The sequence below is a fragment of the Lycium ferocissimum genome, unplaced genomic scaffold (genome assembly GCF_029784015.1).
Source record: "Lycium ferocissimum isolate CSIRO_LF1 unplaced genomic scaffold, AGI_CSIRO_Lferr_CH_V1 ctg60, whole genome shotgun sequence".
NCBI lineage: Eukaryota > Viridiplantae > Streptophyta > Magnoliopsida > Solanales > Solanaceae > Lycium > Lycium ferocissimum.
The window spans coordinates 5495-77098 of NW_026726189.1; the positions used below are offsets into that span (position 1 = coordinate 5495).

The following is a 71604-nucleotide window of genomic DNA, read 5'->3' on the forward strand; positions in this document are numbered from 1 at the left end:
GTAACATGTATGAAATAATCAATAAAATAATCAAAATGCGTACAAGTTGGTACCAACACTACTGATATAGAGAAATATACTACTAGTAAAGAGCAGAAAGGGTGAACGTGTAACGAAAGAAATAAGTTCCATAGGAGTTGAAATTATTTTGTATGGCAATTTATGTGACATAGGCTTAGCGCAAGTGCGAACAAAAATAGAATTCCAAATTTAAAGTTTATGAATGTTTATTAGACCTCAAGTTAATACTATAACAATAACTGAATTCATAATTAAATATTTAAAAATAGATTTTTAATATATTTACAAGGTTTGGCTAAAAATTATTAAATTCACGTGAAGCGATAACTAATACCGTAAATCAGGCCTTGAGTGCGAATTAGCCAACCTCTGTTATGGTCAGGCCAACGGCTAGGATCCGTGTTTTGCATTCAATGAGCTGCTTCCTTGCTCTCTTGAAAGCTTCTGAAAATCTATTGTAAAATCTCTTCCTTACACTCGACTCTAGGTTTTTCAATTTATTACACTTCAGCACATTACAAATTCAAAATGCAAGAGGAAGTACAGATAGAGTCGCCCAAATTTAATTTTTCTGTCATTCCAATTCAAATTTTAGGAAGTCAACTTGTTCAGTAATTAATTGGCTACTTACATGTATAGCTGCACGAAACATAAATTGGCAAAATGAATGATCATACAATTGTCACCAGCTAGAGTGCGTGGGAGTTACCTTTGATACTGGGCATACAGGTGCATCTCTATATTCACGCGATTTGTTATTTCCAAATATATATTTTATGCTAAGTTCACACGAAAAAATTTAAAATTCTAAAGTCATTTTAGACAATAGTGTTACCGAGAAAAAAATTTAGTTATAAGATTACATCAATCCATATGAATACAAGACATGTATTGCTATAGCACTTGCATGTAGTACCTTAGCAGCAATTCGATGTTGGAGTCTACGGTACAATGGTTGGTCTTAAGGTTTCTTTTGCTATTTCATATATTTTTTTTTTTTCATAAAAAAATGTTCTATTGAAAATTTGAATTTCCGCTAAATCAAGCACGACGAAAAAGAACGAAAAGTTGCCATACATTCCTACATACTACTATTAATTTGCAACTTGACCTATACATATGGCCATTTTCTTCCTTGGTGTGCGTGTATATATTTAAGGATGGAGCTAGAGTATAGGTTATGGGTTCGGCGAACTCAATAGCTTTATTTTAAATTTTGTATCTATTTTAATAAATTCTTGAATATATGTACAAATTAAACATTTCAAACTTAGTAACCTAACGTAAGCTTCTTGTTTTAAACGCGCATATACTTACAGGCACGTAAAGAGAGCATTTTTACCTTAGGGGATATATACTCTCGACATATAACGTCATCCCAAGTTAGATGACAAACTAGCCTTACAAGAAAAGGACAATTAATATTGTTCGTAAATTTTACATATCATTTGTAATCGTTAGTGTGCACTTGAAGGGTGATGGAGTTCAAATTAAAAACAAAAAGACAGCAGGAAAAAGCGAGAGAAGTTGAAGACTTTCTAGAATATTTTAGTTATGAGAATGGGAAAAAAATCTCGACAACCAGTGTTTATATTAAATCAACAAATACACAATATACGGTATTAAACTTTTTAATCACTTAACCAATAGTAATTGGTATACATTCTAACTTTATTGTATCTCTCGACCATGATAAAATTGATGTGATTTGATGTTAATATGGGATGCGATGGAGTATTTTCCGATGCTTGATGTTTCAAAATCAAATATTGTGCGTAGGATCAGTACTTCAATCCGAAGATTAAGGTCTTGTAAAAGAATATTGAGTAAGAAAGAAGGGTCGATTGAGGTGACTGTCGAAATACCAAATTTGTCAAAAGAAGGCAGGTGTTATCGTGGAAGAATGGAATCACGAAACAATAGCTGCAAATTGGATTAGTTTTGATTTGTGATAGAATATTTGATTAGTCATACTAAAATCTGCATAGATGCGGAATACATTCCAAAACACGTATTTAGTTTTAAATTGGATAAAAGACCTACTTCCGACAATACCCTCGTGTATTCGACATTATTGATACCATTATCTATTTTATTTATTATTATCTATCACTAAACAAAAATAATTAGCACACTATAATCTAATTATTGTGTTCATCCTCAAAACATGTTAGCTTTACTTAAGATCAAATAAATTGTCCAATGCCTTTACGCTTAATACTAAAACACTATTACAAAAGATGAGATGGAAAATTGGAAAGGTACTAAATAAGACATGGTTAACTGAAGTATTAATACAAAAGATATTTTTTTGTTCTCCCCATACTCTCATGCAGGTACTGCTAATTTGGACGTGTTAAAATCGAGATGGACTATTTCATAACTCAAAAGGATAAATAAATATCCCTAAACTATTCCAAAAAATATGAAAATCAAACTCCAAGAAAGGGGTTTGAAGTTGAATAAGGTGCCCATTTTAAAAAATAAAATAATTGATATGAATATTTTACAAACAATATCCATATTAATTGATGTTTACTTTCAGATCTTGAAAAATAATTTAATGAAGAAATAATTAATATTAAAGGTAAAATATGAAGAGAATTTTTTTTTTAAATATGTTAAAAGTGATAAATAAAAGCAAAAATTAAATTTTGAATATAGAGGACAAGTAATATTCATGAGGCAATAAATTATGGGAAAATTTCATAAATGACTACATTTTAAGGGTTAAAAATCTGGCATAGCAACATTTTGCTTATTTACAGCTAGTAGCTACTTTTTTGTTTGCTGTATTCATTTTTTTTCGTATTCAATTTTTGTTTTCGCCGTATTCATGACTAAAATAATTTTTTTCCCCCCCGTATTCATGAAATAATTATTCGTATTCATAAATTGGCTTATTTTATTCATGAATACAACAAGTAAAAAAGCTGAATACATATACACCAATAATTACACAAATACATCATATTTTCCGATATGTATACAACGGATACGGGCGAAAAATCGTATACAACATAGATACACCAAAAAATTAACAAATACAAGCGAAAAACATTGTATACACGGTAAATATACAACAAATACAGCGAAAAAATTAATGAATACAATGAATTGTATGCTAAAAAATTAATGAATACACTGAAAAAGAAACGTGATTTTTCAGATCCGGTACCGGAATTTGATCGGAAAAGCCACCATCGGCTAGACTCCGACAAAGCAACACTTGTCGACGGTGAAGATCTGATGTATATCTGGTCGATCCGGAAAGATTTGACCGCATCCGACCGTCAAAGTTCGCCGGAGAAGGATGGAAGGCCAATCGGTGAAGATCGATTTATATAGCTGCCCGTCAAAGTTCGCCGAGAGAAGGACGAGAGGCCAATCGGTGAAGATGATATATCCTGGGTCGGATCCGACCAAGATCTGACCATAAAAGTTTGCCGGAGAAAGGTCGTGGTGGTCGGCGACAGAGCAGGGGTGGGGGAGAGGGGGGAGAGAGAGATGGAAGGATTGAGTTGGAAGTGAATAATGTGATGATGGGGTATTTTACTTTATATATATATATATATAGCTATAAGTTGTATTTAACATATAATTAATAGCTATGGAATATAATAATTTTAAACTATAGCTACTAAATATAAATATGTAGTAATGTTAGTTATCTTACGTAGTTATCCATAAATTAATAAAGGGTAAATACGAGACAAATGACAAATATCTTTTGCCTTGTAAAACCCTCGCTTACAAAACCCCTGGAGACGAAGCGCGCGAAACTCCATTAGTTTTCCAGAGAAACTCAACTCAACTAAGCTTGAAAAATGCCAGAGCTTCCAGAGGTAGAGGCAGCTCGAAGAGCCATTGCGGACAACTGTATTGGCAAGAAGATTGTTAAAGCTATCATCGCCGACGATCCCAAAGTCATCGACGGCGTCTCTCCCATGGATTTCAAAGCTTCTCTTGAGGGAAAAACCATCGTAGCTGCTAATCGCAAAGGAAAGAACATGTGGATTGAGCTCGATTCCCCTCCTTTTCCTACTTTCCAGTTTGGTGAGCTTACTCTTACTCTTCTTCTTTGCATCTGAAAATTGACCTCCCAAATGTTTGTTGTTATAAAAGTTCCATTATTAAGAAACTCTGCTAAAAAGCTTATGTATTTGCATGTCTGGAATAGCCACCTACACTGTTAGTTTTCTTTTGTCAATGAATGACATTCACCAGTGTGGCGCTGAGTAACCCTAGCTTTTGGTTATCTTATACTGCTGTCTTGTGGCTTTACAGCTTGTCTGGATGGTTGTTACCTATTGTATTGTACTCTGTTGTTAGTTTAAATATAATGTTTGTTTTGATTGTTACTTTAATTTTATTGTATCTTATCGTTAAATCCATCGTCATGTAACGGCGAAAAGTTCAATTTTGTGTGATTGTGTCTTTACCTTAATTTTTTTTTTCTCATTTTGTCTTTAATTAATGTCTAATAATCTTATTTTATTTTTTACCCTACCTTTTTTATAGTAGCTCTACCCCATACCCTACTTTTCATGTAGGTTTATCCTTCAAATTGCTAAGGTGTGACATTATGTAACAACTGAAAACAATTTATCTTATACTGCTGTCTTGTGGCTTTAGTTATCCTTCATATGCATAAAAAACAGGGTGGAGGAAAACTTTAAGAAATGGCTCTATGTATCCCTTTTGTTGTGATTGGTTTTGTCCATTGTGCCGGGGAAGAGGCGAGGTGTTGGGAGATCAATTGTAATCATTATTCCTACTTAGTGCAGAGTCTTCTTTGACAAGTAAGAACCTGAAGGCAGAGCCACAAAGGGGCAAAACATAATGATAGTAGGTTACTGATGTTGTGTCATGTCAATGAAGATGCCTGAAAAACGAGAGAACTCTGTTCAATTATTCCAAATCATAGGCTAGTGAAGATGCCATGCCTATGATTTACTTGCTTATTGGTTTGCTATGATCTTCTATTAGTCCCAAGTTATTTTGTGGTTGTTACTGCAAGTTCCTTTTGAGGAGGGCCAGATCTAAGACGGGGATCTTAATGATATATCTCCTGGCAGCTGATAAACCATTTTGGTGTGCTATATGCTTTCCTCCGAATCAAATTGCTCTCAGACACAAATATCTTTTACCATTAAGCTATTGATGAAGTTCCCATACTCATGTCTGGCATTTTAACTCTGCCTTTCCTTAGTGTTAATTGAGGTTTTATCTCTACAACAGAATAGACTGTCTATCAGATTGGAAAATAATAGCATCTCTGTTGCTTAGTTTATTTGTTTGGCCTCTTATATTTTCTTGACAACTATGGTCAGGAATGACGGGTGCTATATATATCAAGGGAGTTGCAGTTACAAAATATAAACGGTGAGTGTTAATGTCATGTTGTGCTGGTCAAGCATGTAAAGCTATTCATTTTGCAAACTGATGCACAATAAAAGGTTTAAGGGTCACAACCTGTCTACCCAGATTATGGAAAGTTCCTCATTTACTTATCCCAAAAAAATGTTCTCGAAAGTGTTTGATTAGTGGACTGCTTCAGGAATTGACAATGTCAAATTAGTTTCTCATCTAATCTGTGATATTGTTCAAAGAAAAGAATGAATTCATCTTCAGCACTTATAACAAATGTAAAAATTGTTCTAGGTCTGCGGTAAAAGACGATGAGGAGTGGCCTTCCAAGTACTCAAAGGTTTTCCTTGAGGTATGTTTACTCTTTAGAACAAGTTAATGTGTCAGTCATGTCTTCTTTTTTTAATTGCTAACAAAGATTGTGGCATACATTAATAACCGTAAAGTTAACAGTAGATTCATAAAAGGATAGTGGTCTGAGGTGATTTTCTGACACAGATAGAATCAATGAAAGCAAATGTGGGTGTAGAAGCACACCGATGCATGGAATTCCTCAATGCACAAAATATAGAACCATTTCCATCTGAACGAGGCACACATTTCAGAATCATCTTCCGTCTGTACAAGGCTTCTTTTACCTTCTCTAGTCCTCTTGAAATATAAAAGATCATCATATACACAGCATAGTCCAAGCGAACCCACTTAATATCTTTACTGAACTATGACCTACTATCATACTTACAAATTTTAACGTATTTTTTTGTAAGTTACTAGTGGCATTTAAATCAACCACCTTGTTGTATTAATTATCTACCTCATTTAACTGGACTAGATGGACCATCAACAACAACAACATACCTAGTGAAATCCCATAAAGTGGGGTCTGGTGAGGGTAGAGTGTACGTAGACCTTACCCCTACCTTAGGAGGTAGAGAGGCTGTTTCCAGTAGACCCTCGGCAGATGGACCATGAAAAATAATTTTGCATTTTGGGGTCCTATTTCTGTATGTTAAAAAAAAGTGGATTGAAGCCTTTGGTTGTGAATGGAAATAACTTGTGGCAAGGCTGATATGGTGATGACTTACTGGTAATTATGTCGTAATCTGTTTGCTGTAGATTGCATTCATTCTCTTCAGTTAGAATATTAAATATTGATAATTTCAGAATCATCTTCTGCTTCTCCCTTTTTCTTCATCCACTTATTTTGCTCCTTTATCTCCTTTGCCATTATTTTAGAGATCAAACTGGCACATGAATGTAGCTACTGATGACTGTGGACACCTTTCAAACTTTTGTAGTTGGATGATGGTTTGGAGCTTTCATTTACTGATAAGAGGCGGTTTGCAAGGGTCCGCTTACTGGAGAATGTAAGATGATATTATCGCCAATCCTTGGATAATTCCCCTGGAACAAAATCTTGAATGTTATCTCCCAATGAATTTGTCATTGCAGCCGGTTTCTGTTCCTCCAATATCTGAGCTTGGTCCGGATGCGCTGTTGGAGCCAATGACTGCAGACGAGTTCTATAAAGCTTTGAGCAAGAAGAAGAATGGGAAAAGGTCAAAAGAAATTAAGGCTTTATTACTTGACCAGGTTAGAAACCGTTTTCTACTTCTCTATGATTAAGGTTAGGAACTTTTGGGGAAAGGTCAAACGTAATCCTTTAAAACACGTATTTTATTGACATAGTCGGTATCTGACTTTTTTCCCCTTGTTTTCTTGTTTTCTTTTGAGCCGAGGGTCTTTCGGAAACAGCCTCCCTACCTTCCAAGGTGGGGGTAAGGTCTGCGTACATTTAACCCTCCTCAGACCCCACACTGTGGGATTCAACTGGGTATGTTGTAGTGAGTAAGATGTGCAAAATTTTAGGATGAAGGAATATTCATTCTCAGCAAAGCTATTGTCACGTTATACATTGCTTGTTCATTATTGGTGGCAACAGCTTGTCGTAGGAGGTGTAAACCATCCTGTAGCCTGGTAAGAAAATCTATACGTACCTAGAAGTAGAGTGCCATAAATCAATTCCTTCTGTGTGTAACCTTTCTATTAAGTCGATTACACACCCATCAGTCCTAGCTAACAAGTTAAGGTTAATATCTATCCACAGAGAGCGTTGACAAGTCCTTGAAAAGATTATTCTTCGCAACTCCCAACACCTAAGGGTTTTCAAGTAAAGATATATAAAATGTCTTTCCGAACCTAACACAATACCTTAATGTAAAATCTCAGATCAGAGGTAAATGACGTTCCTGGATGGAAATAAAAAGTAACAACACAGACTAAATTGGAAACATGGTGAGAGCATTAATAAACTAACACTGCCGAAATTCTGCTTAGCGTCCTTCTTACTCCATACTTCAGGTCCACAACTTTCTCTACGATGATCTCTATAATATGTGTTGGAAGCCTTGAAAGAGATGGTTATGCCGTTGAGATGTTGATGTTAGTCTTGCAACACTAAGTTCAAGGTGCTAAATGGAATAACAATTTGTTGTAAAAGTTCTACCACCCCACACAGAGCTTTATAGAATGGAACCTTGCCGCAAAAAATTTTGTATTAATTACTACATTGTTGCGGGTAAACATGAAGAGATAGAGTACCATCATTACAAAGTTGATAAATACTGTACAGTTTAAGAAAATTCAACATAGGTTGAATACACGAGGGATTTAGCTCCTCTCCATGTACCCAAGTTCTTACTTGGATGGGTGACACATGTCCATTTTATTATACGAATAATAGTGTGTTGTGTCTTGCTATTTATTATACCTTAATCTTATTTATACGTTAAAAACTACTTCTTTATTTTACGTCTTGCTGTTTATCATACGAATGATAGCGGATCATTTAAAAAAAAAAAATTACTAGTTAAGAAGTAATTAGGTCATAAAGTGTTCATCACTAAAATCTATTTATTCTCCATCATGCTATTCACTATTTTTTTCAGCTTATACAGTTCGCGAAGAAGTGGTATGTCACGTTCAGACAATAGAGCCCTTTTTGTTCCCGTTAGTAGTTGCTCAACTTGTCCCTATTCCTTTTCTTTCAATTTCAACCTCTCCTTAGTGCATCCAATCTTATAGTCTCATCTTCCCACTTCAAGCGTTATAGTTCTTTTTCTAGTCCATATTTAAGTGAAATGCATTGTTACGATAGTGTATCTTCTCATGCAAATCGATATTTCTCATCTGTAGTAAACATTGCAAATATCAAATATCTTAGACAATTTAATCGTGAAAATTAAAATTAAAATCAACACGACTAATCAACCTCAATTGGTTTTGACAAGGTTCCTTCGTCATATTGCTTCTTGAACAAAAGCTCATTGAAGCCCGCAAGGCGAATTTCAACTTCAAACCTCAAAATTGTAGTTGAATTTGGTAACATCTTAAAAACAAGATGATCTCCTACCTTTATATTATTATTGACTACAAACTTTCTCCATCCATTTTTGGGTCTTAATGTGCCCCTATATCTGGAAGATTTTACAAATTTTACTCAGTAGATACTATATCGGAAATGGCTAATTTAGCAACAAACTATGCATTTCATCATCTATAAAACATCCAAATATACATCATACAAAGCCATACTTTGTAAGTGTTAGCATTTCTTGCCCAAAGATTTGGATAGCTGAATTCAATCTACACTCAAGTATCCATACGTTGATCATCCATAACGAACTCAATAAACCTCAGGCTGTAAGGACCACATGATGTACCCGAGAGATTTTGTGGGACTTTAGGATGGCGACTTATCTTCCACTCCTTGTTCAGCTTCTCTTTTCCCAAATATTCGAACATATTAAACATTACCATTCTCAAAAAAAAAAAAAAAAAAATTCAAACATATTACCGCAACATTTGAGGAACTTGGGAGACATCTTTTTAAGCGGTTTGGCTAGCTTTTCCAGTGATTTTGTTTTGGTTAGTGAAATGTTGCCGTCATATATATCAATCTTGGCTTCTCCATCAGGAAAATAACAGTGCATAAGTGGTTTTCTCCAATGTCCCACACACAAAAAATCCTTTTTGCCCCTAGCCAAGGCATACCATCTGGTTCTGGACGCGCACCTTTAGCATAACCCAATAGAGAATCGTCGAATCCAAATTCGTCGATCACTGTTCCCAATTCCTCCTTCTGCTCCTTTCACTCTCTGTCTTCAGTTCCTTATATGTGAGTGTCAACACGTTACAAAAATCTGCATCCACAATGACATCGTCGGGAACGTAGTATTCTTCGAACAGTGTACTGCTTCTCTGCATCAAAACCATTATTTCTGCATGTGCTGCAGAAAATAAACTTTATACGTGTAACTTCTAAATAGTAATTCATTAAAAAAGATATGCGTAAGACTAGTAGAATGTTTATACGTCGAACAATAATACATGCAAATCTTGCAGGAAGTTTACTTACCTCGGTATCAAACCACGTATTCATTTTTTTCAATTCATCAAGCCATGCGACATCAAAGGAACGGGTGAGATATACCTTCAGTTCATTAGGTTCCTATTTTTCCCACTTAAAGTACTCTCTCCCTCTCTCCACCAATTAATCTGTAGAGCTGACACTGCCTCATAACAACACCCTCCATTTCAACCATGCGGCGGCTGGCGAAAACCAACAATCTCCTTTTTTGATCCAGATTTTTTTCCAGAATCACATTGTATTGTTTTTTCAGCACTGCCAGAATCACATTACTCTGGCCTTAACCCTGCGGATTCTCTTCCGGCCTCTCAAGAAGCTTCTTAAATTTCTCTTCCAGCCCCTCCAGAAAATTCTTGTTTTGCTCTTCCATTCTCCTAACACAATTCTCATTTGGCTCTCTCACATTCTTTTTTTTTCATCCAGTGTCTCTGGAGTCTCCTTAGAACACTCTTACATCCCCTCTAGAAACTTGTTATTTGCCTCATCCAAGCGTGGCAAGATGTACTTTTTCTTGATCTTCCACGTATCCCCGCCTATCTTCAGCTAGGGGACCAAGAATTTTCTTATATTCTCCATCCAGCGTCTCAAGAGACTTCTTTGCTGCCTCTTCTAGTCTCTTTTAGTTCTCTTCACTTGCTTTTTTCAGGTCCTCTAGCATCTGCTCAAAATACTGACCTGGCTCTCCCACGTTCTTCATTTCATCCAGCGTCTCAAGTCTTCTTATGACGCTCTTCCAGCCCCGCCAGAAACTTCTTATTTGCCTCATCAAGCTTGTCAATATGTATTTTCTCTTTCTCTTCCACATATGCATGCCTATCTTCAGCTAGGGGACCAAGAATCTTCTTGTATTGCCTCTCTTTTGGTTCTCTTCACTAGCTTTCTTCAGGCCCTCAAGCATCTGCTCAAACATTAGCTGCATCCTCCCCAACAACCAACTGGGTATCTCTGGATCAGGGCCACGGTGGAACAAAATGCCTCTGGCCCCTATTGTACCTACACCGCTTGAACCCCCTTCCTCACAGGCAACATTGACTCCTCCCCCTACCGAACCCTCACCAGGTTCTACACCATCACCCCCTCCAGATTGGATTTGCTGTGGTAGGGATATTGGAAGAGTTTGCAGACCAGCAGACAGTTTTGACAAGGCTGTCACCCCTTCCAACTCTTCCTTAACCTATCTATCTTGTCATCTGGTATATCAACTTCATGCGGCACAAAGTCCCTCATGTACTTTTGAATCACCTCGCGAGAGGTAGGGACAAGGGAAGGATGCACAACCCGTCTGCAGTCATGACACAGAATAATATCTACGTCGAATCAAACAACATTAAACGAATCTTGAAAATAAAAAACTTGATATTACAACGGCTTCACATGTTTTGCGTCAAACTGATCTATTTGGTGCCTGAGGGTGGCTCTTAATGACACTGCATCTCAGCATCCTTGGCAGTACCTTCGAATTTGCACCGACGACTATACGTTCAATCGATGGTATAGCTTCAAATACCCAAGCCTTGCAATAAAAGATGGATTGTAAAATCAGTACAACACGACAAATTATTAATTACACATAAAATACACAGAGACGATAATACACCTGGTGAAGTGATACCAAGAATGCAGGAATTTGATATCTGTGAGGTTTTTCCTTTTGTTCAAGGTTTATGACAAATCTCTTATGCACCTTTTTCCAGTTGATTTTTTAAGGCTAGTCTATAGCCCGTCAAAGGGTTCATGCGACCCCATGGATAATTCTCAAAGAGGGACTTTCTTGTGTGTGTCAGCAGCCATTGAAACATATTGCACAAACCAGACCAAGATCAGCTTAACCGTATCTGCTAGCGTGAATTCCTTTGGATTTTTTTTTAATCTTCAGTAGGAATTCTTGATCCACACTCAGATTGTCGGCATGGACCCTTTCAACCAGATCTTTCACACTCTTACTTCTGGTAGCCTCCTTCAATTATACACTGGTGGGTTGAGGCCGCAATTTAGTTCAGTCATGAGTGCGAACTCCCTCAAGTCAAAATAGAGAGGCCTGTCGTGAAACATGACCCGTAGCTCATTTTTCTTCGAACATTTTATTCCATGAATAAGCATATCATGGACCAGATGTGAGTTGAAAGTCCATTCCCAGACATGGGTAGAAATTTCCTGAAACAAATTCTCTTGAATTTGTCCAAGATTTTTACTTTCTTTAGCGCTTTCTTGAATTTGACAAATTTGCCGAAGGAACACCTCTTCCTCGTAGATAAATAAGGCACCTTGGATAAAACAATCGTGAAGCCATAGGAGGATATGCCAACGGTCTTCACGGGATCGGGTATTGAAGCAGTGTCGGAATCCTCCGACCCTCCCAAATCAGTTTCCCCGGTTGCATCTGAATTCTTGTACTTACAGACATATAATCAGTTCGGCGGAGGGGTTATTGTAGTATTTCAGGTGAAGTAACTTGGTATGGGGATCTCAGAGGAAAGAGGCAATGAAAAGTCATACGGATTTGGACCTGGGAAGATATGTTGACAGAAAATTTGGGCTTGTTTTGTAGGATAACTACATCTGAATTTCAGATGGCAAGCACAGTGTTTATAACTTGATTCATATCACTACCTACTAGTATAAAGTTAACTTTGCGCATCAACTGCTTAAAAGATACTGCATATCTGAGCGGTGACATCTATCAATGAATGCTTTTATGCGTGAAGAGATATCTGTATTTCTGCTGCTATCCTAGTCTGAACAATCATTGCTATCCAGTTAAATAGGAGCCAGCATGTGGTAAAAGTTAGATTCAGTAGCATATAATTGAAACTGCCTTGCTGTATAGACAGTACTTTTTAATAAGGAAAGAGAAAAAGCTATGTCACCCTTTAAATTCATTAGCAGTTTTAGCCAGGTTTCTAGTAGGTATTATAAATTTGTTTCCTGCTGTTGTTTCTGCAGAGTTTTATTTCAGGAATTGGCAACTGGATTGCAGATGAAGTGCTATATCAGGTGTTTGTGCTCAACTCTTGGCCATAATACTAGATTTTTGAGTTTCTTAGATTTACGTTTTACTGCAACTTACAAATTTTGCTGACTTATTTGCTCATTCAAAGTCTAGGTACTATTTTCTTTAATATATGGACATATTTGTCTCTTAATTTTGTGAGATTACACTGGGTATGTTGTTATATGGAAAAATTTGTCTCTTCATTTTCGCTGTAAGCATATCTGTTGTTTCCTTTCTTCGGTTACTGTATTATTTGTTGTTGCTACTGTTCTTTTATCCATTATTTTTTACTTGGCTTCTTCACTACTGTATTTACTTTTCTTATTGATTTTGATATGCTTTACTTGAGCCGAGGGTCTATTAGAAACAGCCTCTCTACCTTCACAAGGTAGGGTAAGGCTGCGTACAACCCCTCCCAGAACCCACTTGTGGTATTACACTGGGTATGTTGTTATTTTGCTTACAGTTATTTTAGTTATAAGCAATTCAAGGTGTTTGGATACAGACTGATGTTGCTAGCAGATTTTTGCATTATCTTGTAAATTTGACCAAATAAAAGAAAGCTCCAATTGGAAATTTTTGTGATTAACTTTGTCAAGTTTCTTTTGACAGGCAAGAATCCATCCTATGCAGTCTGCTTCAAGCATATCCAAAGAGGGCTGTGCAACGTTGCTGAAGTGCATTAACGAGGTAGGTCTCTGTCTGTTGCAATCACTTATCATTTGTATAGGATTGCTTTCCTCATGGCTAGCTATTGGAGATGATACTTCTAGGTTATAGAATTTGCGGTTGAAGTGGATGCTGATTGCAGCAGCTTCCCTTCTGAATGGTTGTTTCATTACCGATGGGGCAAAAAGGCTGGAAAAGTTAATGGTGAGATAGTTTTCCATATGCATCCCCATTTTGACACAGAAATGTATGTTCACAGGTCATCGAAAAAGCTGTTGAAGTTGGGGCAGATAGTAGTCAGTATCCTACTAGTTGGATTTTCCATTCCCGGGAAAAGAAACCTGGCAAGGCCTTTGTTGATGGTTTGGCTCCTCACCTTTAAGCTACTCCCTGGTTGGGTTCTGGTTATTCTCATCATCCTTGCTCATCATATCCACATTGTAGTGAACTAGATATTTTTTGTTTTGTTTTGTAATAGCCTGACGATAGATTAAATAGCTTTGCATACTTATATAATTTTTTTTTAAAAATTGATCTGCTTGCTTGTGCTCATTGTTCTGCCCGGATTTTAGTTAAAAATTCTGCAGCTTTTTATATGCTTGCCATTTTAGTTTTTCTACATGGAAAACAATTGACAGAAAATTCGGTATTTTGCAGGGAAGAAAATAGAATTTATCACGGCCGGTGGCAGGGTATGGCTCTGTAACACTATTTTCTGGTGTAACTGTCTCAAGTGTGATCTAGATAATGACACTTTTTTTTTTTTTAAATGCTAGACATCAGCATTTGTGCCGGACCTACAAAAGAATACGGGAGCTGAATCTGCAAAAGCAGCAGGTAAACGGCAACAGGGCAAAGTTCAGAGAGTCAAGCATAATAATAGTGATGGTCAAGATGAAGAGGCAGAAGCTGGGAAATCCGAGGTGAAGCAGCGTGGGACAAATACCAAAAGAGCTTCTACTAACAAGAAGTCGAAGGAAAGCAATAGTGACAATGATGAAAATGATAGTGATGAAGGTCTAAAGAAGCCTTCTGGAAAATCAAAGCAAAACAGGAGCTCCAAGGGAAAAGATGGTGATCAAAAGAAGAAACCTAGAGGAACAAATATGGCTGCGAAAAGAAAACTAGAGGAAAGTGATGATGAAATCAACGACAATAGTGATGCTAGTGGGGGTGATAATGATAATGAGCAGAGCAAGGATCGCAAGCTTTCAAGTAAAACACAATCAAAGGGGAAGAAGACCACCAAACAAGCGGCTGAACAGAGGCAGACTAGGAATAAGCCGTCCAAGAAGCAGAAATAACTTATCATCTAAGTATTAAGTATTGGTGAAAAAGAAAGCAGTACCAAGTGTGCAATTTTGTCAACTTAAAGGAAGTGCTAGTAGCTATTGTTTTGTTGGGATCACAAGTTTGTAATCGCCGGTGAATAGCTACTAAAGCAGTATGATGACATGACTGTAATATTTCACCAACGGTTTAGGCCTAGACTAAGGTTCACTGTGGGATGTATATTGCAAACCTCTGAACTTCCTTTAAGGAAATATTAATTAAGTCATCGCTGTCGAAAACACCGGAGACAATTCCTTCCTCTTAAGTCTTCCTCATAATTTGCATCTTTCATTTCTTCAGCTTCTGCTTGAACATCAAATATTAGTTTCTCCGGTACAGCCACAGTTCCATCATTGTTTGTACTGAATTTCTGACCGGAGAATGAATCTCTGGAGCAGCCGAGAGCTTGATGCCTTCTTGCCAATCAGTTGATCCGCAAGTAAGCTGTTTTGTTGCTATTTCTGGCAGGTTGATGGATGCCAAAATTTTCACGTTAGTCATATATATCATGAATCGGGTTCTTTATATTCATATCCAGATTTGATACACAACAAATTGTTGAAACTTTGTCACAACTTGTCTACTTGATGACAAATTAGAATAAGAACACTTTCCCAATCTTAGATGATACATGACAGCAGACTTTGACGGAAAATATTTTATTTATATGAACTCAATAAATCTCTGAATGCTCTCTACAATCTCCACAATCTCTCTTGTTATGAAAATAGCTAGTAGCACCCTTATTTATAATAGTAAGAAATCTATTTTAACTCAAAACAGGAAAACTTATTCCTATACTAATTTGATTATAAATCCTAACTAGACATGAATTAAAATATCAAATTCTAACCAGTTTTGGTTTCCTATAATTTTGAATTATTATTTTCAACATTCTCCCGTAATTCAAACTTGTATATCTAATTCTTGATCCACTTGTCATAATTTTGTTGAAGCACGTAAGCAGCAACCTCGTTGATGCTCTTGTCACCAACCATCAATCAATTGTTGAAGCACTTTATCTTCAACTTTCATAATCGTTGGAACACTTTTTCTCCAACATTCTAATTTGTTGAGGCACTTTCTCATCAACCTTAAATTGTTGAAACATTTTCTCTTCAACTTTAAATTGTTGGAGCACTTCTCTCCAACTCCCATTATTTTTTTAATTTGGTTATGTTGGAGCACTTCGCTCTAACTCCCATTATTTTTTGTCTTGGTTGTGTTGGAGCACTTCTCTCCAACTTCCAATAGTCGGAACACTTCTCTCCAACACCCATTATCTTTTTTTTCTTGATTATGTTGGAGCACTTCTCTCCAACATCTAATAGTTGGAGCACTTCTCTCCAACACCCATTATTTTTTTCTTGATTGTGTTGGAACACTTTTCTCCAACTTCCAATGGTCGATGCACTTCTCACCAACATTCAATCTCGTTGAAGCACTTCTCTTCAACCTTCAATTGTTGGAGCATTTCTCTCCAACTCTCGTTGATGCACTTTGTCACCAACACTCATTTTTTAACCCACTTCTCCAATTTTAAAGAAGATCGTTCCTTCCTCTTGTGCAAATTTATTTGCACCTCTTGAAACATGCAATACTTTTTTCAATCATTCTCAGCATGATTATTTCTCATGCTTATATTATTGGCCCGACATTCTCCAACATATATATTCTTGGCCAAACGGCGGCATATATGAGTTATCGCCGCCTCCCGGCAGTGAAAGCTCTTTGATTGTCTACAGGATCGTAGAAGCTCTGATACCAATTTGAAGGAAAATATTTTATTGCTAGACTCTACGAATCTCTACAATATCTCTTGTTCTCTCTCGTTATGAAAATAGCTAGTAACACCCCTATTTATAATAGTAAGAAACATACTTTAACTCAAAACAAGAAAACCTATTCTTCTACTAATTTGACTATAAATCCTAACTAGACATGAATTAAAATATCAAATCCTAACCAGTGTTGGTTTCCTACAATTTTGAATTATTATTTCCAACAAAATTAGAATTAGCTAGTAGCAAACGATCTTCTACCTGGACAAAATTTGTGAAGCAAACCATTCTCGATGGAGTGTAGCAAAATGAATGCAAAATGAAATCACGATTGTCATAAATTTTAATGGAAGATGGAAAATTATTTTATTCTAAAAAGACATGTTTACAAAATTAAATAAACAACTGATTATATTAAGGAGGGTAAATTAGTCGCATTTCAATTTTTTATATTAATAATTAGCCGGTTAAAAGAATTTTTACAAAAAAAATCATGATAAGGAGAAAAGTTAATGACATGAAGTCAAACTTGGAAGGAGGTCTCTAATTTATCTCATGTTTCATTTATGAAGTTACCCATGTTAATCTTGCTTTAGAAATCCAAATCTGACTACTAATACTTCAATACATTTGAGAAATAATTAATTTATGTTAAGAACAAAATTGGAAAAAGAAATTTTTTCATAGTTACGAAAATATATTGGTGAAAGACTAATCCATTGACAAAATAGACTTGAAAAAAAAAAAGTAGCAGCAACCAACAAACAATAAAAAGGATATGTGATAGAGCTTTGGATGTTGTAATAATGACAATTTGATGTTTAATACTGAAAATAACATTTTCGGATGTACTAAATCAGTAACTATAATCAGGTTACAATTTAATGCTTTCATTGATTATAACAGAAAATAAAAATTTAACGTGCATTTTTACCCTTTCGACGTTATCACTGTCGTCATTTTGGATATTAATAAGTCACTTAAAGTTTGTCATATTTACGAAATTGTACTGAACAAGTAAAGTAATTAAAAAAACTAATCGACGTGCTAAAAACACTTAAAAAAAGTACACAACATTTAGAGGCATCCGACACATTCCAAATAAGGGCTTTAGAATTACGTTACTTGACTGAACACAAGAATGTAAGTGGAATAATAAAGACATATCCGTAAGGGTAAAAAAGACCTTTAGAAATAGTGGCATGAGGGTATGCCCGTTAACCGGTTTAACCGGAACCGGACCGGTAACCGGTTAGGGAACCGGCCGGTTTAAGCTCGTTAAAAAACCGGAACCGTTTAACCGGTTTTGGTTTACCGGTTTGAAACCTCAAACCGGAACCGGTCCGGTTAAAATGGTTCAAAACTTTTTTTTTTTTTTTTTTGTATTATATATATATATATATATATATATATATTATAGTATTTATTAGTATATTGTAGGTATATTTACATATGTTATACAAGTTTATAAGTAAAGTTTAAATATACTAACAATAACGTAACTTGAAACAAAATACGAGAATATACGTGTATACATATATATATTAAGTTATATGCTTAAGTTAACACTATATACTACATATACCTAAAATATAGTAAGAATATACGTATATATATCAATATACCTAGGTTATATAACTTATATATATATATATATATATAGATATATGTTTAAGTTATATACTATATATATATATAACTTATATATATATATATATATATATATATATATATATATATATATATATATATATATACATACTTTAAGTATACTATATATACTTATAACTTATATATTATAACTTATGTTATTTATAGCTTAATTGTTTTCTAAGTTTATAAATTCGTATATACGTATACATATATATATATACCTAAAATATAGTAAGAATATACTTATATATATATCAATATATGTATCGGATACTTAGGTTATATAACTTAATATATATATATATATATATATTATTTATAGCTTATAAGAAGATCTACTTCTAAACATAGATACGCATTTATGGTATATATATATATATATATATATGTTTAAGTTATATATATACTATATATTATAAGTATATTCTTAGTATATTTTAGTTATTTTTCAAGTATATAACTTTCTAGTTTTTAATTTAAGTATATTCTTAGTATATTTTAGGTATATTCCTAACTTTATAAAAGTAAAAATATGAACACAAGTAAATAGAAGAAAGCTCAATGAGCCATTTATTTTATTCATTCTTGGATAACATTTATTTGCAAGTTGTAGTTTTTTTTAACTTGCAAATAATACATGAAAAGATAGAAATAGTAGAATAATAAAATCACCAATTTTGAACCATTTCGTTAATTTCCCCCACATCATATTCGGTCATGGAAATATCTTCAAAGTCTTGCATTTGGTCCGGTCCACTAGCTATCAAATCTTCAATTTTTTCCTCTTCGCCTTCCTCCGCTTCTAAGTTTTGGTTGCGTCGCTCCGATCTAATCCAATCGCGAATGCACACTAGTACTTGCAAGCTAAAGCCGGATAATGAATGTCTATGGTCTCCAATTTGCTGTCTTCCTTGGCTAAATGCGCTCTCCGAAGCCACGGTTGATACTTGAACCGTAAGGATATCTCGAGCCATTCTCGAGAGTATCGATAACTTGCCTTGTACTTCTTCCAAGATGCTAAGACGTCCAAGTCATCCAGTTCCTTGATATCCACATTTGGCTGCATCAAATAAAAGTTATATTCATCAAAGTTTGCAGTACAAGAAGAAGTTGGCTGTGAATGTAAAACTTTTAAACCCGACAAGCCCTTTTTGCTACTCTGAGAAGTAGTAGGGCGTGGAGCAACGGGTGTAGCACGTTCTTCCAAACTACAATAATGAGTAAAAACTTTTCTAAACTCATCATCAATAGCGAGTTCGGCTTCAGCTAAAGATGGTTGAACTCCCGCTTCAATTTCTAAAAATGTATAAATTTGACCAACCAAATTTTTAGTATAAGACATTTTTAAACAAGGATTTAAAAGAGAACCCAATATAAATAAAGTTGAGATGGAAAAAAAATACTTCTTAAATTTGATTATCATTTCAAAAATAGCCACTTGATAACCGGGTTTATGTTTATACTCTTGTAAAACTCTAGCTATTTCCGCTAAGTAGGCTAAAATTCCGGTTACCGTGGGATAGATTGTCTAGAAAAAGCAAGAGTTGCATTATAAAAATTTTCTAAGAGGTCAACACATTCTTTAACATCTTCCCAATGCGAATAATTTAACCAATCATCACTATCAGTATTATATTTGTTGTGAATTTGTTGTATGGGAATCCTATACTCATATGCTTGTTGTAGCATAATGTAAGTGTAGTTCCACCTAATCTCAATTTCTACTTGAATTTTCTTAGGTCTAAGGTTATTTTCCACAAAAGCATTCTTAAAATCTCTAATTCTTCCCCTATTAGCATTACAAAAAGAAACGCAACCGCATTTCTAACTTTTTGAATAGAATCGTCGAATAGTCAAGACCATCTTTAACAATTAAATTTAAAATGTGACAACTACATCTCACATGAAAAATATTTTTTAGCGGAGGGTTTAATTCTCTCTTTAAAAGACCAATCGCCTTTGTATTATTAGAAGCATTATCTAAAGCAATACAAAGTGTTTTTCTATAAATGTTAAAAAATCTCATAATAGTAGACATTGAATCCGCTAAAAATTTTCCATCGTGACGACCTTTTCCTTCATCATATAAAAAAGCTATAATTCTTTTTTGCATAAATTTGTCATCAACCCAATGACATGTAATAGCAAAAGAAATCTAACTTGTTAAGACTAAGACCCAAATCAGCGGTAAGACAAACATTACAATTTAAAGAATTAAATACATGGCGTAAATAAAATCTATATTTTTTAAACAAATCTATAACATCGGCTCTACAAGTACTTCTAGGAATACCCTCAAATAACGGATTATAACAACGTTGAATGTAAGTAACAAACCCCATACCCGATGGAAAGGAAAATGGTAAACAATCATAAGCTACCATTTTAGCTATTTCTACACGCTCTTTTTTCTTGTCATACTTAAAATTTCTACCGGTTCGTGGGTCTATCGTCATTTGAATCCCCCCCACATTTGAACCCGTTTGCTCTCCCCAAACATCCATATGTTTGGTTCTCATATGAGAATTTAGTGTACCCGTTCCACCATCCTTACCAGTTCCTTACTTAAAACTAAATACTTGTCCACATAAGGTACATGTAGCTGATTGGTTTTCCCTATTCTTAGTCATAAATTTCCAAACTTTAGCTGAATGTTGGCTTACGAGTTCTAGGCGGTTTGTCTTGTGTATGTGATTGTGCAGGACATGTATCTCCTATGGGATTTTCGGGGGTTGTGTTTCATCATCATCATCTAAGTCTTCATTAAAAGTGTCGGTAAAATGTTGTTGCATTGCCTCATGACCTAAAAGTGGATTATTTCCTCCAACATCAATACCTAAATTAGGTGTTTCTTCCACAAATGTTTCCTCATTAAGCCCACCCCTAACAATACCACTACTACTACCGACACCACGTCTTAATCTCTTTGACATTATTAAATAGAATTAATTTAAATCACAATCAAATAAATCACAACAAATTAAATTGCTAGAATTAAATTGCGTAAATTAAATTGCGAGAATTAAATTGCGAAAAATAAAGATAGAGTTGGAACGAAGGTACCAAATTGCCGGATTAATTTCCAACAAAGTGAAGGCGGCTAGAATTGCAAATCCACCAAAGTTACTTCGGATTGTTGCAAAATCACCAACTCCACCAACAATATTATAATTGCAAAATTAATAATTGAAACTATAATAAGACTTTGTAATATTTATTTGAGAGAAATATAAAGTGACTAATTATTGCAAAGTAACTATAATTGAGAGATTGAGATTTGAGAGAAAGAGAAGAGTGAATTGGTGTGAATTAAAATGAAAATGAAGTTTAGGGTTTATATAGGGGTGAGGATGGGTTAAAGTGTTAAAAAAAAAAGTTTGGGGGTCGGGGGCCAAAAATTAAGTAAATGACGTTTGGCAACGGCCATTTTTGCAAATGGACCGTTGCCAACGGTCCAATTACGCCCAACCCAACGGCTCTTTAAATTTTTTTTTTTTTTTTTTTAATTTGACCGGTTTAACCGGTCCGGTTCCGGTTTTACCGGTTCCGGTTTCAAAAAAATGGGAACCGGACCGGTAAAAGAATTAATCGTTAACATTTCTACCGGGCACCGTCCGTTCTCGGGTTTTAACCGGTTCAAGCGAACCGGTTGACGGGCTTACATGAGGGGTACGTTTGGATTTTAGTGTCAACTCAAGAAGACTGTTCTATTTCAACTTGGTAGCTAATTTAATTCAAGTGGACCCAAATTGAAAATGGTTTTGATTGTCTTGAAAACTTTTGCCTATAAATAGAGACTGCTTCTATCCCATATTTTTCATCAATCTTATGTCATTTCTAAGAGAGTGTTGTCAGAAAAATATTGAGAAAAAGAGGTTTGTGAGAAATATTTGAGAATTGAGTGTTAGGAAATACTTGTATGAAACTTCTTTTGGAGTGAATTAGTGATTTTATTTTTTTGGGGTTCTTTAGTAAATTAAATATCTCTTAGTTTGTACTCTTTGTAACTTAAATTAGTGGAATTGATCCTTCTTAGTTCTTACCCGTGAACATAAGCATATTAGTCGAACCACGTTATAAAGAGAGAGTGGCTTCTTTTTTTGTTATGCACATTGCATCGGGTCAGATTTAATGCTAGGGGCAAAATGCATGCCCAAATTTAGAATGGCCAAAGATGAATTTGAATTTTTTTTTGGAGGTCCTTGATTTTCATCTTAAGACATTCTACAATTTGGGCAATGCATTGTGCCCCTAACGTTAAATTGTGACCCGATGAAGTCTGCATAACAAAGAAAAAATACACTATCAGCAAGAGAACTACGCCTTATGATGTATAATACTGTACGGATATTTACTTATTCGTAATCTTCTATTCAGTTTACTTTTAACGATAAATTGATTTTCTCTCTTTAGTTATGTCATATCTGATAATTAAATTCTATCATTTACCTTTTTAGCTTGGACAAGTGTGTGTATATATAAGGTAGATTTAATGTGTTTATTTACATATATAAGTTTTGAATATTGTGAACAAATGCAAAATGTTAGTTCAAATGGTCCAGGGTATTTAAAATTGTCTCCAATGTTCGAAGTTTGATTCCCAGGAACAACATTACTTTTTATGTTTAGCTTTTATTAGTTTTTTGAAATCCTACGAAGAAAATTTTATTACCACATGACCATGAACGGATTGTATCCATTGAGCAAATATAAGTTCAAAATGAATTAATGATATGACGTGTATTGCACGGAACAATGAATTGTAATAGCTGATATAAATATTTAAAAAACAAACAACGCAACAACTGGAGTAACATTTCAAATACGGATTATAACCCAAATGTAAATGGGTCTTTATTTTGGATCTCTCGATCTAAAGTTTGCAGGTCAAAAATGTTGACTGTTGTCGGTTCTTTAGATCAAATTCGTCTTTTTTGCACGGATTTCCCTTTAAAGCACTGGTGTTATTTTATGAAAATATCGTCATAAGTTTTGTAACATTTTTTTCTTTCAAAACTGGACTTTTGCCTCGCTTGCCACAAGTTCTGTAGAAATTAAGTTATGCCGCATAAGTTATGTACTATTTTTCATATTATGTTGAGTGTTAAAATTTTTGTCTTTTCCGGCATAACTTGTGTAGGATATTATGATACATATGGCAAAACTCAATGCAAACTTTGCCGAGCAAAATCTAAACTTATGCAGTTTCTCACATTATGTTGAGTGCTGAAAGTTTTGTCTTATTCGGCATAATTTGTGGGATGTTACGATACATATGCCGAAGCTAAACATAAATTTTGCCGAGCAAAATCTAAGTTATGCAACGCCAAAAGTGTTGAAGAGCAAAAATTAAAGACCAAACATTTTGAGGGGCAAAAATTAAATATCACCCTGAAATAGGGGCATTTGTGCGAATGACCCATCAAATTCGGGCAATTTGCACGAATACCCCTATCTTGGGGGTGGTCTTTAATTTTTGCCCCTCAAATAGCTGGTATTTAATTTTACCCTTCGGCCCTTAAGTAACAAAAAAGTGGCCGAAAATACCATTGACATCGAAAAAACAAAAAATAAAATTCGGATTTATGACCTAATTTCGCAAGCCAAAGTTCCATAGAAACTATGCCTTGTCTGGCATAGTTCTGTAGAAATTAAGATATCTAACATAACTTCATTTCTGCAGAAGTTATATCGGAAAAGGCAAAGTTTCTATAAACTTATGCCGAGCGAATTAGTCACTACACAAAATATCTTAATTTCTATAGAACTTTGTTGGACAAGACATAGTTTTTATGTAACTTTGCCTGATAAGACATAGTTTTTATGAAACTTTGCCTTACAATTTTTTTCCAATTCTACCAGAATATTTGATTTTACAAACCATCGAATAAAAATACTTTGGCCCATAAATTTTCAATAGATGAGAAAATGAACAAAAATTAAAGACCTCCGCTTTGAGGATAAAAAATTAAAGACCAGTCCATATGAGGTCAAATCCTGGCAAAAAAAAAAAAAAGAAAAAGAAAAAAAGGATCAAATTCTCCTGGACAATTTGCGGGATTGTCCTTCGCTGGGTGGTCTTTAATTTTTGTCCCTCAAATCAGTGGTCTTTAATTTTTGCCCTTAGCTAAAAGTTCCTTAATTTTAGGTTCGAACTCTCACTCAGTCAAAAATTAAAAGAAATTTTGCAAGACATAAGTTGGGATTTCAAACTGCCTTAAGGCCAAAAAAGAAAAAAAAACCTATTTTGCTGGATTTTTATAAATATCCTTAAGGCCTAATTTTGGATAAAACTTATGCCTTGCAAATTATTTTTTTGATTGAATCTGAATTCAAATGCAGAACCTTTGAGTGTTAAATGACGGGTAAATATTAAAGATCACCAATTTGAACGATAAAAATTAAAGACCAGCCAAAAGAAGGTCAATCCGCGCAAAAAAAAAAAAAAAAAAAATTTCTCCTCAAGCCTTTCGAAGCCTAAATACGAGCTAATGACCCAAATTCGATAGATTTCGGCCCACAACTGAAATGACGGGAGAGTAGTTTCACTTTCTGACGGCAATTTCACTCAGCTGCCAGCCCGCACCTCTCCGGCGAAATTGATTTGTAAGTAATACAGTACTATTTTTGTTTCGAGCAGTAAAACTACTTTTGTTTAAAAGACCATGTGAATTAGTAAATTGGGGAAACTTGATGATTCATCTCTCCAACAGATGGTAATTAGAGTGGACCCTTTTGAGTTTAAGTTAGTAGATTATTAGAAAACATAATAGATAATCTTTCTAACAGCTTGTAGTTACAGACTGCACTGCATCATTTAGATTTTTAGGTTTGAAGTTGTTCCTGACAGATCGTAAGAATATTATGCTTATTTTAGTATAGTTTTTTTTTTTTCGTTTTATTTATCGTCGTTCAATGCTTGCAAATTATGCAGTTAGATTTAAGCCTAGGCACATAATCAAATCCATGCAGTGCTATTTGATAAAAAAAGGTTTGAGATTGCTTGTGATATAACCATGTTGTTTATTGTTACAAGCAGATAAGCTGACCGACCTGAATGTGACTTTGCTCTCTGATTTGAAGTTTAGCTTGCTAATATGGCTAAATTCTAATTCATTATATATCTTAATTTCAGATGGAAGAAGCTTCTCTTGATAGTGAGCAAGACGTTACTGGACAAGGCAGTGGGAGATTTCAAGAAATAGAGTCAGATGGGTTAGATGATCAGAACAGTGAGCAAATTGAGTCGGATGAATTATTTGTTCAAAATGGTGGGCAGGTAGAGTCAGACGGGTTAGATGATCAGAATTGTGTTACTGATGGGCAGAAGGAATTTGTTGCCCCAGCTGTAGGAATGGAGTTTGAATCGTATGACGATGCTTACAACTACTATATTTGTTATGCCAGGGAGGTTGGTTTTCGTGTTAGAGTAAAAAATTCCTGGTTCAAAAGAAATAGCAGGGAGAAGTATGGCGCAGTACTATGCTGCAGTAGCCAGGGCTTCAAGAGGATTAAAGATGTAAACCGGCTGCGCAAGGAAACTAGAACTGGTTGTCCTGCAATGATGAGGATGAGAATGGTGGACTCCAAAAGATGGAGAGTTCTTGAAGTTACTCTTGAACACAATCATTCGTTAGGTACAAAAGCATGCAAGTCTATCAAGAAAACGGGTGCTGGTAGCAAGAAGAAGTTGGATTCAAATTGTAATGCTGAAGTGCGAACAATCAAGTTATACCGGGCGCTTGTGATTGATGCAGGTGCAAATAGGAATGCCGATTTTAGTGCAAGGAGGTGCAAAACTTCATCTGATTGCCATGATAAGCTAAACTTAAGAAAAGGAGACACCCAAGCCATGTATAATTATTTCTGCCGCATGCAGTTGACAAACCCCAACTTCTTTTACTTGATGGATCTGAACGATGAAGGGAAGTTGAGGAATGTGTTCTGGATTGATGCCAGGTCAAGGGCGGCATATGCTTACTTTGTTGATGTGATCTATTTTGATAATTCATATTTGTCCAACAAATATGAGATTCCTCTTGTGGCATTTGTGGGCACAAATCACCATGGTCAATCAATGTTGCTGGGCTGTGGCCTGCTTGCTGGTGAGACTAAGGCCTCTTATGTTTGGGTGTTTAAAGCTTGGCTTACCTGTTCTCTTGGACGTTTCCCTCAAACATTTATTACAGAAAGATGCAAGATTTTGGAGACAGCAGTCAGTGAAGTGTTCCCGAGGTCTCTTCATCGTTTTGCTTTATCGCACATCATGAGAAAGGTTCCAGAGAAGTTGGGAGGATTGCGTAACTATGATGTTATTCGAAAGGCATTGATTAAAACAATATATGAGGTTCTAAAGCCATTTGATTTTGAAGCAGCATGGAGATTTATGATCCAAAGAATTGGAGTTGGTGATCATGAGTGGCTTTGTTCATTGTACAATGACAGAGCTAAATGGGCTCCAGTTTATCTGAAAGACACTTTTTTTGCTGGAATGGCCACTGCCAGGCCTAATGAAATATTGACTGCTTTTTTCGATAAATATGTGCACAAGCAAACTCCTCTAAAAGAGTTTCTTGACAAATATGAATTAGCTTTGCAGAAAAAGTTCAAGGAAGAAGCGCTTGCAGATATGGAGTCGAGAAACTCAAACCTTGAACTCAAAACAAGATGTTCATTTGAGTTGCAGCTCTCAAAAATGTACACTAGAGAGATCTTCAAAAGATTTCAGTTAGAGGTAGAGGAGATGTATTCTTGTTTTAGTACAACGCAGTTACATGTTGATGGGCAGGTGGTAATATTTTTGGTGAAGGAGCGTGTTTTGGATGAGGGAAATGGGAGAGAGATACGGGATTATGAAGTTCTGTACAACAGAGCAGCAGCCGAAGTTCGTTGCATTTGTAGCTGCTTCAACTTCTACGGATATTTGTGCAGGCACGCATTGTGTGTACTGAACTTCAATGGTGTGGAAGAGATCCCTTCAAAGTACATTTTATCACGGTGGAAGAAGGATTACAAGCGATTATGTGCATCAGATCTTGAATCCAGTTCTACTGAACAGGTTCAATGGTTTAGCCAGTTGTATAGCAGTGCATTACAAGTTGTGGAAGAAGGGGTGATTTCCCTAGATCATTATAAAGTAGCTGTAAATGCATTTGAAGAGTCTCTGACCAGAGTTCACCACATTGAAGAAAAACTAAATAAAAATTCTTTGTAATTAACGTATCTACTATCAGTCCTTGTAATCGAAGGGTGCCTGAATCTCTTCTTGTGTATAATGTATTTAGAACAAGGACATTTGTAACTGTGTTGAAATAATATATATAATTTCGGCTTCATTTACAGCGGCCCTTGTCTTCCTGTGCATAAATATGAATCTACAAGCTCACAGAAGCTTTCCAAGTGAAAATGCTGAGTAACAAAGTTCACTTACTCTTTGCACCTTAGAAATCGGAAGAATGATTGTTTTTGTGAATTACTTCAGCATACGTAGAACGAAACTTTAGAGCATGCTATTTGTTCTTCAATAGGCATCAGCTCACGTGTCATATTTTTCTTTTGGACCTTGTTATACTCGACCACCCACAATGCAGAAAACAAATGAAAAAGAAAAAATGGTTTATCGTCTTATTGTGTTTATCCAGTTTCCTCTTTTCCATCAACTTGGTGTGTGTAGGCTGTTTACCACCTTTAATGAACCTTTTATAGGTACCTTATAGAATTAATCTAGGTGCACACCAGTTGGCTCGAATACTATAGTTATAAGGTAAAATGACATAGTAATACTTGTTAAGATCCTATATTACAAAATATAAGAATATTTTTTCTTATTTACAAAATATACCAACTTAATTATAAAACATTCTAGATCTGGAAAAATTAAAAGCCACTCTATATTATGGGCGGAAATTCAATGCACAGAGCCTAAAAATCCATAACAGAGAAGATATTCATAGACAATACATAAACGAAGAACTTCATAATATATCATATTCATCATACACACGCTGCAAACCACACAACAGAATTGGGAAACTAGAATGCAAAAGGTGAAACCAAATCATCTCTATCTCTAATCGTCAAAACTTCAGTTCTTGAGAGCAGATCCGATGAGGAAAGCAACAACAGTGACGGCAAAACAGGCGGCGAACGATGGTGAGATAGATCTGGTGACGAACGACGGTGAGATAGATCTGACGGATGAAGCCGACGCCAGTGCAAGTGAGTCGGCAGCCACCGTAGCTCCGATGAGAGAACAAACTGTGAAAATAACAAAGAGTTGGGGGATAATTGACGAATCTGTTGAATAATTAGTTGGTGTTTATGTTTTTAGGTTTTACATGATTAGGTATTTGAATTAGTTTTTGGAAAGTTTTCTAATTATTATTGTTGTTAATAGTTTAGTTCTTAGGAGATTGGGTAATGAATTGTATGAATAATGATAGAATCGTGAATTATGTAAAGCACAAAACCCTATGAATGATGGTAGAATCATGACTTATGTTTCAGAAAAGTGTTTTTCAAGTTTTCTATGTTGTTGTTGTATTAAATTTGTATGAATATTGTATGAAAGTTGTATATAATGTTGTTGTAGTTGTATTAAATTTTCAAAAACCTAACATGCTAATCCTTGAGCGAGACATACATATTTCATATTGCTTTCACTTTTCATAAATGAAAATTTGAGCAAAATTTTTAAGTCTTGAGAGATATACACATTTCATACACTAAATTCTCGAGCGAAAATTTTAAGCTTTAAGGGAGATATACACATTTCATACAGTTTTCATACACAAAATTTGAGCAAAAATTTTTGTATATGTTTTGTAAAAAATCTATTGATATGTTTTGTAAATTGAAAAGTATCGTCATATTTTGTAAATATACCCTATTCTTATGTATATATAGGTTACCCTCCCTTAGTTATAATAGTAATGCATATTGATAATGATAGCACAAGCAGTAAAAATTCATCAAGTATACGAAATATGTAGATGCACATTAGCAACATTAGGGGTGTTCAAATGAGACCGAAAAATCGATCCGAATCGGTAAATCGAGTCAAACGGACTTAATAAATCGAAAACCAACTTGGTTTGACTTGATTTGGTTTTAAATTTTAAAAAACCGGTAATATTTTGTTTGGTTTGGTGTTAAACCAAAAAACCCGAACCAAAACCGAACCAAACCGATAGATACATACATATTTAAAATATTATATTTCTATATATATAAAATTTGGCTCATTCCAAGTCCAATACAAATTCAAATAATTAGAAAGAAAAGTGTAGCCCATTTAAGTTTAAGGTGAAATAAAAAGAAATTTGCTAAAGGTAAAATAGAATTTTTGCCTTATTCAGTTTTACGGTTCCTTCATTTACATGCCATCTGAATTGCAACTGATAAGCTAGCATTTTATCCGTAACAAATTAAGGGGAAGAAAATGGCAATTGGAATTTAAAAAGATTTGGTAGATGACTTTGTCTTTTTGTTTATCATTTTCCGTTTTAACTTTTGTTCTTTCTTCTCAATGCTTCATAAACACGATGAGTCTAGATAACACAAATTCCTGAGGGGTTGCGTAATATCAAAAGGTTATATGTAGGGAAGTAACTAGAATCATGAAACATAGATGTTATGTTTCTGTAATTCCTATACCCAAACCATAGGCCTATACCTAAATAAAGTTAATGAATTAATTAGGAAGATTCTTAGATTTGAATGGATCACTGTCAAAGCCGTATTTAGTTACCATTTGATTCAAAGGTTCTTTGTATTAATACATTCTTAAAATCAAAAAAAAAAAAAACCGATAAAACCGACAAACCCGAAACCGATAGAATTTATATTATGACGGTTTGGTTTGGTTTGAATATTAGAAAAAAACCGACTTAATTTATTTGGTTTGATTTTAACCAAAAACCGAGTCAAACCGGACCATGAACACCCCTAAGCAACATATTTACTAGTCATCTTATTTTAAACAAGAAAAAAAAGTGTCATAAAATAGAATGGAAATTGATAGTACTACTATGTTTATATACTTAAGGACCCGTTTGGCCATAAGAATTATTCACTTTTTTTCGATTTTTTTTTTTCACTTTTTTCAAAAAATTAGTGTTTGGCCATGAAAAACAAGTTGGTTTTTCACAACCAAAACAAGTACATTTCAACAAAAAAAAAAATACTATTTGCAAAAACAATGGTCAAACACAAATCCAACTCCAAAATTCCACAAAAAGTGAAAAAGTTTTTGACTTCTATAGCCAAACGCCTACTTAAAACAGTGAAAGGACTACTCTATCATGTAGTCACAGTTGAAGGGGTATTAGTGCACTTTTAACCATTTCTCTTCTGGATGGCGATTTGCCCGCTTCAATTCTCCCGCCATTTGTGAAAAAGAAAAGAGCTCCAAACCCTAACTTTCCTAATTCCTCATCGAACTGGTATGTATCTTTCGAAATGAAACCTAATCGTTGATCAATGTTCCGTCATATAAATTCATCTATTTCAGTTTTCACTTTTGCTGCTATCCCTAATCGACGTTTTGAGGTCGTAATGGCTCCTAGATTGTTGAAATTTGCTTGCAGTATACAATGTGGTCTCTACTCTAGAATTCATATTATTGTTTAATGATGTTACTGCATGTATTCTCAATGAGTTCGTAGTTCACACCTAGTAAGCATACAAGCTCAATTTGCATAGCCGTCCCCCAAATTAATGGCCTGCAAATGTATAGTTTCTGTATATTAATGTATAATATACCTAAATATATATTTTTGATACATAATAATGTATATATGGCTAGCAAGTGTAATTGTTTTCGGCCGACCGGCTATATGTGTAACTTGGAGCGTGTTGAGCACTTGAGCTCTACTTTTGATTTATTCTGAGGTGATTGCTTGGTCTTGCAGGAATCCTGGGAGGTATCAAATTTCCTTGTAGTGTTTATTGAACTAAATGAAGTTCAAGGCATTTCTAACTGACAATGGTGTCAATCTTTTGGACAAGAGGTTCCTGCCTGCCCTTGACAAAATGGGAAAGATCTGTCACCTCTATCTTACGAGAGACCACGTATATTTCCTCCATAACCTCCTTAATGGTGATGGTATCCAATCCATTGCTCAATTCCGCAAAGAAGCACTCTTTGATGAGTATCGCATCTCTAGCCAAAATGATGATCGGATTTCTTTTGCTATTGACCTCTCTCTTCTGCACCGTGCCCTTCATAGTCTCATTAGTATTTACACCGAGTTCAGTGCCAGTGACAGTGGAGTTCCTGGTGGAAACAACGCCCCTAACCGCATCCAAATCAAGCTGGTAAAGAAGCTCCCTCCACATTCTCAACAACCTATGCCTTTTCTCACCTTTGAGACGAAAGGTTACAAGTCTGCTGTTATTCAAGATGTGCCCATCTCTAAGCCCTTGTCAAGGTCTGATGTACTTGAATTACAAGCAGCCCTTGATATGGCTCAAGATATGCCTCAGACACTTATAGGAGTACCAGACATGCACCAGTTACAGAACTTCGTGGATAAAATGAAAAATGTCGGTGACGTGCTTAATGTTTCTATAAGCAAGTATGGTGATCTCCATCTGCAAGTTTCTACTACCCTAATTACACTTGGTGCTGAGTTCCGGAAGCTGTCAGTTGTAGGAGAACAAGCAGAGAGTCCAACAGATGATCAACATTTGAGTGCTCAGTCAAGGACAAGAATAGCAATTGAGAGAGGAGATGCAATGACAGTGCAGGTGAGCGTAAAGCATTTCTTCAAGAGTCTTCAGTGTCATCAAGCAAAGCCCGATTGCGCTTTCTATGGGATCGCTCAGCTGGGTGCTTGCTTAACAGTCATATTTCAGTTCTACATTCCAGGTACACATCAAACGGATAAGGCAATCAGTCTACATTGCCGGCTACCCGTCCTTGACCCCGGAGCTAGTTGAAATGTCACTAAATTAAGATTTGTATTTCTTTGGCTTAGAAGTACTTTTGGCAGTTTAACCTTCCTAAATTCCTTGCTGGTCATGTGAATGCTGTCATAGACTCATAGCTGAAAGCATTAGTCTTCATAACATGAATTATAGTGTCCTTTCTGTATAATTAAATGAAGACTTGATTGCGTCGATTCAATTTTTCGGGTGCTCCCTCGAGACACTTCAGATTTTACGATTGCCTGGACTTCATCAGGGGAAGGAGGATTGTACAATCCGCTGTTCTCCCTAATCTCTTGCTAGTTTTGGAAGGCGTAGTAAGCGTTTTCTTGATACTCGTATTTCTGTTGAGGTTTTATTTTTATTGTTACTGATTTGATGTGTTTTAGTTTTCTATTATGCTCTGTGTGCGCATGGTGTAGCTTTGAGGCAAATCAGAAGTAGCAGCTTAAAAGGCTAGGATGACAGAGTAGTGTATGGTTAAGGAAACTAAAGTAGCCAGAAGATCTATATCTTCCCTATTTTCCTCTCATCATACATGTAGTACTGCCATCTTAAGTGTCACCCTTATGCACTAACATTAGCATTGAAGCAATGATTCTCCAAAACCATACAAAGGAGACAAGGATTCATTCGCTCAGCAAATATAGGGCATTGTAACGAATGACACTACGCCCTCTGTCCCAATTTATGTGATACACTTTTATTTTTAGTCTGTCCTAAAAAGAATGATACATATCCTTATTTGACAATAATTTAACTTTAACTTTTATGCTTAACGAGATGATCTATAACCACACAAATATTTTTGGCTTAGTTTAGACCTCAAGATTCAAAAGTCTTTTTTTATTTCTTAAACTTTGTGCCCAGTCAAACTATATCACATAAATTGGGAAGGAGGAGTATAATTTTTGCGGGTCTCTGGCTTCTCAATGACTTGAATTGTTTTCTTCAGGAGTGTTGCATGTATTGCTATTTAGTTTTTCAGTATACTTCAAATTCGGTGAATGCAAATTGAACTTACTTCACATATTCAACGGAAATTGATTGTTTGGGGCCTAGGATTTTAAAAGAAAGACACCTTTTTCTTTCCTTGCTTTTTAGGTGACATAAAAGTTAATGATATCTTAAAGTTAAATCTGACATTTTTTTGGACATGTACATTGGACTTCAAGAATTTTCAGAATCACCAATCTTGTTATCTTTGCTTTCCCTAGAGTTAATCCTAACATGTGATGTCCAACACAGGCTTTTGGCTGGTGGATTTGTGACTTTACCACAAAGAATCCGTAAAAGGTCCACTCCAAAAGCGATTTGCACCTTGCCATAGTGGATTTGTTTTTTGAATCCCTCTTCACTCTTTTTTCTTCTCTATTAGTATATTTTCTAAAATTTAAAAAAGGATTTCACTTGATACAGTCCTTTTTTTTCCTGATAAAATTAATTAATTAATTAGTGTTTAGTTATCACCCTTTTTAAAGAAAAATCATATTTTTCTCTAATAAAAGTTATTAATTTGATTCTTTTTTTCAACAATATAAAATCAATCATTTAATGTTCGACTATTCATATAATCTTAATCTTAATTATAATCCAAACAATTCTTTTACCCAAATGTCACCCTTTAAGTTAAAGAATGGCGATGAGGAATCATATTCGTAATTTGAGAGGCTATATTTCTTCTTCTAAAAAGTTTCAGTCAAGTCAATTGTTAAAATCAATAGTCTAGTGGAATAGAATGTGTTATTATTTCTATATTCGGGAAAGGGGCTGAAATATAATCGAGATTCTTGAATAATTAATTTCCAAAGATTATATTTCATTTTATAAAAACTTAAAATCAATGTTTAAGTGGGAGAGAATGAGTTTTTCTTCCTACCTTTTAGCTTTAAAATTTCATGTACAATTGCTGAATATTTTCGCTATAACAAGGTGATAAAATTATTTTTTATCATATTAAACTAACTAAATTTACTCACTATAACAATAACATCATAAAAAAAAAGTTATTTTAATTGTTTAAACGACGCAAATAAAAAAAAAGTCACTTGATGAGAAGGTTCTATCAACATAGAAGATAAAATTGAGTGACGTTACTATTACAATGATAAAGTTTAGTCATTTGAATGTAATAAAAAATAAGTTTTGTAACTTTACTATTATAATGAATAAAATTAAACAACTTTTTCATTATAGTGCATATAGTTCAATTATTTTAAAATGATAAAAGATAATTATGTAAATTTTGTTAGTATAATAATAAAGGATCAAAACTAACTCTAGCTTTTCAGGAAAAAAGTGGGCTGAGGAGTTCACTATGGAAAGAAGAGATAAAGTAACATTCGTTTTTGGTTATGGAAAAAATCGTGACAAGGATAGATAAAGATTCCTTCATCTTTAACTAAACGTCTTGAATTTGAGTTTTAGATATGAAAAATACCTGATAAAGCATACTTTTTCTTTAAATGTATCGTATGCAACACGAATTTGAATTAGTTGGGCTTCAATGCAGATGCATGAAAATCGCCTAGGAAAAAAGTAACACTAATCGAAAAAACGGAAAAAAAAAAAAAAAAAAAAAAGGCAACCGTTTAAATGGGGAGCTTTGGATCTGTTTACCTTAAAGGGTTTATATTTTAGCCTGCTCAGCTTTAAGTTGCACCATACCGATAAAGCTTAAACTTTAAAGCAATAGCCAGTTAAAGTAAAAGTAGAAAAAGACGAAAATCACCACAACAGATTCAAGCGGGCATGTGGAAAGCAACGAGCAAAAGTTGCGGATTAGACAAAAATGATCCATAAACCCGACCCGCATGTTGATTTGCCAACTTTCTTTCTTTATATATAATGTCATCCATCTGCATGCACTACTCTTGCCAGTTTACTTTCCACTTCCACCGTTCAATTCCATGGACTTGATGAAGCGTCTTTGTCCTCACTCTCCATACGTATGTTTTTACTATTTGCCTAATTCCCACTAATTTGATTACTCTCTATGATCAGTTTTCAGTTTATACATTAAAAAGACTGCTCTTTTCTTGAATTTTTTTGACGGTTTTTGTTTCAAGAATTCAGTTCTTCCTACTTTTCTGGCATCCTTAATTAGTAGGAGTAGTATTTAATTATGAACTACAGAAGTTAGTTGTTTTCCTCAAACATACTTCCTATGTCAGTTTTCTTTTGCGAATGTTCAAGATCAAGATTCTGTCTGGTTCTGATTACTATACAGAGTGGGATAACTTTGGAAATTTTCTTTTATTCAAGTCTTTTACTTGGTTACATTCTTGACTTCTTGTTGTGCACAGTAATCCTACTACAATTTATAAACATCCTCTGTTGGCCTATTCGCCTTGATGTAGGGTATTCTTTTGCTTTTAAATAATTCAGTTATTTCTCTTCCCTGGGTTTTTCTCTCATTCTTTCTCCTATATTTTCTTAATAAAATAGGAATTAGTACTATCTTTTTTCACTTTTTATTATCTGGAGATATTTCCGCTTCTTTCTTGAGATTTTCTTTGCTAGTCTTCAAGATCCTATCTGGTACTAAGACGATCACTTCTTGGTGTAACCTTGGTCCTTAGTTCTGAAACTTCAAAAATTACTCTTTTTCTTGAACCTCTATTAGTAGAGATGGAAAATCATGCTTTATATCTTGCTACCATTATACCTTGTGTTTGTGCTATTGACCACTTCCTGTTTTTTATTTCTTGGGGTCAGGTATGGAATAGCGATGGAGTTTCAGAGTGTTTCAGCAACTTATATCCTTAAATTAATGTTTTTTTTTTCTATGTTAAGAAAGATATGTTAATTGCAGTAATTGTTTATTACCTTAATCATGTTCACAGTTTTAGGTTTTGGAGCTAATATCTTGACTATTGTCCTTGTTGCTACTATAGGAGCAAGTAAAAGGAGTGCCAGAGATGGAAAAAGGGTATGCTGCATTTTCATTGCAAGAGAAGTTGATTCCTTTCACCATTCCGCTTAAATTGGATATTAAAGTTTCTACACATTTCATATAATAAATGTAGCCATTCCATTTAGGAAAGTATATTTCATTTGGCATGATCCATATGGGAAGTACAGCACTTAATTAGAATGCATCTTAATAAGCCTTCGTATCTGATTGCAAAATCTGCAGCGTCTATCTCTATTTCTTGGAGAAGGGAGGGTGCGAATATCATTCCTCCACGGGTTTTGGGTTGGATAATCATCAATCTGAGTTCGTCATCAAACTCCTAACTGTTGAAGAAACTAGTTTTCCTGTACCTTACATTGATCATGGAACTCTGTTTATGATGGTAAACATAATCCAATTTTGCAGAGGTCCAACTGAGTTTTCTCATTAAAGGTAAATGGTTGTGAAGACTTGCAACAAAAGCAGGACAGTTTGGGGAGAAAAGTGATCGGAGTAGAGTATGGAAGAGATGGGGACAGGCGCGTACTCGGATGCTGATGAGTTATCAGAATTCATTAGCTTCAAATTAGGGATCACCATCATATCTCTCTTTTTCCAGCACGGATATCAGTTTCTTGAGATTTTATCATTGCAGGGTTTTATGTAGGTTAGCCTAGACACGACGGTTATAAAAAGGAGTTTTGTATAGATTAATGAATATCTGATCATAAAGAAGGTTTTCCGTGCTATTTTCTGGCTGTGTAGGAAGCAGTGTATAGTCAGGAACGCACAATCATATAGTGTTGCAGAACTTCTTTTTTTTTTCCACCAAAACTAAACACTTTGTATTACTGCATCAACTAACCACAAAGTTCAAATGTACCATTAGCATCATGCACAATCCAACTTGGTATAAAATTCTCCCAAAAAATACAAGCGCTCTTTTGGCTTTCATAGCAAGACAACAGTGCCACTTATTTTGATTGAGCTATAGCTGCAGATTAATTATCTACCACATGCAATTGCTTTTACCTATTAGATAACGTCAATTGTTTCTTCCCCTGATATAATTAACAGGAAATGAGGAAATTTATCAGGTGTTTGGTGTTTTGTGCAAGGACAAGTGTAACAATGTTATCTCTCCATTTGTTGCTGTCATGTAGCTTGGAAAATGTAGTTCTTACAAGTTTTTAAATCACATAGGTTTCTGGCACATAAGAAAGAAGGCTAGAGGTGAAAATGCACCTAGGGAAGTGTTCTTGTCATTTATGTTTTGATTATGTGCAAGGAAACAAACGAGGGTCTTTAATAGGGTTCAAGACCCTGTGTAGAAGACTGAGGGTTCAGTTTGTGTTTTATGTGTTTGGGTGAAAAATATAGGGTCTCTAGCTGTTTGATTAGATTTCTTAGAGCCATTTTGTTTTACATAATTGTACTATGAATGTGATTTCTTGGTGCTTTATGGAGTTGGATTAACTTAAAGAAGACAACATAGTATTTTCTTCTTTATTTATGATTAGATATTTCAATTCTGAATTGCCTTATTTCATGTTTTCCATTCTCTTAACTTTATAACTGCACTTTTTGACTCATAATTATGCAAATTATTTCCATGGAAGTCTTCACTCTATATAGTTAGTTTAATATTTTCATGAGGTGTTTCGTGGGCTAATGGTCTACAGGGATCAAACAGGTACCCCTTCTGTTAAAGGTTTCCTTGCATCTTATACCTGCTTTGGGTGCAAGCATGGCACTCTACGACATGATTGTGCTAATAAAAAAAATGCTTGACAGTAATCATGTTCAGTATCATGAATGGCTCTTCAGGTTCTCACAATTCTCAGTTTGGGTGAGATTTTCACTTCTCTATCACATTATGAATTTGTTTGCAGTGATTCCCATTTCTCATCAGGCATACTTTTTCAGGCTACCATTCTGCTGGTCTTGAAGTGTGGGTACTGCTATATTGTTTGCTGCAACCCCATCTTATGTGTTTGGTGGATGTTGAAATTTCTTCTTTTAGTACCTCATTTACAAAGAGATTTTACTTCTCTTCAGGTACAACTTGTCATTTACAGGAAATTTTATATGGCTTTCACTGCACTGAGTTCTTTTAAGATGGTGGACTTGTTGGATCTGTGAAATTTACTTTCTCCAAGAGATATATTTTTATATGGTGGTAAATGCATTAATCAGTTTTACGAATGCTCCTACAAGTAAATATGCTGGATCTTGTTGCACTTCAGAATCAGTTTTTTTTTTTTTTAAAATTCCTGAGGAATGCGTTGAGCTACTGTTTATTACTTTTAACCCAAATTCATGCATATTGGTACTTGTTGTGCATTGGCATTTTTGTGCTAAAATGTTTTTTCTAGGCTTGTCTAGTGCTATACTTTACAAGTATGCAGTAGATTACTGCCAAAGCGGATTAATAGATTCTCTACAGCAAGCTGAAGCTAAAGGTAGTTTATCACCTTATGAATCTTTTTGGTCTTCATGGATATACACCCTAAGGTCTTCGAACCAACATCTTATGTGAGAGAAAGTATCTGTTCAGGAGGAGGTTTTACTGGTCTTGAACAATTGTCCATGTTCAGCTCTTGATACTGATCTGCTTTACTGCACACATTTATCACCTAGATTCTGCTGACAACTGAATGTTGAAATAGTCGAATATGATTTTCTGTTACAGGTTCTACTATGTCTTAAAGAAAGCTTCACTGCTTTAATGGATATGTGTTTTGGAGTTTCGATTAATATAATCAGAACTACAGCAAGGCCTCAGAGTAGTAGGTAACTTCCTCTTCTTGTTTTTGACATTATGAGTTTACAATGATTCAAAGATCCAGCTATGGTTCTGTAATCTGTGATCCTAGCCTCTTAGTGCAGTTGAGTAACCACATATGCATAAAGATTATAGGTTACCTGACAGATGAGAGGTCAAAAAAAGAGAGTCATCCTAGTAGGGAGAGGTGCTGTTTAATTTTGAGAAATTAGAATTTTGTGCCCTTGATGAAATACGAATATATAACCTAATAGCATGAATCAGTGAATGCAAAAAAAAAAAAAAAAAAAAAAAAAATGAAAGATACGTTTCTTGAATTAAAACAATCAAATGCAGTGGATTTTAGCATAAGTGCTTTAAGTGTTGAGCTTGGAGCTTGGCTTCGGGTCCGCAGATCGATTAACGGAATGACCTCCTATTATTTGTAATCCAAAATGGAATCATAAAACATAGTATTCCAATCTTCTATTACCTTGCTAAGTTGATATGGATTTACGTCCAGGATTTGTGTATTCAACCAGCTACTGGATATGTTAAACATTAGAACATTGATAATCATCTAATCCCTTGAATGCATGCTGCTTTGACTCTCCGAGCTTTCTAAATTTTAATATGTATGCATTAAATGTCTTGCATAAGTTCTCATAGAAGTTCATTTACCTACATTGTTTTGGATGATATTATTCATGCAGATGCATAGAAGTTTTTGCTTTTTCAACTACCCGGATTCATCATATATTTATTTATTATTATGTATTCTCGATGTAACAATATGATCTGACAATAATTGTCAGATTTTGAAATTTTAACTATGTTGATCAAACAGTGAATGCGTTGCTAAAGTTAATTTATCCAGTAGTTAATACATTCATCTGTTTTTTTTTCTTTTTTTCTTAATTCATCACTAACTTCATGATTAATTGAAAAATAAATAGTTGCATGGAGGAGGAATTACTTCTGCCGAGTAAAATGGACAGTGGTCAAGGTAGTTCCAGAGGAGTGGTATGTATATCTTTTCCATTCATTATATGAGATTTTTCATGCTATTTATTGAATTCCGTCATGGGATTGTTGTAGCATGAAAACACTGAGACCAGTTTTACCACTTTGGAGATGTCAGAAAATACTAGTTCCTTAAAAAATAAGTTACAAATTCTATACTTTTTCTGTATGAAAATGGTGCGGAATCCATATTCGTTTTTAATTTGCACACAAACTTTGGTTCCTCATAACATTTTTACTTTCTGTTCTTCTTTCCTCTGTTTATTCTAATCTTGGAACAATGGCTTTCATTGGGATATTAGTCAGAGGGAATTATATGCAACTGCTGGGATCTGATAGCATTCAAATCTATCAAACCTGTAATGGAATGTGGAGTCAAAAGGCAACTTAACTTTGAAGATTTGCTTGAGCTACCCATTGATATGGATCCTTCATCCTGCCACACTTTGCTGTTGACATGCTGGAAAGCTCAACAAAGAAACGAACATTCTCATTCTTCATTAATCAAAACAATATGTTGTGCTTATGGATGGCAATATTTCCGTCTAGGTCTTCTGAAGGTAATAATTATTGTGACCACTTTATGTTAATCTTGGAAAAATAAGGAAGAACCAATGCGTCCATGTCACCAAGCTGATGCATTTTTGATGGGACACATTTTTTTACCAGCAATCCACTGTATTAGACGGTTTATTATCTAAACATACTACAAACAACTCTATGTAACCAAATCAAATCCTTTTCCATAACCTATTACTGGACAATGAGAGTCAATTGAATAGGACAAGGGAGAACTGCCTACTGATTCCATAAAGGTTTATTCCAGAGAACTTCTGCATGTTGCAAGCTGGTAACTGATGAAAGTTTTTTCTGCTTTAGGTGACTAACTTCTTATATTGCATACCACAAGTTTTTGGTGTTTTCTTACGTGGCATCATATGCAAAGTTTCTTTAGAATATAGGGACCAGTTAGATCTTAAGACCAATATTTGAATTTGATGATGCATTCATTATTCAAAAATAAAGTACTGAATTGTTAATACCTTTTCTCCATTTTGTAGGTGCTTAATGACTGTCTCGGTTTTGCGGGTCCATTGCTTCTCAATAAGTTGATTCGCTTCCTCCAGCAAGGTTTGCATATACAATTATTTCATTTTATTTTCAGTATCCTTCAGATTCTGAATCTACTGAACTTAATCCATGTTTTTCACGGGAAAAGTGATACTTCTCTCTGGTTTTGGAGCTTTCATATTCCAAGACAGTTGTTTTTTCCTGCTTTTCAACTGACATCAAAATTAATGCTCTGCGATCAGAAGTTTTCTGAATGATTACTCTTGTCAATCATCATAATGCTTCCATAGAATCAATTCTAACCTGATATTAGTACGTGTACTGTTAAAATTTTCAGAATCAATAATCTTGTCCCCATTCAGTTGCTGCATGTCCTCTTTTAGTTTTTTAATGCAGATGCTTTCTCCCCATCAATCATTAGAGTGTAGATTTTTAGTTGAAGATACTGCTTTCTTCTCCTTTACAAGGACTGTAGTATTTTCCAGTCTGACGGTGTTATGGCCAATGGTTAGCTTTAATGTTGTATATCATCGAACTCAATTTAGCATAGATCAATTAACTAATCATTGGACAGGTCTGCCAGATGCCTTCATGACTGTTCATCGGTTCTTCTTAAACATTCTTCTCAAGGTCGAATGACCCTTCATGACTGGTGTTTGTACTCTTTATCTACAGGTTCGAGAGACTATGATGGCTATATTCTTGCACTATCCTTGGGCCTTTCTTCTGTCTTGAAGTAACTATTAATCTTCTTTCCTGGAATTCATTTTAATTTTTAGTTATGATATTTTTCAGCTTTTTTCAAGTTTCTCAGCTTTTTTCAAGTTTTTGTCAAACTACATGTTGTTCTTGGTGAACTTCGTATCAGAACTTTAGTTACTGACAGAATTCTGACGCCCAATGTTATCTTGCACACACAAAACATGAAGAAAAAAAAAGAGAGAGAACTGTGTGAATTCTAGGTTGCTCGTTTATCAGCGTTTTGGATTTCAAGTTATATCTTCATGTCATAATATACATATCTAACTGCTTAAGTTTTTAGAAAGAGTCGTGTTCATATATATATATATATATATATATGTGTGTGTGTGTGTGTGTGTGTGTGTGTCTTAGAAGCGACGTCACTTCCATGGTAGGACATACATGTAAACACAATTGATCTGGGATAGATGTAGGCTTTTACTTTCGAATTTGCTGTTATCGACATTTTTGAGAGTGGAACATTTCACCTTCTATCTCTGTATCTCCAGCCTTGTTAGAATTTGCTTTATTTTTTTACTTTTTTGAACTTGAGTTTTACTGGCAAATGGGAAGTGGATTTTAACTGGAGTTCTACCCATCTCGCATTTTCTTTCTTTGGAAATGTATACTTATTGTGGCAAGCTTTCAACCTGAGTTTTGTTATCTATATACTGAATACTTCTCATACTATCTAGCATACATCGTGTCTTTCTCGCATCTGTCTGACCATTTTAGTTGTATAATTTACATTGTAAGATATTATTAGTCTCTGATTTATGACACATTGTCTAAGTTTCAGAAGTTCTCTGTGTAATGCTGCAGATCGTTCCTTGATACACAATATACTTTTCATCTTTCAAAGCTCAAGCTCAAGCTAAGATCCAGTATCATGAGTCTTATTTATGGAAAGGTGAATCTTCTTTATCAACAATAAGCTATTATCAGTTCCTTCTTTATTATCTTCAACAATCTGTTGTATAGCCACACATTACAGCTGTCATACAGGATCATGTTGTATCTTCATTTGTGATTTATATCGTGAGTAATTTTCACTAGACCATTTAGATGGTAAAGTGGCATTTGTAGTCTCTTTAAATTTGGACAGTGTCAGGTGCTTCTTTCTTGTCAAATGAGGAGGGTATTTATTGTCATTGCTTTCTAACGAAACGAGCTTAAATCTTGAGCTTTCAGATACTAGGTCTTAGCTCTTTTACGTCTGAAGTATTTGAAATGCCTATCTAACTGAAAATGTCATTATTTTCCTATGTTCTCAACTGAGTGATTCTTGTCTTTAAAAGCCTAAACTGGAAATCTTTACAATAACAACTATGCTTCAGCCCCAAACAAGTTGGGGTCAATGATATGAAGCCTCATTCACCATTACTCCATATGATCTCATCTCTGGACAATATTAACAAAATGAAAATAAAAAGCACTACAAGTTCTTTATATTTTCTTCATTCAGATTATTTCCATCTGGATATTTTCAAACTTAGAATATGTTTGACCTAAAATGAGAATATTGACACCCATTTTATGTTCGGTTAAAGCGAGTATATTAGGAGTATTGAGCTCTTCAGATAGTAGTGTATGATTGACCATGATTTGAGTGTTGTTCTTATACTAATTTTTGTCGTCTAGAGTGACAACTGAGAAAAATAATACATTGGATATTTTTGTTCCATGTAAAGGGTGTCCCACCGGTCTTCAAAACCTAAGGCTAGGTAGGAGGGACAAGTCCCATTGCAAAACCTAGGGAATCCAGGTGGAGAGTACCTTGTTATTTGTCTTTTCCATTTTTGAAGTATAATGGTCATAGAGAAAAGTGATAAATTGACCTTTGTCCTTCTATAGGTATGTCCATGTGTCTACCACTTTTTTAAACCTAAAGGAGCTTTTCCTTAGTTTTCAAACTTCAGCAGTAAGTGAAAGTTTTATGGCTACATGATATTAGTGACTAACAATGCCATTTTTCTTTTCAAGTGTCTTTCTGTTAGTTTGGCTGAGAGATCAAAATTTTCGGAAGGAGAGATTCAGACATTTATGTCCGTGGATGCTGATCGAATTGCGAACCTGTGTAATAGTTTACATGATATGTGGAGGTTAGTATTCTCTATCTTGAGAAGATCAGTCACAATGCAATTGGTCCATTCCCCCCTGCCCCCAAACCCCCCGCCCCGCCCCCACCACCACAATAAGCTATACAAAATGAAGATGTTATAACTTCCTTTTGCTTGCTAACCTTCTTATGATCAGTATCCGAAAGATCTGAGTAAAGGCTTGATTCATGCAGTAGTGGATGCTTTTTATTTTATAAGTTTCAACAATTATTTTCTGTGCATATTTCAAACATTCTTGAGAAATTTTTTAATTGCAATTTGTCATTTGCACTGTGACCGGAAAGAAGAAAATGTTTCGGGAAGTCGGAACCAGTTAAAAAATCATTATGGTTCAGTGAATGATAAAGATTCACTTATTGTCTTTCAGTAGGTAACTTGAAAGCCACGATTTAAGAGAACTCAATGTAAAAAGGTAGCATGGCTAGCAAAATTTGAGTATGAATTAACGTGTATCTGCTGGCTGTGCAAACAGTTTCTTTTATCAGTAGCTAGCTGTACGCAACCATGTTCTCTAAATTTTGGATATTGTGCTATTTATCCTCTATGCTTTTTACTTCATTCAATGAAAATTGGGTATGATGGGTTCATATTTGTGTTGATGCATCTTTAACTTTCTGACTCTGTGTTACCATTCTTTCTTACTCTTTATGCATATTTGCGACTGTATATTCATGTATTTTATTTGATTAACAGTGAAATCCCACAAAGTGGGGTCTAGGAGGGTAGAGTGTATGCAGACCTTACCCCTACCTTAGGAAGTAGAGAGGCAATATTAAATGCACAATTCTTGATCCTATTGTTAGTTTTTCTTGGGGATAACTAATGATAAATTGTTGCTAAAAGAGAGTGGACCTGCTCCGCAAAATGTTGAACATACGGTATGTGTTTAGTCAGGGTTAATGTAGAGAAAGTATATGTTCATTTGTATTTTTCTTGTGTCATTTTCTCTTCTTGTTTCTTTTGTTGTTAAGTGCATCTATTCAAGAAAAGCGGAGGTTTTTTTCAAGATCTACGATAAACTCACTACACCTTCTCGTGACAAAGAGTGTCTATTTGAAATGTGATGAAGCATATTTGGATGTCGTCCTTTTTCCTTTTCCTTGGTTACCGGATCTATTAATCATGAAATGCATCAGTTTGCCATTGCAGATTGGAATTGCTCTTTATCTGCTGTATACACAAGTCAAGTTCGCATTTCTTTCTGGAATAGCTATAACAATCTTGCTAATACCAGGTACTAGATGACTGATATAGAGTTGAACATGCTGCAAAAATAATTGACAATTTGAAGCTAGTGCGTTTGCCTAAATACGAGTGCATATGACAGAGACAAGTATATGTTTTAAGTTGGTCTGATGGAAATACGGTGTCGCGATAATACTAAGTTTATGGATAACTTGCTTATTATTGGAGAATCTGTAAGTGATAAATAATACTGATTAGTTGTCACTAGAAAACATTGTTGATATGCTTGCAGATTAGTTTTCCTTGATGCGAGGTTGATGAAGGTTTAGGCCTTAGTTTGAGGAGCAATTTATGTTTTTCAACTTATATAACTCATCAGCATCAGTAATAAAATCAATAGTCACCGTATATTAAGGCCTTTTCCTTGTTTGAGTTAAAGGTTGATAATTGGTTCTTGATATGCCTAGGTCTTAATGGTTTAGACAATTCTAGAGAAGGCTTGATAATTGTTATTTTATGCAGTTAATAAGTGGATTGCAAATGTTATTGCGAAAGCTACACAGAGCATGATGGAGCAAAAGGATGAAAGGTATATGCCCAGAAACTCTTTAGAGCCTTGCTGGATTTCATTTTAGTATATCACCTCATATGGGGCTATTATTTTGATTTCATTTTTCTTTTTCTTATTGTTTTTCTTCTTTGCTCTATTATTCATTCCTGAAATGTATCTTCATTCATTATTTAATCATTTCTTATAAGAAAAATGTATGTTCATTCATTATTTGAACATTTCTTATTAAAAATGTATGTTCATTCATTATTTAGACATTTCTTAAAAAATATGTTATGCTCATTCATCTTCTCTACTTGGTCAGTATCATATTGGAAAGAAAAGTGTGTATAGATGCCCATGTTCAATAATTGCAATTTTACAAATTTATTTTCTAAACTTGGCATGGAGGTTGTAGTTTCACTACCTCAATATGATCACATCTTTTAACATTCCTTTTGCAGTTTTTTGTCGGTGATCTGTAGTTGCTATAGATTATTTACAAAAATTAAGTAGAGTCAATCAGTTTTGTTATTTTACTGAAACTAAGCAACAGATCACATCTTATTGGTGATGTTATTTAACTTTGTTGAAATTATTATTATGCCTTTTTTCTGGAGTATCAAGTGCTTGGTTTGCTCACAGAAATCAAAATTTATGTGTGCGGTAAAGGGAGACATATAGATGAGAGCAGATAGGTTAGATATGTCCAAACATTCGAGGTGTTTACTGTGGCTGGATGTTAGGTCAGATCGCAACTAAAGATACTAGATGATTGCTGGTAAGGAAGAATTTTATGACACAAATGAACAGGTTGAAACAGTTTTTTCCTTCACAAAGGCGAGATGTCTTGGATTGTGGTCTTACATCAGTTTATATGCTGGATTTAGAAGAATTGAAATAGAGGCCAGCGATAATTTTGAAGATTGATTATTACATGTTCCACCTGCTTAAATTCATTTTGAAGGTCTTTACACACTTAATCAGCAACAGTTTCTGGAAGTATTGTCTTGTAAGGAAGAATTAGCTTACTCAAAATCAGATAGTTTAAAACTGACTTTACTTTAAGCTGCTGACTTTCCATAATTAGGTTGATGCTGTCCTCATGTTACTAGGGATGTTCTTACATTATCCATCCTGTTCCTTCACAAATAAGAAAGGGCTGGTTGGATTCTTTTCAGAATCAAGCTGATAGTTCTACTTGTTGAAGGAAGTATTTAGGAGACAGTTGTTTGTGTATAGTTATTAGGGTGGGAAGGAGTGAAATGTCTTGGATGAATATCGCGTGCTGTTTTTTTCAATAAAAAATACAAAAGAAGGGATGAGTTACGTCTTTTGAGTTTATGCAATTAACATTCTCTATATTTATTACGATCTACTGTTCATGCCTCTTTACAGGATTAGAATGACATCGGAGATTTTAACACACATACGCACTTTGAAAATGTATGGTTGGGAACTACTTTTTGCAAGTTGGCTAATGAAGACGAGATCAGAAGAAGTGAAATACCTATCAGTGAGACAACATTCTTCCTTTTTCTAGTTCTTTACGCTTGATAGTAACATGAGTCGTATGACTTAATTCTTATTATTTTTATGTTAGACTAGGAAATACTTGGACTCGTGGTGCGTTTTCTTCTGGGCAACAACACCAACACTTTTCTCGTTGTTCACATTTGGACTCTATACTTTGATGGGCCATCAACTTGATGCAGCAACGGTACAATCACAGATTCTAAAGTACTTGCTTACTTGGGCCATTTTTTTTAAATCATATTTTCCCTCATTGTTTGGTTATATTGCAGGTTTTCACTTGTGTCGCACTGTTTAACAACTTGATTTCTCCATTAAATTCATTCCCTTGGGTCATCAATGGGTTAATTGATGTAAGTTGTGAAAATTCTTTTGTCTGAGAAATTATCCTCCTTTATTCTAAAATATTTTTCACTTTTTTGTTTTTGTTTTTGCAGGCTGTAATATCTTCTAGGAGGTTATGCAAGTATTTATCCTGTTTTGAGCAGGAGACAAACATGGAAGAACCAAGCAATTGTTCAATTTTCTCTTGCTCTAATAAGCAGAACAAATTACAAGATATGGCTGTTGTCACCCATGATGCATCTTGCACATGGTCGAGCAGTGACCAGAACCAAATAGATTTGGTTTTGGATCCTGTTAATCTTCTTATTCCAAAAGGTTTACTGGTTGCAGTAGTTGGAGAGGTGAAACTTTGGTTGATACTGTTTATTAGTAATTTATTCCATATCTTTGAGCTTATAAATGTAAGAAAATTTGGACCAACCTGCCTCATTTGATATGAAATTTAGAGTATCTTAAAGCTTTGTTCTATGTTTTTCAATTTAAGGTTCTCTTTTTACCATTTACAAACTTTTGGGTTATGCAGTGACTTTTCAGAAGTTGATGCAGAGAAAACAAACTAGACGATATAACATTTTGAATCAAGAGATATTTGATATATGCATACTTTGTCTTAGAAATGGATAATATGTTTAGAATTGTTATTGCAAAGCCTCTGCTTCTTTCTGGTGCAAAAGTTCGTTCTACCTGAGCTAGTGAGAATACTGTATATGTATGACTTCCTGTTTGGGGTTTTTCTTTCCACCGTGTCCAGTTAGATGAAGTTGGAGATATGATTATAATTGCAGAAAAGAAACTTGAATCTATATCTGTGTGATCCTTCTATGCTGATACTACCTGCAGTCTAGCACAGGCACCTTCTTTACTTTAGTTCACCTTAGTACCCAGTTTGGTGGTTTTAACTGTACGGAAAGAAACTATGGTTGGTGCAATATAGACATATAGTACAATAAGAAGCTATACCTCCCTTTTCCAGCATACGAAATGGGTGTAGCATGTAATGCACTGATTTTCTTGGACATGTAATGTTATTCAATGCTTCTTCTCTGCAAGGTTACTTTCTAGCAAAACTATTGTTTCTCTTATTATGAATCTCTTTCTTGCAGGTTGGGTCAGGGAAATCATCCTTGTTGAATTTGATTTTGGGGGAAACGAGGTTAATCAATGGATCTGTGAACCGGAATGGTTCTATAGCATATGTTCCGCAGGTGTGAACAAACTGCTGTTAGATTTGATGTGTTACATAGTAGTCCTGATCACATAGTTTGCCTGTTTTTCAGGTTGCTTGGATTCTCTCAGGAACTGTACGTGATAACATTTTGTTCGGGAGAGAGTATGATCCAAGGAGGTCTCTTTCCTTTACCTTTCGACAAGGCAATAAGAATGTGTTTGGATAGTTTCAGTTGCATTCAGTTGTTAGTTCTCAATTTTGCATTTCCAAAGTCCCCATTCTTCTGGTTAACCTCACTGTTCTTTGGGATGATATTTTGTATGCCTTGGACCCTTGAAATGCAATAACTGAAGGTTTATTGAGGAGTCACTACTTAACATAAGCTTCTTGGATTTTGATGGGAGCAGATACTCAGAAGTTTTACGAGCTTGCTCCTTGGACTTCGATATTTCCAGAATGACAGGAGGTGATATGGCCTTTGTTGGAGAGAAAGGATTTAACTTATCTGGTGGACAGAGAGCTCGTCTTGCACTTGCGAGGTGACGTGGTTCTCTCTCTTCAAATTGCAAAGGTCCTTGTCTAGTGACTCTGAATATTGAATTGTCTGATCTTCTGACAACTTTTTCTGTATCTGACAGAGCTGTTTATCATGATGCGGAAATTTACCTGCTTGATGATATCCTTAGTGCAGTTGATGCACATGTTGGTTGTTCAATTTTACATAATGCAATTCTTGGCCCTCCAATGAATCAGCAGACGCGCATCCTTTGCACACACAATATTCAGGTTTTTCATTCACCAACTCCCCTTTTATGCTGAATCTAATAGAGCTTTTTGAGGTTTCTTACGTACTTCTTTTTTTAACTCATTAAGTTTTTTTTATTTCTTTTACAAGAAATGCTGAAATTCCAATTCCTGTCAAAGATTATAAGGAAAAAAAAAATAGAAAAATATTGATAGGAACTTCTATTAAGTAACGAGTGAGTGAAATAATCAGTAGGGAGATAATTTGATGCTACTTTGTATATGGATACGACCCGTTGGTTTTTCATGGCTCATCATATTTGCAAGTACGAACCAGCTTGCCTTAATAAAAGACTAGTTGATATAGCTAATTGAGCTTGATAATGCACATGAATGTATTGTTGTCATGCAATGAGTTGTGCGTAGTTCAATGGTCCATGTAATAGGTTTTTTTCTATATTCCGCTAATAGTGATCAAAGTTACAGAACAATTGTTTCTTAATTCTGAATTGTAGTCAAGTACATAATAGTAATAGTTATTTCCTGTTTTTAATGAAAATGGCTCATTTGAACAAGGATCTCTACGTCAAGTGTAAGACCTGATTTAAAATTTACTCTCAATTGACCCCGTTGCATCACTGGAAAATTTATATATGCAGTGTTATTCGTCTTTTCTATCTAATGACATGATGCTGATTCATGCACCAACATTATGTTGATGAAGCAATGATTGTATATTGGCATTTTTGAGAACTCTAGGTAAAAAAAGAACTGGAAATGCATCAATAATTAGAAAAGATGCATTTCTGTTTTGTAATCTCTTGTTCAAGACAGAACTAGAAATGCAATTATAATCAGAAAAGATGCAGTAATCTCAGGCACAGCTAACATCTCTGTTAATAAATTGACTAGACGTTGGCAATTCAGAGGAACAGTCATTTAAGATATCTAAAGTACTGCTTGGCTTCCATATACTAATTTATTCATTTACTTTACAGGCAATATCTGCTGCAGACTTGGTAATTATGATGGATAAAGGACATGTAAAATGGGTGGGAAATCCAATTGAGTTTTCTTGCCCCTCTGATGTAGCATTCTCAACAATCGATGAACTTAGCAGTTGTTCTGAAGTTCAACAGCAGGATAAAAGATCAAATATTTCTAGTGAGATCCAGCAGAAAATTTCAGAGGGTGATTTTATATGTACTCCTGATGGAAATCAAGTGACTGATGAATCAGAGGCTCGGAAAGAAGGAAAAGTCGAAGTCATTGTATACAAGTGAGTTGTCATTTTCTTTTAGTGTGAAGTAATTCTTCAACAGCTACACCTTAATCCCAAGCGAGTTGTAGTTGCATATGGATTCTCGCTATCCATGTAGCCATTTGATAAGATATGGAACGATCCTGCCAGTGACATATTTTCAGTTTGATGATTTTATCATTTTATGTCTTGCAGGAGCTATGCTGCTTTTGCTGGTTGGTTCATCACGGTTTTAATATGCCTCTCTGCAGTTTTCATGCAAGCTTCTCGTAATGGAAATGATATGTGGCTCTCGTACTGGGTTGATGCAAGTGGAAGAAACCAGAAAGCTTATTCAACAACTTTTTACCTGGTAACTAGCCAACTACTTAAATTCTGAAGATCATCACCAAGTCATTTTCTTTCCCCAGCTTTATTTTCCTTTACTCGGATTATCAAGGATTGTTGTAGGACTCACCTGAAGTAGAAGAATAGTGAAGAGCTCTGGTGTTGCTTCATATATTCTTCTCCTACTTCTCCTATTATCAAGAGAAGAGAAGATCTCATTTTGAGATGGCACGAGGCTTTCTTAGAATTCTATTGGGCCTAATCTCAGAAGCAATAATTCGGTTTCTGAAGAAAGTGAATTTTTTCTTAGTATTTTCAACACCAAAGTTTTTACCAAGCATAACTGGTTTCACCTTGTACTAAACATAACTAGTTTCAGCCCCTTCCTCCTCTCATATCTCAAATGAAAAAAAGGTGGAATTGGAGAAGGCACCATGCCTATCTGGTGATATACAGCTCATGTTTAGCCATATGGTTCTCAATTCCAGTTAGCTTAATGGTTTTATTGATGTTGCAGGCTGTACTCTCTCTTTTCTGTCTGGCAAATTCCTTGTTAACTTTAGTGAGGGCATTTTCATTTGCATTTGGTGGTCTACGTGCTGCTGTTAAGGTGCATGATCGATTATTAGAGAACCTTATGAGTGCACCTATTAGCTTCTTTGATCTAAACCCATCTGGAAGAATTATAAACAGGTACGTCAGATACGCTAAGATTTAAAAAGTTCTTTCTTTTGTCATGTAATATGTGTACTGACTGGACTATACAGACTGTCATCAGATCTCTACACTATTGACGATTCTCTTCCCTTTATTCTCAACATTCTTGTGGCTAATTTTGTTGGCCTCTTGGGGATTGCTATAGTTCTGTCATACGTGCAGGTATAGCTAGTTCCTTGTTGCAGAAATTTTCATGGTTTCTCTTTTACAATTTTTTTTTTGAAGTACTGCAGTCCAATTTTTGCTTGCTAGAACTTCTGTTTCTAATAGGTTATGCATATATGCAGGTCACATTTTTGTTTCTGTTAATGCCCTCTCTCTCTCTCTCTCTCTCTCTCTCTCTCTCTCTCTCTCTCTCTCTCTCTCTCTCTCTCTCTCTCTCTCTCTCTCTCTCTCTCCTTTCTGGTACATCTACAGAAAATTACAGGTATGTTACAAATTTCTATATATCTCACTGATTATCAGAGACGGACCCACATGGTGCACAGGCACATGTCCACCCTGGTGTAGATTGTAGTACATAATATCTGGAGAATTTAGATATAAATCTTATTGGCACCCCTTTCGATATATATGCACTGGTTAAGTCCAAGCTTGGAAAGACTCTTTTTCATCATCTAGTCACTTCTCCTAATTGAACCAATTATATTTTACATTGATATTTATGTATCATCTACTTCAATAGAAGCATCACTATGTAACATATTTATTCAATATAGCTTAGTGAAACTTGGGATAGCAATTTCGAAGAAACTAGGGATTTTTCTGTAAGATATATATGGGTATTCATGGGTAGAAATTTTGCAAGTACATTGCATCTTTTAACCTATTCATGCTGATTAAAATATGAACATTATAGGTCAATCAAAGTTTCTCTTTAAATCTCTTTTTATATGTCTTTTCTTGTTAAGCACAATCTGAGAAGTCATGCTATTGATCCACATTACTAGAATATCAATAGAGGTTATTAAGATGACCTTTTTCTCAAAATTCCATATGAAATATTTTGATGCGGAATGCAAATCTTTGTCACTGGAATAGGTAGTTTCACTTTGCCATACTTTGATTTGACAGAATAACTGAAGATAAGATCTTCAGCTGTACTACAGGTCAACGTCGCGTGAGTTGCGTAGACTAGACAGTGTATCTCGATCGCCTATATATGCATCTTTTACGGAGACTCTGGATGGATCATCGACAATAAGAGGCTTTAAATGCGAGGTAATGGTGCCCTGTTTTTTAATTAAATGACTTCACTTAGATAGGAGCATCTCTGTCTTTTCTTTTAGAGGATATAAATTTTCTTTCCTACTTAATGAGAGCTTGTATTTGTGCTTATCCATTCATATAGATTTCAGGTGTCTAACACCCCTATTCCATAGAGGAACAGTAAGGTTGCAGTGAATGTTAAAAGGCAGTAGCTTGGTAATTTCCCTTGTACGTCACAGGATTAGGGAATGTAGTTTTTCTCATGCTCTGTAAACAGCGTCATGAAGAGCACTTTCTGGACTCCTCTTATTCCCCGACAGAAAGACCCTTTGCTATCCTCTATGTGGAAATTATCTTTCTGAATGCTCTGTATTCCAACTTTTCCAAAGGAGAATTTTATGTCCAACCTCTGTGTTTCGCCATTCGGAAATTCAAACAAACTCTATTGTTGGGCAGGATCTTTTTCTACTCAAATTTAATAAGCATCTGATGACATATCAGAGGACTTCGTATTCAGAAGTAGCAGCAAGTTTGTGGCTCTCCCTGCGCCTTCAGGTATGTGTTACACTTTCAATGCCACTACCATTTTCTTAAGTTTGACAATTGACTTGTGAACATTGGTGTGCACACATTTCTGATTTGTGTACTTCATATTGTAATACTCAAAAATTGATGTTTTCATGACACTAGATGCTATAGTTGTTACTGAAAGATTTCGACATTTTCAGTTGCTGGCAGCTTTTATCGTCTCATTCATTGCAGTGATGGCAGTTATTGGTTCTCATGAGTACCTCCCCATCAATTTAGGTACTCCAGGGTTGGTAAGTTTCTAAGTGCTTCTTTTGCTCTTGACCCTTTATTGCAAAGCAATCATAATCTTCTCTGAATTTGATGTACCGATTCTATGTGAACAGGTTGGCTTGGCTCTCTCATATGCGGCTCCAATTGTATCTTTACTTGGAAGCTTCTTAACAAGTTTCACAGAAACAGAAAAAGAGATGGTTTCCGTTGAGAGGATCTTACAAGTAACTAAATTGAGTTAATATTCATAAATGTTTATCACACAAATTGAGAACTCCTTTTTACTCCTCATTCTAGTATATGGATGTTCCTCGAGAAGAAGATGTTGGAGGTCATCTATTACATCCACAATGGCCACATCAAGGAGACATCAATTTTGTCAATGTGACTCTGAAATACAAGCCACAACTGCCTCCTGCTTTATGTGGTGTTTCTTTTGCCATTGCTGGGGGAACACAGGTCCGTTTGTCTACGTTAGATATCTACCATATCCTTTAGTTGGAAATTTAACACTTGCAAAATTACATGTCAATAAGATGGCCTAAAATAGTCTAAGAGAGATGATGGTTGGGAATTAAGTAATTGTAATTTCTTTGTTTTACATAAGGACGTGCTCTCAGGAACCTTGTATGAAGATAAAGCTAATTCCCTAACACTGTTTAGTGTTTCCATTATCCGGATTCTCTTGTCATTAAGGGTTATTGATGCTTATGGTAGCTTTGAGAAACGTAATAGTTTGTCATCCGGATTATCCAACCCTTAAATGTCGTGATGGATATGCTAAGAAATTGTACTTTTGCAATTTGTAAAGTTTACTGTACTTCTGTTTGGATTGTCTTGGAGAGTTTTCTGGCACTAGGGCAATGTCATGAGTCCTTTCTTTGAAGATATCAAGATGATCAAAAGTTTCAAAAGCTATATTTCAAGGCATGGCTAGGAGGGATGGGATTCAAGTGGTGTGATATTTTGTGTTTCTTTTCTTGAAGTGTTAGCTCCTCTGGTTCCAGTAACATTGAAGTTAAAGGTTGTCCTGGTATCTATCAGGTTGGTATAATTGGAAGAACGGGTGCAGGAAAATCCAGTATTTTGAATGCCCTATTTCGACTCTACCCAACATGCGGAGGATCTATCATGGTTGATGGGGTAAACATTGTTAGTGTTTCTGTAAGATATCTTCGTTCGAGCTTTGCTGTTGTTCCCCAGGCTCCTTTTTTGTTTGAAGGATCAATAAGGTAAATGGCATAGAGATATAATATTTGTTATGTCTTCTATGACGTACTGTCTTGCAACATTCCCTTACTTTTTTCCTTCTGTAACACCAGCACTAACCAAAGCATGTGTTTATGTTAATGATGATTGGTTGGCAATATGGCTTCCTTTAACATCTTAGGCAAAATCTAGATCCATTGCAAGAGTATCGGGATTTTGAGATCTGGAGTGTCCTAGAAAAATGCCACATCAAGGAGGAGGTAGAAGCAGCCGGTGGACTGGATGTTCAACTAAAAGGGTCTGGAATAGTATTTTCTGTTGGTCAAAAGCAGCTACTCTGCCTTGCACGTGCTCTCCTCAAGTCCTGCAAGGTCGTATAATGTGTAAATGGAGTTGCTAAGGAGGTGTGTACGAGAAATGGAGAGGAAGTACTGACAGTTTACACTTTTCTGCAGGTGCTTTGCTTGGATGAATGCACGGCAAATGTGGACACTGAAACAACTTCAAAACTACAGAAAACTCTAGCCACTGAATGCCAGGGAACTACAGTTATCACAATTGCTCATCGCATTTCCACAGTTATGAACATGGACAATATCCTGATTTTGGATCAAGGGTTTCTGGTAAACTTACTGTCTTGACAAGAGCTTGCCTATGTTTAAACTATGTCTACACGTAGAATGAATTATAGGAATATAACTAAACTAGCTGACTGGTAACTAAGTCTCTTCGGGTTAATTATTTACGATTCTACTTATCTGGAAAATAGGGCAGCACAATGGTCAGTCATTATTCTTAACGACTTAATTCTGCCCATCATTTGTTTATGGTTTCATTGTCGTTCACTGACATGATAGAGCCACTAGGAAAAAAATCTTCGTTTTACATCACAAACTTGATTTATGCTTTGCTTGCTTTACCTCCATCGTTAAGGCTCTGATATGAACAACCAAACAAGTATTGGCACGCAATTTAACGCGTACCCACTGTATGTTGATTTGTCCAATGAACATTCTTCAATTGTTAAATAGGTGCATCTCATAGAGAAGTCAACTGCCTAATCTTTTTGATCTGTCAGACTTACGACATTCTTCGATTGTTAAATTGGTGCATGTTAATAAAGGAATAGAAAAAGAACGACCGTATCATGGTGCAAGTCCATATTTAAGATGCTAATATGTCATCCAAATTGAGATTCCTTTTCTTGCTTTACAGGTTGAACAGGGTAACCCGCGGGTTCTTGTAGAAGATCAGTCATCCATATTTTTCAGCTTTGCCAAAGCTTCAAAAATGTGATGCAAGTATCTCCGATGATGACTCGAGTTTTCGAGGACTAGTTTGGCAACCGGAAGGAGCTGTATAGTAGAGCTACTCAGAAACTATCCGCCTTCAATCTCAATCTTGTGTTACTTCTAATTCTAATAGTTGCTACTTGCTAATGTACTAAGGTGCTGAACTAATTTTTAAGTATGAAGTTGCTGTAAAACCATTATCTTTACTTGAAATGATGCTGGAAAAAAACTTGGTAAATGTTCAAGGTTATACTTCTATGGACTCGAGGGAATAACTTTACAGGACATGTACCACTAAGATGTTCTTTTTCACATTTTGGTAAAACTATCTTCGAGTGACTTTCACACTGATTGAGCAAATATATAATGTTAGGCTGAACCAACAAAGCATATGGATATCCTAACTCTTTTTTTTTTTTTTTTTTTTTTTTTTGTTGAGGAAATGACTTATTATGACAATTTACAAATTGAATAGAAGAAAATGACATTTTCAGATCTCTCATATGAAAAATCAAGATCTTATAAAAAGGACATAAAATTAAAAACAAATTTGTAAAGGTCTACAAAATCATTTCTCTTATTTTGTTTCTTTTAATTACTATAAAGGCTATCCAACTCGAACGGAATGAAATGATATAGCCTATAGTCTCTATTAGAATTTCCTTTTGAATGAAATAAGACACTTTTTCACCTACATGCTTTCATTGGTCACTGACCAACAAAAGGAGACACAAAGTTGGACTAATTTTATTTTCAGTAGCTTCCATCAATTCAAATTTTCAATGATCAATCTTGGTCATTAGCATATGCTCATCTTATAGTGGACCATCCGCGCGTCAGCCATAAGTTAAAAAGAAAAGGAAGTCCAAAATTAGCTTTTTTTTTTTATGTGCCTGGAGCATAGTGAAATAGAAACTCAAGATTAACTTTCTTGGCTTTAGATTATGGGGTTCGTTTGATTGCAAAGTATAAGGCATTATATTTATAATATTCTCTCAGTTTATTTTTACTTGTCCACTATTTCAAAAATAGATTTTCACTTTTACTTGTCCACTTTCGCATATCAAGAGAAAAATAATTTATTTTTCCTATTTTACCCTTAGCATTAATTACTCATTCCAAATCATTTTCCAACTCCATTAAAAAGTCATACACCAATTAATATGGGTATGATGGTAAAACATGTACTTCATTTATTATTTTTTAAGGGATGTGCAAAGTCTATAGTGGACAAGTAAAAGTGAACGGAGAGAGTACTTGATAAAATTCAACATTAGCAATGTGACTAAGTTCAGTTAACATTCTGATATTTGCCTAAAATTCTTGCATCGGCAATGCAATGTTTGGTTATTTGCATTCAAGAATTTATTTATTATTTTGCAAGGATAGAAGATGAAATAAGAGTACATGATTAATAATACATCAAAATTTCGTTATTCTCTTTCTTTTGTTTTCTTTTCTTTTTTCCTTAAATAGATTTTTGTTCTGTGGGGTCTAAACATCATAAATGAACTTGATTGGAGATATAGATATAAATAATTCCTACTATCAAGGATTAGACTATTTAGTTACTCCTAATTACCCCTTCCTAAGTTGAAAAGTTAAATTTATGAGATTTTTACGTTGAAGAGCAATAATTATAGTTCATCCCTCATTATATCATTATATGACACTATTTCTGTTTTCAGGTCCACATTTTTTTTTTCTAAAATGTTTTCAAAACATTTTTTATTACCCAAAATTATAATTCACAGTACTTCTGTCTAGTCTCTTAATATGCAAATTCTATTTCGAAATGTTAAAAATTTGATGGAGGAAAATGATTCAACTATTCTTTTGATCTTTCATCATTAGAAGCCTCTGTTTGTCACTGTTCCCTAATGAGTAAAGCATAAAGCAAAAGGCAAAATGGTTGCTCGTGCAATTTTCGGTGAATACGACTAGACAATGATTTCACACCCGCCCATAAAGTTAGCTAAACATTAAACGGAGAAGAGAATTTTGAGAACAAAAAATGAAAGCACTACAATGGACTGTAGTTATTAGCAAGAAGAAACAAAGCAATATATAATCCCTTGTTGGTGAAAATGGTCCCATGGCATATTCTTTTGCTTGCTGCTACTGTCTAAGCACAAGAAAGCAACTCTCAGTTCATTACCATTTTCAGCTCATATCTCCCCATCCCATGCCTTCTTATCTTTCTTTTTTGAACCAATAAGATCAAGGTAGGCAACAAAAATCCTACTTTATATGTGTGCATGTAGTGACGAAGTCAGAAACTTCATAAAAAGATTCAAAATAAAAAGAAGTAAAACATACGTAAAGGAATAGGACTATAATCGTTTTAAATTATGTTTTACTTTCCGTTTTCAAGTTAATTTTCACTGTGATTTTCAAGCAGTATCAACGCTTTATTATTTTATTTTTTCGAAATTTTACACGTAATAATTTTTGTTTTTTTGCAAAGCAGCAAAATGACACATCTTACTCAAGGGTGGTGTGTTGGATTTTGCCATTTTGCCTACCGTGCTACATATGTGTGTCTTCACGAAGCAAAGTAATAGATCCAAATAAGTCCTTGGCACACATGGACACATGGCCACTAGCTATTACAACCTAATGTTTCATTTACACGAGAAAAAAAAAACAACGTTCCTTGTTTTATGATGTTGATAATATAAATGGATCGTCAAGTAATACATACTGAGAGTATGATAATCAAGTCAATCAATTAATTAATACTATAGTAAAGTTGCTTTGCTTGAAAAGCAAAATAAAGTAGGCATAGACAGATTGAGACGCGCACAATACGCAGACAAATTAGACAATAAGATAAGCAGACAAAGCATCTGCATCCATTCTGTTGCCATTTCCCTTTAGGACATCTTTTGTTTCTCTTTTAGGATATCCAATTATGATCCATCATCTTTTTCTTTTTTTCCTTTTCACCCCCAAAATCATAGTTTTGTTTCTTCAACTTTTTTTTTCTTTTTCCTTTTTCTTTTTCTGTTTTTCCATCCTTTGTCTCTACAACTTTCATGGATCCAATGCTTATCTTAGGTTAATTCTGACAGTCTTTTTCCACCTGTACTGAATACTACACCAATCTAATAGCACGTATCTTTACAAACATGGCTATCACGTAACCGTAGTTAACTAATACACATTGACATTTTAATAAATAACCTAGCTGTGGTAAATTAGTACTGTAATTTGGTGTAAAACCCGATGAGAGTAAAGTTTTTAGCTAACACTTCTCAAATTTCAACGATCTCCAGACCTATTTTACCATTAGTTTAACAATGGAAGAAACAAAATAGTTGCAGGAACTTTTGACACATTATGACATGAACAAAATTTCAGGTGAAAGTACATTTTTTGTTACTTGTAAGACTACTATGAAATTCTTTCAAATAACAAAAAAGGTTTAGTACTAGGAAATACAGTTATCTTTTTATCTTTCACTTTAGTATTTTTAATTTACGTGGTTGCATTACTATGATTAACCAATGAGAATAAATGAAGAAAGGCTCCCATAAAACTAGTTCCTCTGGCATTTTTGGAATTTCAGACTTGAGAGTGTGAGTCCTATAATTACCAGGAGTACATGGCCCTCATCAGGCTAAAATCATAAAGATCTGCAAAGAAAATTCTATGTTTAAAAGGTAATAGTAGTATATACAGGAAAGAACCTTTTATATCATGTATATATATTTAATAAATTCATCTTCAAAGGAAATGAAAGTTGAAACGATAGCACTTAATTTGCTCTTTTGAAAATCTTGAAAAGGTGCTTTGCTATAATGGTAGTACTATAGTATTACAATCTTATAAGGATGCACCGCTGTTTTTCCATTCTTGTCTCAATCTGCTTAAAAAGTCGTCTTTTCTTTTATTAGAGCAGAAGCACGTATAACAAACAAAACATAGAGACTAGTAGATCTCTTTGTCAAGATTTTATCTTTTCTAAAAGTTAGATTTATGTGTTACTTCAAACTGCTCTATAGATTTATGTGTTACTTTAAAATGCTCTACCTTTTAATCCTCAACTTTTGTCATTACTATATATTCTTTAATACTCTTAATTTTTTGAAATCAATCCAATTAAGACAGATGTGAATTAAACTACTACTTCTATTTATGTCGGTAGTTTGAATCAAAGTCGAAATTTACTTACTACTACTTCCATTTATGTGGGTATTTTGAATCATTTGACACTTGAGTCCGACTCTGCGAAACGTCTAGTAGTCTTTGACTTGGTCTTCAAATCGTATGCTTCAGCTTGTTCTCGGCTTGCCTCGCTCTCAGGTTGGCCTTTCTACCTAACTAAGTAGTATTCCACTCGTGCAATGGGTGTATGGGTTGGCTCATGGTGCGATTAGTTGTGATATACTTAATTTCTTTTTTAGTAAGTTTATCTACAACATCTGGTGGCGTCCTCATGGGCACGTTCCTCTCTAGGGAGGTCTAGTCAAATCGAATTTAACTAACTCACATGGAATCAGGTTTAGTTTACCGAACTGATCACTTGAGTCTATAGGCTATTTTTGCTATCCAGTTTCTACAAGGTCAACTTTTAGACCGAGCAAATCCTTGTTATTTATATAAGTAGGTTTGGACTAAGGTCGCTCCTGGTAACCAAACTATTGTATAGTTTGATTTACTTAACTCACAATCTTCCCCATGTATTGCCTTGCCTCAATCAAAAAAATACATTATTAGATCATTTAAAAGATAATTATTTATAATGAACCTGATTATTGACCTAGAAAATAAAGGTGATAATGCGCGTTAATAAGTTAAAATATACTGATATGCAAAACTCAGTAAAAGTTACTTTCACTCAATATAATTCAAATTAAATCCTATGAAGTATTCATACTAGCTCTACCCCAGAATCCAGATGGCACGTAGGCCACATTTTCCTGCAAACCAAAATAAACTAATGTATACAAAAACCTGCACTGAGAGCACTCTATTCCAACATACCACAATCACTTTTACCTTTGATACTGCAAATTCTTCTTTGTTAGTCAAAAGCAACTCTGGCCTCTGGGTCCCCACACCCCCACTATTTCAGTACATTTCACCAAGGAAAAACACTTTCACTAATTCCCTTCTGCTTTTTTAATCATTATCATCCCTCAATCTTCAACTCAAAAGCTTACATCATTAAAATAGTACTACTACCAAACAGAAATTCAAACACTCTTTATTCTACTACGATTAGTAGTACTATTCGATCAAGAACCATTTAAGACATTGCACTAATCCTCAAATGATTATCCAACTGTAAAGCAAGATCCATCACTCCCCCTTAAAAAAAGAACAAAAATAGAACTTAACAAAAACCTCTTGAACCTAGCAAGTCCTCAAAGTTCTCAACTTTCTTCTCCATTTCTTGAAATTTCTCTGTCCCAAGTGAGTTAGGACCTAAAACTAGAGAAACAATGACTTCAAGACAGCCAATTCCTTCAAATCCAAGACACACGACAAGTATAACTTTTCTCATCATTACAACCTTAGCTTCACTTATAATCCTGTTTGCCATTCTTTATTTTCTTTACTATCTTTGGTACTCTTTGGTGCACCGTTCAAGAACTAATCCTTTTGATTCCAACACACCTCTTGTTAAGCTCCATAGGTTCAGTTACAAAGAGCTAAAATCAGCAACAGAAGGTTTTAGTGATTCCACTTCAATTGGAAAAGGTGGATCTGGAACTGTATTTAAAGGAATTCTTAAAGATGGGAAATTAGTTGCAGTTAAGTTATTGGACTCTGATTCATTTCAAAGTGAAAGGGAGTTTCAAAATGAGCTTCAAATTCTTGGTGGGATAAAATCTCCACTTGTAGTTTCACTTCTTGGTTATTGTGTAGAGAAAAGTAAGAGACTTGTAGTTTATGAGTATATGCCTAATAGAAGTTTGCAAGAATTACTTTTTAATGAGTCAAATTTGTGTATGAATTGGTCTAGAAGGTTTGATGTTATTCTTGATGTTGCTAGAGCATTAGCATTTTTGCACCTTGATTGTGACCCCCCAGTGATTCATGGGGATGTTAAGCCTAGCAATGTGCTTCTTGATTCAGAGTATAGAGCTAAACTTTCTGACTTTGGGTTGTCAAGATTGAAACTTGAGGAAGAATTTGGTATGGATATGTTCAGTCAAGAAATGGGGAAGAGTCAAGAACTTTGGAAAAGTCAAGACCTTTCTGGGAATTTAGGGGCAATGACTACTACAGGTACTGAGACTCCAACACCTATTGGGACACCTATGGAGAGTCAAGATGAGGTAGATTTTGCTATGGCTTTACAAGCTTCATCTTCTTCCAAAGGTAGTAAAAGTTTCCAAAATATTAGACCCTTTGGCTTTAATTCTGTTACCCAAAATTTGAGTTTTTCTAATGAGAATGATGTAACAACTAGGAATGCCAAGGGAAAGGAAGTATCAGTTACAGAAAATGGTGTAGCAAGTTATGAAGAGGAGTTGGACTTAGGTGCTACTTTGGGTGGTGGGGATGATAAAGCAAGAAATATCAAACAATGGGGTAAAGATTGGTGGTGGAAACAGGATGGTAGTGGTGAATTATGTAGCAAAGATTATGTAATGGAGTGGATTGGAAGCCAGATTTGCCCAGCAACTAATCCTGAGTGGGACTTAGAAAAGAAATGCTCGCCCCGGGAAAACAATTTGGATATTTCAGCACCTCAGAGTAAATTTGAGGAAGTGCAAGAAACCACATTACAAGAGCAAGAGGCAGAAATTCCGAAGAAAGAGTCCCAGGAGGACTTGGCGAAGAATGGAAAAACACGTAATAAGAAGCCGAGGAAGATGAAAGAGTGGTGGAAAGAAGAGCACCTTGATGAACTAAACAAGAAGAATAAGAAGGCCAAGAAGCTAGAAAGTTACTGTAAAAAGCGGTTCAAGATACCACATTTTGATATAGGTAAACGCATGCGGTTCAAGAGAAAGAGAAAATTCGGAATGCAGGACCAAAATGGAGATGATCCGGATGGTGAATTCAGTTTTAGGAAAGGTTGGAAGAGAAAGCATTCACGTTCAATGGGGAGTGATATGTGGAGCGGTGATCTATTCAGTCGAGAATTGAGCAGCACGACGAGCATGAGAGGTACATTGTGCTATGTTGCACCAGAATATGGAGGGTGTGGTTACTTGATGGAAAAGGCTGATATATACAGCTTTGGAGTTCTTGTCCTTGTAATAGTCTCCGGTAGGAGGCCTTTACATGTCCTTAATTCGCCAATGAAACTCGAGAAAGCAAATTTAATAAGCTGGTGTAAACAGCTAGCTCAAGGTGGAAATGTGTTAGAACTTGTTGACGACAGACTGAAAGATGACTACAACAAAGACCAAGCAAGTCTTTGCATTAACTTGGCACTTGCTTGCTTACAGAAAATGCCCGAATTAAGGCCGGATATTAGTGACATTGTTAAGATTTTGAAAGGTGAGATGGAGTTACCATCTCTCCCTTTCGAATTCTCTCCCTCCCCACCTTCGAGAACGTTCAGTAGATCAAGGAGACGACAGAAGAGTTATGCAGAATAGGTTCCTTTTCAAAATTAGTTCTCCATTTTCAGAAATTTTTACAAGTGTGTATGTTGAGAATGAGTTGTTTTTTAATGTAAATATGATGAATGTTTTTGTAATTGTCCTACTGATGATTAATAGCTGCAGTCTACAATTGCTAACATTGTTCTAACATAACATGCAGACCTTCCTAACCATTTTATTGCAGCTGAAATTTGATTCTGACTTCCTAAAGTTTCGAATTCCTTAAGCAGAAAACTTCCCATTTTGTTCTATTTTTAATGTTGAAAAGTAAAGGGAGTTGTAAATGGAAGGAAAAAAGAAGACATTAATTAGCTTCTACTTGACTTAATTTAAGTATTTCGTCTCTTTTTCATGATGATAATTTGGTCCACTTCGTAAAAATCTCACCTATTTAAAGCAGTTCTTCAATTACTTCCTGTTTGGTGCACAATTTTGTTTTGCCTGGAGCAGACAGGACCACTATATTCAAGTCTTTCTCCCGGGCTAATACACAATAAATTCTAAAAGAACTATATTACCTAACTTCTAGTTCCAAAATATATTCAGTAGCTTTTTTTCCTATCTTTTCTATTTTATTTGTATAAACTAATAAACAATTTTCTTGCAATTATTAGAAAGGAAGGAAATCAAATTTATACATAATCGTTTTATCATTAGTTGCATAAAATATTTTTTATTAGTTAAATAAATATTTTAGACTTTTTTCAGGGTGATGCCGTGATGGCATGCCTTAGGTGACTAATATTCTCTAGTTATATTTTTATTTTTGATAGTGAAATTTCGTTGTTGACTTTAACATATGTTAACGACCCCTTCTCATCCTTCAGAAAAGAAATTTCGTTGTTGACTTTAACATATGTTAACTTCTCATCCTTCAGAAGAGAATGTCAATGGCATCTAGAAATATTGTGTTAGCTTAAAGTACACAATGATTAGGACATTTCAAACAAATCTAATTAATTAGTTAGTTAAAATCTTTTTAGCAGATCTGTTTTCTGTGATACTGGTATGCACATTGGAGTTTTATTGTTTACTCTAAATTGAATTTGGAATAGTTTGGTAGAAGCAAGAGTTGGTAGATGGTCTTTTAAATTTTTATCTTGGTAAAGGGATTTCTTGAGATTCTGTGATCATTAGACTTTTGAGATTTTCAAATTAATATTTTATCCCTTCTAAAATTCTTTTACCTCCAACATGTTAGTTGATAATTTGTCAAATTATATTACTTAAATCCTTTCTGGACATTCTTTTTGTCTAATCTTCATACTATTTAGGCACCCAACAATTAAGTTATTCATGTGTTGAAACTTGAAACTCTCTGCTAGTGGACAAGGGTCATCTTTTAATTAATTTCAACCACTTCAACAGAAAAAGACAAGTCTGGACTTGAGACTTGTTCAACATAGGGTAGCTATCACATTAATGGATTGTATTCGAAGGTAGGCCTGGTATAGTTTGCAAATGGATTAGAGACAGATAAATACTTCCACTGTTAGAAATGAAAAAAAAAAAATTACATTTCTCGCGTATATCAAACTATTTATATATGGAATATGTCTCTATATGAACTGTTATCACTTAATTATAGGTAACAGTTGAAACACATTATCGAGAAATTTTATTTTGCGAGTCACATAACCAACACTACTTATGTGAGGTAATCTCTTTAGTTGACAAGTGGGCACTTGCTTGTTTTAAGCATAAAACAAAAAAGACAATGTTAAATTTAATATTTTTCCTTCCCTAATTAAAATGCTTAGCTAGAAACATAAAAAGTAATAAAAAACTGAAAACGTATCTAAAAAAATTGCAAATTCAATAATGGTAACAAAACTTTTCATTAGGTAGAATTTTAATTGCAATGTTTTAGAACCTTTGCTTTCACTATTTTTTATTGAAATTTTAAAATAGATTATTTCTCTAAAATTTGAATTATTTGATCAAATATTCAATTGCCAAATATTAACAATAATCGTAAACAATAAAACCTATCTATATGTTTTATAAACTAGTGTTGGTCCGTGATCATGAAAATGTCCTTATCTATAGCTTTATTTAATTAAAAATCGTATATACATTTTAAAAAAAAAAATTTAAAAAAAACAACTAGAAATTAATTTAACAATAGAAATTCACACATACAATACTACCTGGGTGGTTGTTAAAAAAGAAAAAAGAAGATAGAAGATCAATAAATCTAAGACCAAATTTTGAGAAATTAACGATAATTATTTTGAAAAGTTTTTTCACCGTTATATAATAGATATTGATGATTAAATATTATAAAGTAAGAAAATAATATAGTAAGATAAATATAGTAGAAACCATTCTCTAATAGCTGTTTTGGGAGATATTTTAAACTTTTTTATTTCTTTTTCTTTTTGGGTCTAGCTAAGAAATATAATTAACGGAAAATATGGACTTTAAACACATTGCATTTTTTGTTTTATGCTTTAAAACAAGTAAATGTCCACTTGTCAACTAAAAAGATGAACTCACATAAATAGTGTTATGTCGCCTTAAATGTTATCCTAATTATGATAAACTAATGGGTGAAAATCATTTACACCTCTTAACTTTGAATAATATCTAGAGGGAAAACATAAGATATTATTAGCTTCTACTTTGACTTAATTCAAATATCTTCTTCCTTTATTATGATGTTATAGTTTGGGCCACTTCATAAATCTCACCTATTCAAGGCAGATCTTCACTTACTTCCTGTTTGGTGTCCAAGGTTTTGCCTGGACCAGACAGGACCACTATTCAATTCTTTCCCCCGGGCTAATACGCAATAAATTCTAAGGGTCTGTTTGGAAAGCCACCTGGTAACTGGAATTGGTGTAATTACTAGGGTAGTAATTACATAGCGCAAGTAATTTACAAGTAATTGTAATTACAACGACCTGTTTGTTTGTCATTATGTAATTACAGTATAATTATAAGCGTGTTGTTTGGTTGCACAAGTGTAATTACACAGTTAGTTTAATTTTAAAATTAAAATTAATATTTAAAAATATGTACCTTTATAAATGATATTAAATTAGTTATTTAATAACACATTGTTTCTTGAAAATATATTAATTAATAATCATATATTTGTAACCAACATTGTAAAAAATAATTGATATCTATTTTTCAAATTAATAAAATTTTAATTAATTATTTTAATTTTAATTAATTATAAAACTTAAAAGCAGACTCTTTTTGTGAGATCATCATGGATTGGATGTTTGACCAAAAAAATAATATTTATATATATAATGCCATAACATCATTCAAATGTTTGACAAAAAAAAAAAAATCTATCAATTGTAAGTGAAAAAAACAGCATGGTAGGGACTTAGTAGCTTAATTGGTTGGCTACCTGAACTTTCACCTTATTAGTGAGGGTTCGAATCCCCACATTGTATTCCCCTCCCCATTTCCCCTTCCCCTAACCCTATGTAATAAAAACAACTTTTAAAAAAAATATATTTATAAATATAATGCCATAACATTATTGAAATGTTTGACAAAAAAAAAAAATCTATCGGTTGTAAGTGAAAAAAAAGCATGGTAAGGACTTAGTAGCTCAATTGGTTGGCTACCTGAACTTTCACCTTGTTGGTGAGGGTTCGAATCCCCACATTGTAATCTCCTTCCCCTACCCCTATGTAATAAAAACAATTTTAAAAAAAAGCATGTAATGTGAAATAACAAATCAATAGTACTAAAGCAAATAAATTAAAATCGAAAATATAACCTAAATTCAAAATCCAAAAGAAAAAATTTAACATAATACTCTTATGTCAAATTCCAACATTACATAAGTAAGTTCCAACGTAACTTAAGTAAATATAATTCAAAAGAAAGGAAAAATATAAGTCTATAACCTCATTCACAACGAAATTTTACTTTAATAACATTGCTCATTATATGCCAAGTTTGTTAATGACTCATTCTTTCTAATATTAAGAGGTCTAGTTTCAAAAATTAGAATAATAACATGATTATGCTAAATGAATAAAATAATTTTTTAAAAAATACGAGCAATTACATGGAACTACAAGAAGTTAAGGTTGGGAATGAGAAGAAAGGAAATGACAGATAAATAATATATATATAAAAAAAATTAAAAGTAAAAATAAAAAAGAAATAAAAATAATAGAAATAAAAAATAAATTAAAAAAGAAATGAAATTAAAATAAAACAAAAAAGAAAGAAACTAAATGTAACCCTGTAATTACAGGGTGTAATTACACCCAATTCTCAGCCCGTCCTTGAAAATTGGAGAGTGTAATTACACTCTCTCAATTATACTCAATTCCCACCTAACTGTGTAATTACTTGGTCAAACAAATATGTCAAACTGTGTAATTACACCCAATTCCAATTACCTGGTGGCTTTCCAAACAGGCCCTAAAAGAACTCGATTATCCAACTCCAATTCATATTATATGCATATATGGTACTTTTAGCTATTATATTAGTCCAAATAAATGATTTTTTTACATAACCAATACTTCATCTGTCTCAAAATATTTGTCGCATTTTTCATTTGCACGCTCATTAAGAAAGCATTTTGATTATTCTACTCTTTTAGCATATTTCATCATGTTCTCTCTCCTCGATAAATATTAACTCTATTAATGATGAAACCTCTTAAATGTTGGTATGTGAAGTCACAAAATCAACCCATTTATGTAATTAATACAAGGATAAAATGGAAAAAAGCTACTTAATTTTATCTTGGGTAAATAAAATGACAAATATTTTGAGATAAGTATTTTTAGTAAGGACGATAAATAATTTGAGATGGAGGGAGTAAGATATCGTTTCATTTTACTTGGCTCATGTTGACTTGATAACCCTTAATTTTTTTTATTAAGAGTGTATTTTACTAAACTAATCTTATTACTGATGCTTTGGAACTCTAAATTACTTTATAGTTATTTCATACTAAGGGTAGTCTGTGAGAAAAATAATAGAACTCTCTTGATTTGCTAAAGTGGACAATTTAAAAATCTATTTTTAGTATAGGGGCCAGAAAAATGAAATGGAGGGAGTAGTTATTTTCTCAAATTTACTTTTATTTAGATAATTGAATTTATTGAATTTTAAATAGGTACTATTTAATAAGGGTAATTTAGTGAAATTGCCTCTTACTTTCTAGAGGTGAGTGAAGTTTGTAAAGGGTGTGTCCAAATTAAAGCACAATATAATATGGACCGGAGGAAGTAACAAGTAGCATTAAGTAGGAGATAAATTGTAGGATTAAGTATTGCTCCCTCCATTCACTTTTACTTATTCGGTTTGAACTTTGCATATTCTTTAAAAAAAATAAAAATTGATATGGATATTTTATCGCAATACCGTATTAATTAATGTTTGAGTTTTAGGTCTTGAAAAATGATCTGGGGAATAGTAATTAATACTAAGGTTAAATCATGAAATTTTTCTCTTGATATGTTAAAAGCGACAAATAAAAATGAAAATATATTTTTAGTATAGTAAACAAGTAAGTATTAAGTAGAAGATAATCCCACCAAATAAAGTTAAAAGTAACATAACTAGCATTAAGTAAGAAGAAAGTATAACTTTAACAATATCGAATGCAAAGTAAATACTCTGAGAACACTTAGCTCCCGTTTGGCCATAGATTTTAGGAGCATATTTTGAAGATTTATTTTTACAACTTTGTTTGGCCATAAAATTTTGGTAGATTTTGAAAACAGATCCTCAAATTTCCAAATTATGGCTTAAACCAGTTTTTGGCCCAAGATCTATGTTTTGACCTTTTCAAAACTTTTAAAAACTATCCCAAACTTTTGTATTTTATATATATAAAAAACTTGTGTTTAAAACCCAACTAATTCTATCTACTATCTTCCTCCATTAAAGCCGTATCTATCATGTTTCCACAATTAAAGCGGTCTCTTCTATAAAGTGAAGATTGTTCATACAATGTGGGAAAATTATATTAAAAAATAACTAGTTACCACCGTTGGTTTTTTTCTTGCACGGATGGATCTTTGTAGTGTAATTTGAATTGTAGTAGCTAGTAAGTGTGTTATTAGCAATTGTATAAAAATATCATATTATGCATAATTTGGGATTAGCAAGTATGTATGTTTTTATGGTTGGGTTATTCTTGATAGTTTTTAGAACTTATGGGTATAAGTAATGTTTCATGTTTTCCAAAATAAAAAGTGAAATATGTTTTAAAAAATCTGTGGCCAAGCACATTCTCAATACTTGAAAAACTTCACCCAAAACAAGTTTTTTTTTTTTTTTTTTTTGAAATTTATGGTCAAACGCTAGCTTAATATAGTTTAATTAACACGTCCAAAATTGGCTACGAGGTGCAAATCCTACGGCTGTGTCACGTTATGTTAAAAATGTCTTTGTATGGACTTTATTTCGACGACTAGTATGAGATTCAATGGCTAAACGAAATCAGTACGCTGATGACTGAGAAACTTGACTGTTGTATTTACCAAAAGCTTGGGGACGCAAAGGAAAAAATATGAAATTGCATGTAGTCACAATTCAGTGTCTTTTCCCTTCTCTCTGTAACATAATTTGTGAAAACAACACAATGCTCTTTACACCACTCCATGTTGAAGAAATTGCACGATTTTCACTTCAACTGGGCTGGTCTTCAATTTTTGCCATTCAAATGGGTTGGTCTTTAATTTTTGCTCTTAAGCAACCGAACTTATGCGTAATGGGGCATAAGTTTTTTAGGCATGTGGGGGCATAACATGTGAAATATTATGAAGGGCTGGAGCCAAGTGGTGGCTAGGGGGTTCGAAGATTATCCTCTATGTACGAGGTTAAAATTATTTTTTATTTATATATAGTAGATATTGAGCCCTCTTAACTTCTTCGTTTGTTTAGTCCTTTATATTTTTGAACCCCTTAGTAATTCTAATTCCGCCACTAATTATGATACAAAAATATAAATGTATGTCCGCGAAAAAGTTATTTGTTATGGGGACAAAACTTAAAGACCGGCATAAAATAGGGGCTTAAGTGCCAATGAACTCTCCATCTTTCATACATTTTTTTTGCGCGGATTACCCTTCTTTTGGGGTGGTCTTTAAATTTTGTCCCTCATATTTGTACTCTTTAAATTTTGCCTCATATTTGTGGTCTTTAAGTTTTGCCCTTCGCTTGAAAAGGTGAGCAAATACCTGAGGTTCTGGGTTCGAACCCCCGCTTAGGCATAAAATAAAAAAATAATTTCACAATGTAAGGCTGGGGGGTGTGTATGCCGGATCCGGCATATACCCCTTAAGGAAAAACTAAAGTTACGTCGGATCCGGCATAATTAAAAGTCTGCCCAATAAGGCAGAACTTTTAGTTAAGGCATAACCAAAAGTATGCCCCATAACATGTAACTTTTTTAAGGCAAACTTTTTAGTTCCGTAAGAAAAGCTCTTATGAGACACACTTTTAGTTATGTCTTATGGGCACACTTTAAGTTAAGGCATAACTAAAAGTATGCCCATAAGGTGGAACTTTTCCTTAAGGCAAAACTAAAAGTTTGCCTTGAAAAGTAAAATAAAATCAAATATATGCGTTAAGGCAAAATCTGTCCCCTCCGGCAGACTTTTAGTTAATCATAACTAAAAGTCTGCCGGAGGGGGCAGAGCGAAATTCAACTCTGCCTTGTGAATTTTTTAAATTTTTTTAACTAAGCGGGACTTCGAATCCGGGACCCATGAATTTTAGGAGAAGGGCAAAACTTAAAGACCAGCAATTTGAGGGGCAAAATTTAAAGACCACCCCCAAAGAATTGCCCTCTTTCATAATCGGCTATATCTGGTCTGGAAGGAGCTATAGGGTTCTAGGCCCTTGACTAGTTACCCTAGTATAACCTGTAATTTTTGTGGGTCGTCTTTTTTGGTATAATTA

At 34.4% G+C, this 71604-nt stretch overlaps 5 protein-coding genes and 1 long non-coding RNA gene across 8 annotated transcripts; 5 read left to right on the forward strand and 1 right to left on the reverse strand.

Moving 5' to 3' along the window:
* The first annotated feature begins 3761 nt into the window (after positions 1–3761).
* LOC132045100 (formamidopyrimidine-DNA glycosylase) lies at positions 3762–15072 on the forward strand. Of its 3 annotated transcripts, none has more exons than XR_009412347.1 (10): positions 3762–4077; positions 5355–5406; positions 5686–5743; positions 6690–6758; positions 6844–6984; positions 12764–12814; positions 13425–13502; positions 13741–13885; positions 14139–14173; positions 14258–14361. XR_009412347.1 is itself a non-coding variant. In XM_059435630.1 (10 exons), the coding sequence occupies exons 1-10, from the start codon at positions 3849–3851 to the stop codon at positions 14783–14785; spliced, it is 1341 nt and encodes a 446-aa protein (XP_059291613.1). In that variant the 5' UTR covers positions 3762–3848; the 3' UTR covers positions 14786–15072. The 3 variants fall into 3 exon arrangements, 2 of the variants coding, with proteins under 2 accessions (XP_059291613.1, XP_059291612.1); XM_059435630.1 differs by lacking the exon at positions 13741–13885 and adding an exon at positions 13586–13685 and having other exon boundaries at positions 14258–15072; XM_059435629.1 differs by having other exon boundaries at positions 13741–13843; positions 14258–15072.
* On the reverse strand, positions 7851–11946 carry LOC132045101 (uncharacterized). The gene is made up of 3 exons (XR_009412348.1): positions 11418–11946; positions 9809–11333; positions 7851–9593 (listed from the first exon to the last, which is right to left on the reverse strand). It is a non-coding gene; the product is annotated as an uncharacterized LOC132045101 (long non-coding RNA).
* Positions 15073–24693: 9621 nt separating the features above from the next.
* LOC132045096 (protein FAR1-RELATED SEQUENCE 6) lies at positions 24694–27588 on the forward strand. The gene is made up of 2 exons (XM_059435624.1): positions 24694–24853; positions 25383–27588. The coding sequence occupies exon 2, from the start codon at positions 25383–25385 to the stop codon at positions 27459–27461; it is 2079 nt and encodes a 692-aa protein (XP_059291607.1). The 5' UTR covers positions 24694–24853; the 3' UTR covers positions 27462–27588.
* Positions 27589–30564: 2976 nt separating this feature from the next.
* Positions 30565–32399, forward strand: LOC132045137 (uncharacterized). Its single transcript, XM_059435676.1, has 2 exons — positions 30565–30690; positions 31159–32399. The coding sequence occupies exon 2, from the start codon at positions 31205–31207 to the stop codon at positions 32186–32188; it is 984 nt and encodes a 327-aa protein (XP_059291659.1). The 5' UTR covers positions 30565–30690; positions 31159–31204; the 3' UTR covers positions 32189–32399.
* Positions 32400–35009: 2610 nt separating this feature from the next.
* LOC132045135 (ABC transporter C family member 13) lies at positions 35010–56476 on the forward strand. The gene is made up of 37 exons (XM_059435674.1): positions 35010–35124; positions 35894–35934; positions 36020–36107; positions 37765–37920; positions 37998–38129; positions 38764–38864; positions 39792–39858; positions 40161–40418; positions 40920–40989; positions 41605–41665; positions 42493–42580; positions 43654–43772; positions 44927–45024; positions 45498–45564; positions 46924–47041; positions 47129–47245; positions 47331–47411; positions 47496–47744; positions 48507–48608; positions 48681–48748; positions 48979–49110; positions 49210–49357; positions 50314–50594; positions 50772–50928; positions 51421–51596; positions 51671–51782; positions 51908–51931; positions 52018–52047; positions 52719–52841; positions 53286–53384; positions 53558–53650; positions 53744–53854; positions 53928–54089; positions 54675–54862; positions 55021–55210; positions 55295–55462; positions 56055–56476. The coding sequence occupies exons 1-37, from the start codon at positions 35086–35088 to the stop codon at positions 56133–56135; spliced, it is 4395 nt and encodes a 1464-aa protein (XP_059291657.1). The 5' UTR covers positions 35010–35085; the 3' UTR covers positions 56136–56476.
* Positions 56477–61114: 4638 nt separating this feature from the next.
* LOC132045124 (putative receptor-like protein kinase At1g80870) lies at positions 61115–63838 on the forward strand. The gene has a single exon (XM_059435661.1). The coding sequence runs from the start codon at positions 61582–61584 to the stop codon at positions 63694–63696; it is 2115 nt and encodes a 704-aa protein (XP_059291644.1). The 5' UTR covers positions 61115–61581; the 3' UTR covers positions 63697–63838.
* The last annotated feature ends 7766 nt before the right edge of the window (positions 63839–71604 follow it).

Excerpts from the sequence above, each read along its gene's own strand:
- LOC132045100 (XM_059435629.1), top strand. The coding sequence starts at position 3,849 with ATGCCAGAGCTTCCAGAGGTAGAGGCAGCTCGAAGAGCCATTGCGGAC. Across the intron at positions 4,078-5,354 it reads TTTTCCTACTTTCCAGTTTG|GAATGACGGGTGCTATATAT; the intron begins GTGAGCTTACTC and ends AACTATGGTCAG. Across the intron at positions 6,985-12,763 it reads AGGCTTTATTACTTGACCAG|AGTTTTATTTCAGGAATTGG; the intron begins GTTAGAAACCGT and ends TTGTTTCTGCAG.
- LOC132045096 (XM_059435624.1), top strand. The coding sequence starts at position 25,383 with ATGGAAGAAGCTTCTCTTGATAGTGAGCAAGACGTTACTGGACAAGGC.
- LOC132045137 (XM_059435676.1), top strand. The coding sequence starts at position 31,205 with ATGAAGTTCAAGGCATTTCTAACTGACAATGGTGTCAATCTTTTGGAC.
- LOC132045135 (XM_059435674.1), top strand. The coding sequence starts at position 35,086 with ATGGACTTGATGAAGCGTCTTTGTCCTCACTCTCCATAC. Across the intron at positions 49,111-49,209 it reads GCTCGTCTTGCACTTGCGAG|AGCTGTTTATCATGATGCGG; the intron begins GTGACGTGGTTC and ends TGTATCTGACAG. Across the intron at positions 54,863-55,020 it reads TTGTTTGAAGGATCAATAAG|GCAAAATCTAGATCCATTGC; the intron begins GTAAATGGCATA and ends TTAACATCTTAG.
- LOC132045124 (XM_059435661.1), top strand. The coding sequence starts at position 61,582 with ATGACTTCAAGACAGCCAATTCCTTCAAATCCAAGACACACGACAAGT.